This window comes from Danio aesculapii, chromosome 15 (genome assembly GCF_903798145.1).
Source record: "Danio aesculapii chromosome 15, fDanAes4.1, whole genome shotgun sequence".
NCBI lineage: Eukaryota > Metazoa > Chordata > Actinopteri > Cypriniformes > Danionidae > Danio > Danio aesculapii.
In genome coordinates, this window is record NC_079449.1 from 26,797,987 (window position 1) to 26,870,075 (window position 72,089).

The 72,089-nt window shown below is 36.4% G+C and overlaps 3 protein-coding genes across 3 annotated transcripts in view; 1 reads left to right on the forward strand and 2 right to left on the reverse strand.

The window, feature by feature from the left end:
• sik2b (salt-inducible kinase 2b) overlaps positions 1 to 8,334 on the forward strand; it is a 60,395-nt gene extending 52,061 nt beyond the window's left edge. Inside the window, exons 12-15 of the mRNA XM_056474369.1 lie at positions 1,675 to 1,835; positions 4,693 to 4,803; positions 5,593 to 5,684; positions 5,762 to 8,334. Of these exons, the coding sequence (XP_056330344.1) occupies positions 1,675 to 1,835; positions 4,693 to 4,803; positions 5,593 to 5,684; positions 5,762 to 6,293 (896 nt within the window). The 3' untranslated portion in view covers positions 6,294 to 8,334. The remainder of the gene's footprint in view (positions 1 to 1,674; positions 1,836 to 4,692; positions 4,804 to 5,592; positions 5,685 to 5,761) is intronic.
• Positions 8,335 to 16,436: 8,102 nt separating this feature from the next.
• Positions 16,437 to 43,877, reverse strand: ppp2r1bb (protein phosphatase 2, regulatory subunit A, beta b). Its single transcript, XM_056473061.1, has 15 exons — positions 43,740 to 43,877; positions 41,835 to 41,925; positions 40,211 to 40,311; positions 39,882 to 40,114; positions 39,628 to 39,775; positions 37,756 to 37,911; positions 37,553 to 37,667; positions 37,387 to 37,457; positions 31,585 to 31,719; positions 26,654 to 26,827; positions 26,334 to 26,394; positions 20,018 to 20,172; positions 19,761 to 19,903; positions 17,693 to 17,784; positions 16,437 to 17,584 (listed from the first exon to the last, which is right to left on the reverse strand). The coding sequence occupies exons 1-15, from the start codon at positions 43,815 to 43,817 to the stop codon at positions 17,568 to 17,570; spliced, it is 1,770 nt and encodes a 589-aa protein (XP_056329036.1). The 5' UTR covers positions 43,818 to 43,877; the 3' UTR covers positions 16,437 to 17,567.
• Positions 43,878 to 61,959: 18,082 nt separating this feature from the next.
• nkapd1 (NKAP domain containing 1) lies at positions 61,960 to 66,380 on the reverse strand. The gene is made up of 6 exons (XM_056473062.1): positions 66,288 to 66,380; positions 65,852 to 65,928; positions 65,701 to 65,777; positions 65,459 to 65,614; positions 65,310 to 65,363; positions 61,960 to 63,247 (listed from the first exon to the last, which is right to left on the reverse strand). The coding sequence occupies exons 2-6, from the start codon at positions 65,918 to 65,920 to the stop codon at positions 62,836 to 62,838; spliced, it is 768 nt and encodes a 255-aa protein (XP_056329037.1). The 5' UTR covers positions 65,921 to 65,928; positions 66,288 to 66,380; the 3' UTR covers positions 61,960 to 62,835.
• Between the last annotated feature and the right edge of the window lie 5,709 nt (positions 66,381 to 72,089).

Below are 72,089 nucleotides of genomic sequence, written 5' to 3' on the forward strand. Positions count from 1 at the left end.
CAATGGTCAACACAGGAGCAAACAGATGTATAAGGGCAATCCAGAGTCATAGTCAAAATAACAGGCAGATGGTCACAAGGCAGGAAGCAAACAGGGATAAACAGATAAACAAGGCAAAGCAAGACAAAGGAAAGCATGTTGTAATGTCACAAAACAGATAACAAGACTCAGCAATGAGTGTCTCAAAGTGAGCTAAATATATGTGTGTGTAGTCATCATTGAGCAGCATCAGCTGTGAGGGTGTAATCAGTCAGGACCTGGATCCGGTTGTGTGTGTGGTGCATGGCTGGATTTTGTAGTCCATTATAAGACAGGATTGATGTTCGTGTGAGTCTGAATATTTTCCAGCGATCTCTGGTGATCGTGACACTAGTCAAGCAAAATTAGTCTTTGGCTTGATTCGCTCACCAAAGTCTCTGCATTGTCCTATCTCCATCATGTGTACATTTTAAACAAAATCTCATTAATTTACACCATTTACATTAAAACATTTAATTTCAGATTGAAGCTTAACAATAAAACAAACAAGTATAAGGTTACATTAAATTTGAAATATCTTCTAAACCATTCTCAGATGGCATGGGGGGGGCTCAACTTTGACCCGCAGACCCTAGTTCGGGCATCTCTGCCCTACACTGAAAGTAAACAGTTTTTAATCAAAACCTAAGCATTTGCTTCTGCTCTGGAATGACATCAGTTTGATAGCCTGGGGCGAGATATGCTTGGCATATGCACCCTCAAACCGTTACTTTGCTGCAAGTGAAAGATGAGAGGAGGATTGCAAAAGTAAAACCCATACTGAAATAAAAGTCTAAAATATTAATAAAATATTTAGCAGCTAACAGAATCACAAGAAACATTTCTTCAGCATCTTAGAATGATTATAATTCCTGAAGAATCATGTGACATTTGTCAGCTGGAAATATTATTTCTATTTTAAAAATGGTTCAAAATTAGAAATAAAAAACATTACAAAATGTTCAATAATTTTCTTAACAAGTGTAAAATTTTACACGCTCACTAGTAATCACAGTCATTTTAACATTTGTACTGTTGTATGTGCATTAGATATAAAAAAATATTAAAAAGTAATACATTTCTCTACTCTTCCTTCTCATTTTCTCACACTTATTATTATTATTTTCACACCCTTTCCCTCCCTCCCTGTTTCTCTCTTGTTTTCCTCCTCTAAATGCGCCACCCCCTGTCAGATGATTCATTGAGTGAATCAGAGAACGCTTTGAAGATTAGGCCAAGTCGGTCCTATTGAGTTCTCTCATCCTGTGGCCTGAATAATTACCCTTAATCACTTGAAGCCCTAAAATAACCCGAGAATCAACCCATCTACCCTCTTTCGTTAGACAGCAGAGGAGTCAAGAGCCACCAAACGGCATTTTAATGTGCAAGATATGTCCCTGCCTGGACATATCTTGTCCTGAAATAGACTGATTAGCCATGTTAAGTGAGGTCACGTGGTAGTAGTGCACCGGAGCAGTCAGAGGTGGTGTGGGCTTCAGGGAACGAGAGTCACTTCCTCAGTTCTGACACTCCCATCTGAAAATACATGACCACACATGGATGTAGACACTGAGGGCAGAACATCATCTGATGATCTGTAAATCATTCGGAAATAACACTGCTATTATTCATAATCTTAATCCTCTCTCTGTGTAGGCTTTGTGGCCTTTAGACAGCACCTACAGAATCTGGCACGTACCAAAGGCATCCTGGAGCTAAATAAGGTGTACGAGCAGATGGGCTCTGGAGAAACCCCATCCCTGGGGATGCTGAGCCCTCAGGCCCATCCACATGGCTTACTGGACCCTGCACTACAGGTTAGTCCACCAGGAGACATTCTAGAAAACACAGATTTGAGTTAAGCTGTCATTTGTTTTGTAGTATCCCTTACAATCAGGCAGCAGAACAGGTGTATTTAAAACATCTATCTTCTTTTTTTTGTTCTTTATAAACTCAAAAGACAATGAAGCAAATGACATGCAGGCAAATTAGTTTGTTTACCCAAAAATAAAAAGGCACTGGTAATTTCCTGTTCATTTTAATAATCATTCATTTATTTTGATACGATGGCCATCATCAACATGCTGGAGTTTTGCTCAGTGCTGACTTCTGCACATGTGCAAATCCTCTTATGTAAATAGGAGATTAACTGTTTTTACAGAACATTATATAAAACCCTTCAATAACAGAATTCTGTGACGTTGGGATGTACTTTTTTTCTTGGCTACAGTCCTTTCAGAATTTCAATACATTCACTCATTCTCAGAAATCACTAACAGCAATAATCAATATAAGAATATTATAATACTTGATTTTAAAAGAATTAAAGGAAACACACACTATCTACTATCTATGATTATTTGTTGAGCATCAGTGTTGAACAACTGAAATTAAAGCACATATTGCCTAAATAACTTGCACTTTTGCAAACAAAATTAATTATTTTCAGTGTTTTTCATATTAAAAGTAGAAAATAAGCCATATCTCTTTTACTTGCATATCCTGTAAATAATATTTTAAGCAGTGCATTTCTTGCATCTTCTGTAATTAATATTTTAATGTAAATAATAAATTTAATGTAAAGAAAAATATGCCGTCTTAAGGCATCTTTGGCGCAGCTTACAATCTTCGTCAGAGCAATGCAAAGTAAGGCTCAAGAATGGGTCCATTGTCCTACATGACCAGAGATCAGATGTGTTGCAAAGTGGTCACGGAAGTATAAACCAGCCTCAGCCTTCATAGAGTGGGGTCACGTGACTTAAACACTAAAACTGTTTAATTACATACTTCCTTCAAAAACGATTAATGCTTTTATCAACAATCCATGTTTTTGGAAAAACAATCTTGCAATTGATAGTGTGCTTCACGCATATGAGCAAGCTTGACAAACTACCTGTAGAACACAATTTCTCTCTACCATATGTGCCGAGGGAAGAGGAAATAAAATGTCTGTTAATTGCGTAAATGTAATCATTTGCCAATATTGTTTTATTATATTAATAGTGATAGTTTTTAAAAACACACAATTATATTTGTGTAGTAGTGTTTAAAAGTGTGCTTGTGTGAAAATATGGTCACAGTTGAAATAGTTGAACTATGGGTGTTGAGTTAATGCTTGACCTGTGCACAATAATGGAGCTGGATGCTTTGCTCCATACAATTCGGTGCATTCATGAACACCGAGTCATGGATGAGCGCCTTAATGCTGGGATACTGATGTAATGGTTGCATCATCATCAGGTTTAGGTGAACCAGTTTTCCAAGAACTTCTCGACCTCCACTTTTTCCCTTGTGAAATACCTGAAGCTTGGTAAGTTAGGGACCTAAAGATAAAACCTCGATTAACTGAATACTTTACCTTGATCACGATTATTGAACTAAGGTTTTATCATCAATTTACATTTTATTTATTTATTTATTTTTTGTTAATTAAAGGTTTAGCGCTGTAAATTTCACTCTATTTAAGGAGGTATTTCATTCCAATTAAAGATCTAGTGATATTAATAGAATTGAGGATAACATTATAACATTGGATATAGATATTTGAAATTAATGCTAAATAAATTAAAGGAATTACTGCTACTATCTTACTGATAGTCTGTTGGGATTAACTATCATGTTGACTGCATTCTGATTTGCTGAGGAATGTAATGGATAAGACCTTTGAATTATATAGCAGTTCTTTGATTTGGTGTTATTCCTGCCAAACGGAGGATCAATTACATGCAGTGTTTCAATTATCTGAGGTATGAGAGACTAACGTTCTCTCATTTTACATGTGGGAAACACAGAGCGTGAGTTTATTTGAGATCGGAAGAACAAAAACAAGGGACAAGAATACTGTTCCGATTACAAATTTAACACACCACTCTCAGCATGAGATGATGCAAAAGATGCAAGCACAGTGGCTATATGTGTCCATACAGCTCAAAATTAACAAACAGTTGTATGTTAAGGGGAAAGTATGAACAGGAATTTAAAAAAACTAAATAACCAACATAAGGAATTCAGTTTGTTGGATGTTCTGAATTTTACTTTTCACTTGTTTTCCATTAATCATCAAGCCATACTGCAAGTTTCTTTGGTTAAAGAGTGCCTGAATGCCCTTTCCTGAACTCGATTACCCTTCTAACCTCCCTACTGACACACAGACAGCCCCACTTATGTAATGGCTGGAGAAGAAGCAGCCAATTGTCAGTTGTTTACTGTCCATCCGGTAAGCCCCCTGAATGTGGCCATTGTTGAGTAACAGGCCGGTGACTGCTGCCCATTGCTCCAGCGCAAGCTCTCCATGGGCAGAGATTTAGTATGATTCAATGAGTAAATGTAGATGGGAATAACTGGTAGGCAAACAGCACAAGCAGGCGCCAGTGTGCAGATGAAGTCCAAGAAAAGAAAAGCACTCTAAATGATGTTCATTTTTCTATGCTAATATTGTGAAAATGATCTTCCATTAGAAGCATTTCTCATTGTGAGGATTAGCTACTGGAGCAGACTGGCATGTTTTTTTTCCCAGAATCCCCTCTGGGTCAACGAACAGCTATTCAGTCTTTTCATAACCGAGTAATGAATTCATGCATCTGAGTGCCCAGACACTGATGTGGCCGCCTAGTGAGGCGCTGACATGACTTCTCTCTCTCTCTCTCTCTCTCTGTGTGTGTGTGGTTTGTACAGGAGGAAAGAGGTCACCAGCTTGACATTGCTCTATGCTCAGGTGGAACACACCCCACTCTAATATCAAGGAGACAGAGTCTGGAGCCGCAGTACCTCCCCCACATAATACAGGTGACGCACATCATGCAGCTAACACTCACTTTAGCTCAGATACGTGTGCTCTTTAAAGAAAATACTTGATGGTGAATGGTCTATATTAGTTACTTTTGTAACAACAAAATAAGACAAGTATCTCTATTACTACTGCCCAGAATTATAATCTTTCTATCTAGAAACCATATAGCATTGTGATACCAACCACCCAGAGGACCCTAGCAATCACATAGCCGCCACATGTTGGCAGCCACACAACAGAGTTCATAGGTGTTGTTCTATTCATGGCTACAGAGGTATTTTTCCCATTCATTTCTGGCAATGGAAGATTAAAGCATTGTAAGCCATGAACCGAACCAACCAGCTACTGTGTGAATCAAAACATTACAAACTTCATTTGAAGTATAGAAGTATATGAACGTCAGACAACAAAAACAAAACTTTAACTAAAAATGACTTTTGGTTGTATCTTGAGAACTTTTGCATACATAATTACAGTGTGTAGCATAGGCATAGCATTATTAGCAAAGACAGATTTGAAGATCTGTGGTGGGAGTCAAACACATCAATTTGTTTTTCAATACTTCTCTTCTGTTGGAGCTTTGTTAGTAGCTGATTTTCTGATCATATTCTCTTTTTTTTTTTTTTTGCTCGCTTCATTGAATGTCGTCTTTCTGCTGTCTCTATCAATGAAATAAACAAACAGCCAAAAGTTCACTGTGTATTTCTCAAGAAATTCATGGCAGTGCTGGATAATTGCTACAGCTCTGTATTTCACAACCCCTGACGCTCTCCATCTCTGTGCAGAACGCCACACTGATGGCCAACAGCCCCAGCAGTTGTCAGATGTTCTGCAAAGAAACTCCTCGCAGTCTGGAGCAGCAGCTGCAGGAACACAGGTGCTACACCTTACTTTGGTCTCTCTTGATGTGAAACCAGCGATCCATCTATTAAACCCCTTCTGTTTGATTCGCAGGCTGCAACAGAAACGTCTGTATCTGCAGAAACAATCCCAAATGCAGGCCTACTTCAACCAGATGCACATTGTGGAGGACCCTTTTGGTCCCTGTGCAACCATGGGCCACCAGGACTCCGGAGCCCCACCTCAGCCGCAGGGTTCACTAGCACCAGCACATCAGCAGCCGCAGAGCTCACCTACGTTTGCACACGCACAGCCACTTGGCTCCCTAATGGAGCCCAACCCAGAAGCCCTAGCGTATGAAACCTATTACCCTCAGCTGCAGCCTCTACCACAAAGCTACTCCGCTCAACTGCAACAGCCTGAACCCCTCAACTACACCTATCCACCCTGTGACCCAAGCCACACGCCATCAGGAGAAGCACTGTACCCGGAGCAATACGACTACCCTCTTGATCCAGGGCAGCTGCCTCCACCAGCAGAGGTTGGCACAGCTGGCTATGAAGGCCTGGCATTGGGCGACCCATTTCTGGACAGCGAAATGATGGAGACGGTGGATTCTCAGCACGGTTTTGTGCTGGTGAACTAAGCTGAGACTCGAATAACCAGTATTACCTTGATATCTGACTCACTACGGGATGAATTGACGCATGAGATGACGTCACAGGGATGGATCGAGTTTTGTAAGTTGGACGTTTAGGTTAGGGCGAACGTGAGCTTGTAATCTTTATACTTCTACGAAACTCCTTCCTACCTCCCTCCTCGTTCTCCAGTGGTCCCACCTGCTGCTCTTTCACAATAGAGTGCCGGATGGTGTGGCGATTGGGCCAGCCACGTTGGCGGCTCACCTCCTCTCGCCTCGGAGCCGACCGCAGGATAGGAGCTGCTCGCTACGCGCCATATGTAGCACAAAGACAGCCTAGATCTGCAATACAGAGCCTGCTCGACAGCACAATTAAACATTGACATGTTTTGTACTGAACAAATCACTCGAAAGCATCTGACTTTGTGAAAGACTAGTCGTGTGCACTCTGTACGTGCAATGTTAGTTTAAAACACATGGCAATAGAGAAGCAATATACTGATTCATCTGGAACTAAAAAAAAAAACAAGCCATAAGTAGGAACTACACCACGCGAAATCAACCTGCTTTCAACTGATGTTTCTTCTGCACGGCTCAAGTCCAAATCCACAGATACTTGCGGATGAAGCTGTGATTTAGATAGATTTTTTGTTATTTCCCACTGGATTTCCTTCTCACACTCATCCTAAAAGCCCTAAGAATAACAATTAGTTCTCCTCGAACCACAGCAGTGTTATTTTGCTTGCTAATATCACAGTTCCTGTGAATCGGCACACAAATTGGCACACCTTGAAGGAATGACAGATCTGACTCTCTTTACATGGTGATGATTAATGAGAAGCATTCATGGGTGACGTAGGCATGTGTTTAATTGATTTAGGGAATTCAATCCTAATTATTTTTGCTGGGATTTTTCCCCTTTGCATTAAAGAAAACATCAGCATTCACGTTTAGTCACAAGACACTGGATTGTTCGGCCAATTCATTGAATTAAAGACAGAAAACAAAAGGCTGTTTTTGTCAGAAGCACTTAGTAAATCTGTTCTACTTGAAATGACAAGTCTGTGACTAAACTCAGATTTCAGAAACATTACAGAGAACGATCGGAACCACAAATTGATGGTAAAATTTGGGGGCTTTGTAACAGAACACATATTAATGCAGATAAGATACTGGAGCACTTTGACAAGAAAGCTAAAGGAAATGTAGCCGAGGAGACGGCAGATGGGTGAGGTGAACCTGCTCTGCTAGTTTCCTTAAGTAAGTGACACAAAATTCATCTCTTTCCAGGCTCTAGCCAGCGCTCTCTCACAGAAGGATAAAGAGAGAGCGCGAGGTAGTGATTGTTTTGTGTAACGTAGGGGTTAGAACATTTAAGTGCTTTCAAAATGCAACCAATTTTGTATTTAATGTGATACTAGTGTTCCGTGTGCCTTTTTCTTCGTTCTTTTAAGTTAAGATCTTAAAGAAATAGTCCACCTAAATATGAACATTCTGTCTTCGTTTACTCTCCCTCATCATGTTGACCCAAATCTGTATGCTTTCTTCTATGAAACACTTTATGGCATCAAAACAGATGCAAAAGTACCATAAAGGTATTATTGAAATGACACGAGGGTGAGTAGATGATGGCAGAATGTTCATTTTTGGGTGGATTATTCTGTAATGAGTTTGTTTATCGGTTTGATTCTGTTGGTATTGTTACAGGATGTAGACCCAGGTTTTACAAAGGTACAAAACCAAAGTCCCCTCAGAAGTGTTCCTGTATAACCCCACCGTGTGGAGTTCGGAGCTTCTTTGTCAGCTTTGTAACAGTGCTTTTCTTTTTGGTCAGTCAGATCAGTATATGCCGTTGAAAAGTATTAATAGCAATATTTCTTATGAATAGTTCAGAAAGAACAGATTAGTGAATGTGTTGCCATATCATAATCACACCTCCTTGTTGGCGAGCACCATTCCTTAGGCATCCTACAATCTACATTTACCTTCATGGTTGTTGACCACACATAAGCTAATGTGCTGTTAAAATAAAAAAATATTGAAAAAAGAGTTTTGTGTGTATTTATTGACACTAAAGCACAATATGGTTTTTAGACCTGTGGGCCCATTAAGTCTATAATAATGTGTACACACACTTATTTACGGGAGTGATAACCCAGCAAACAATTTTATGTTTATTAGACGTCTAATAGACTTTTAAACGTAGACAGCTCGGCTAAAACAAGGCTAAACTTGGACTGTCAGTGAAAATGTAAGACATCTAAGAAAAGCCCAAAACTAGACCAGTCGTTATATACGTGTAGTCATTCATTTCTGTTTATTTGACGACTAGTTTTGGCCTATTCTTAGACGTCTATTAGGTTTTCACTGACAGCCCAAATTTAGCCATAGCCAAGACGACTGTTTAGACGTCTTTTAGACATCTATTAGACGTCTTTTAAAACAAAAATTGCTTGCTGGGAAACAACTCATCGACATATCTGTCTGTATACCTATAAATATTAAGGCTCGCGTTTATCTTCAGGGTGTTTTTTCTCTGCATTCTTGCCAACGCGGTTGTAACAGGTGAGTGAATGCGTGAGCTTATAACGGACTTGCGATAAAGAAAATTAAGAAATTAAACTCACCAATGAATCCCATTTCAACTGCAGTTCCTCTCCACAATTTCTTTGAACCACATTTTCGTTGTAGCTGTAGCGTTCATCATACAGCTTTTTGGTTCAGACAGAATAACGAACAGTTCACATTCTCGCCTCAGTGCATCTTTGTCGTCGTCAGGAGTGTGTGTTCGCTTTGTGCTTGCATGGGCGACACCACGTTTACTGTAACTCCTGCAGCTCCAGACACGTGAATAAATGTGCTTTTTTCATTGTTAGTATGGCCCAGGTTAAGCAGTGCGTCAAACTCAAAAAAAATGAACACGAGAGCCGAGGCGTTTTTGTTTGTTTGGATGGATGGATGGATGACGCGTTCTTTCCTGCTGTTTTGCTAGTTGGTGTGCACCTGTGCGCGTGCACAGGCCTAAAGAAGTTGTAGAAGATTCCAGTCCTGATCGGAGACTCGGGCAGTTTTGTTGTCAAATAATCCGCTTCAACTGAGATATGTAAAATGGATGAACCCGTGCCTCTATCAGACGGGCTTGATGACCTCTCAAGTCTCAGCCTCAAAACTGACGGTTGAACAAAACGGCATCTTGCACTTGACGGTTTACTAATATTGTCTTTTTTTATTTCAATTGAAATTGTGCAGGCTGTGTTTACTTTTAAAATCAAAGTATTTAAGATAAATATGTTTTTGCTTCTGAGGCAGGTTGTGGTTTTAATGGGCTGTGTTTTAATATGCACAGCTAGTGTTTTTCCAGCCAATGATGAACTTCCGGTGAAAGATTTATGTGATTGTTTTAATTTAATAAGGTTCCTTTACAGCATCAGTGTTGTACTGTCATTAAAATATAATCAGTTAAATAGACGTAAGCATCCATTTGGTTGTTAAAGCGTAAAAGGAAATGAAAGACTGTTTAAACGCAGACACCATCATTAGCAGCAGGCTAGCGCAAAAATTCGATTGAAAATACTGGTGTAAAGTTAATTTCCATTTTTAAAAGACATGGCATGGAAAATGATCATTTAATCCAGTGCTTGGTCTGATACTCACTTTATATTGCATCTCAGCCAGGCGGTAAAGATCGCAGTAGGCCATTTTGTATGGGATGACAATTACCGGAAGCCCTGGGGCTGGCTGACTGAAATTAAAAGTTTGTGTGCAAAAACCCCATTGTTCATCTCTGCTCACCAATCTTCTGATGCCCATTACAACTTCTCAATTATTGTGTCGAGATGAGCAGTTAGAGTTAGTTCTCAAAAGGAGGTTCCTTCCTCTTCTGCTGGGACTTTCACATGACCCCAAGCTCGCTCGTTCTCATTCACAATTTTCACGTAAGCTTTCTCTTTCTCTCTCAGTCAGTCAGCCGTTCAGATGAGGCAAGAACAAATTTCCAGACAGCTCACCACACAAGAATGCTCACAAATTACACAAGCAGAGAAAATGTTGTTTTTTTCACTGTTCCCGAAATCAACAACCACTAAATATTTCTCTTAGCCATTTTAAATCAGATTGTTTTGTGGACGAAAGAGGCTTCCAGCGGCTGTAGAGTTTTTCTTGTTACCTGGATTGGAACATCTTTTACAACAGTAATCCTTCTGCTAAATATTCCTCATTGAAACCTCAATGTAACAAATATCTCCCCACATATTGCAAAAAGTATTTTTATGCTTGTGAGGTGTCAGATATATTAATAATAAATATGATCTATTTAGCATTTTTATATTACTTAAATATTATTATTATTATTATTATTATTAGGACTATATATTATATAAGTCACAACCCCTGCAATTAAAACCTTTCTTTCCATTGGGGTACAGTGGGATATGATCATGCAAAATCCATAACTGGTGTGGTACGTTTTCAGAAGGTAGACTTTTGTACCATACTGCTAAACATTCGTACCTTTAGGGCCGTGTTTCTCAACCACGTTCCTGGAGAACCTCCAGCTCTTTACATTTTCCATTGCTGCCTCTTAATTTGCGTACTATCCATCCTAAATAGTATTTGAAAATAGAATTAGTATGTCCCAAATTGTAGTATGTTGAAAAGAGTATGCCAAAGGTTACCGGATGGTTTCGATTAGAACTACAAACGCAGGTGAAAAGTATAAATAAACTACAAATATGGCGGATGCGTGAGACCAACCGTCGAGTAGAGAGGCTTAACATTTAGCCCACTGGAAAATATTTCATCTGCAACAACAATACTGAACTTAAAGACATGTTTGGACATTATCGTCTGAATGCAGAATTATCCAAACCCCTGAGGAGATTTCTCTGCACGAAAGACTTGTGGATGGCAGATTAACCTGTTGCTTAATCTTCAATAAGGTAGGAAAATTAAATATGAAAGAAATGTGGATGACGAGATGGCTGACAGGACTCATAACTAAGCAACATAACAATCCGTTAACGAGTACATAGTATGTCCCAAAGCTTGCATACTCTTCTGTTACACACTCAAAAGTATATATTGTTCCTTCACAAAAAAAGTACATACTTTTATGACGCAGCACACGTCTCAGAGACTGAAAGGCCTGCGATTGGAGTAACAGACAAAGGAGACAACCAAAACATGCAGTGTTGGTGGTCCTCCAGGAACATGGTTGAGAAACACTGCTTTAGGGTACACTTTTGTGCATTTGTAGATATTAGATGTACCTTTAAGGCCCTGTTAGGAACAAAAATGTTAGGCGTTCAGACGGTAATGTCCAAATACATCTGAATACAAGTTCAGTATTGTTGTTGCAGATGAAATATAACACGGAAAACCCTATTTAAATATTTTATAGTGGGCTAGATATTAATTTACAGTCATACAAACATGTTTACTAAAGCCTCTCTAATTGATGGTATGTCTCGTGTGTCCATCACGTTTGTAGTTTATTTACACTTTTCACCCGCGTTTGTAGTTCTAATCAAATTTACATCCAACACACAATGTATTGTGGGAAATATCAGTGATTAGAATATGGATGGTTCTACGCTTAAAAATGTTACCGGAAATAGTAAACCATCCGGGAACCTTTGGCATAATCTTTTCAACATACCACGATTTGGCATACTACGACAATACAGAATTGGGGTGTCCAAACCGGTTCCTGTAGGGAGTTTATTTTTAACTTGCTGTAATTAAACGCACTTAAACCAGCTAATTAAGGTCTTCTCTTCTTGCAGAAAGCCTAAACCTGGCTCACAGCTGTCTTACAACAGCAGCAAGGTTAGTAGAGGAATGGTGTTACTCTTGATAATCTTGAGGAAATGCAATTGAGACAAATGTGCTTAATGCAATTAACAGTCCCATTGCTGGAAAATCCTATTATTACAGCATAATTAGGTGGTTATCAGACATCTTACCCTCAGAGGAACAGGAATGATTGGCACAGATTAATTCAATCTGCTAAACTGGAGGAAAACATCTGATCAAATTAAGTCAGCGATGCCTGACCTGTATATAAACCTCAGGCACACATGATGTAGTGTGCTAACGTGTAATAGACGTCTAATGAGATTGTAAAACTATATATATATACACACACACACACACACACACACACACACACACACACACACACACACGCACACAAGGATGATTTGATTGCAGTGAATGATGTAATGTGAAACAACCAAGATTAGTTTCTGACTGTAACCATGTTGTTGAGTTTCTAATCCACTCACACGATCAATGACACGTCAGATCTGTGGTTTTCAACTCGAGCTTCTCTTATTAAGGTTGAAACACTAGAGCACATCATCTGCTTGCAACAGTTGTTTTCAACACATTTGGATAAAGATGAGTAATCATTTTATTATTTTAGTTGGTTATTTTACACAACACATTAGAAATATTAAAGAAATAACTGGAATTCACCAATATAAAAGCATTTCTCTCTGTCTACATAACAGAACAGGTCTCCCAGAGAGTTGCTCTTGTCAAGGAAGATTAACAACAGGTGCCACAGTAAACCTTAAATTGCAGCTGTAGCTTTCATTCTGTTGGCAACTCTAGGCAACTGAACAACATTCAGAGGTTAGTTTATTGGCCCCATGGCACTAAATGTTGGTTCTTTGTGAATTGATTGTATTCTTATAAAAGTCTAGTTTAACATTAAAGGGTTGGTTCACTTAAAAACGATTTTATTAATTACTCGCCCTCATGTCAATCCAACCCTCTAAATGCATTCACACTGCACTTCTCCTCATAGACTTCCATTCATACGCACGCGAATGCATCAAACCCGAAACGCAAGCTTGCGCGACAAGTTTTTGCAGTTCGCTGAATTGCAAAGTTCAAGCTTGGTGAACTCTGGCCTGCGAAATCGCATCACATGATTGCGTGAGACCAATCGAAGATCAAAGCATGACCTCTCTGGACAGATATTTAAAACATGGACCCATCGCTCGCTCCTTAAAATGTCTAATTATCTTGTTTTATCCCACCCCTTTCGCAGCGCCGTACTACAGAATTTCGCAAGCTTAAACTCTAGTGTGATCGCAGCTATAGACATAGCTCTCAAACTGGATTCCTGGAGATCCACAGCTCTGCACAGTTTTGCTCCAACCCTAATTAAACACAGCTGATCCAACTAATCAAGGTGTTAAAGATTACTCGAGACTAATAAGCAGGTGTGAGTTGGAGGTGGTTAGAGCTAAACTATGCAGAGCTGCGACACTCCAGGAATTAAGTTTGAGACCATTGCCCTAAGTCCTTTGTTTATTTTCGGAATGCAAATTAAGATATTTTAGATCTAGATATTTTAAATTCTAGACTCACATAGGCGTCAAATTCAGTTTCTGAAGGGCCATAGCTCTGCACCTGCCTAATTGAGTCCTTTGGGCATGTTTGAAACCTACAGGTAAGGTGTGTTGAAGTAGGGTTGGAACTAAACTGTGCAGAGCTGCAGCCCTCCAGGAACTGAATTTGACACCTAGAGCTTCCTCGTCTGACTTGTTCAAAGTCTAGTAAGGTACCAAAAACATCCGAAAAACAGTCCATGTGTTTTCATTAGTTCAATCTGAATATTATGGAGGTACAAGAATACTTTTGTGTGCACATAAAACAAAACTAATGACTTTACCCAACGTTTCTTCTCTTAAGTACTCCTAAGTATAGGACAGGGATGTCCAAACTCATGTAGGGCCGGTGTTCTGCATAGTTTAGCTCCAACTTCCTTCCAACACATCTCCCTGGAAGTTTCTGGTATACCTAAGAGCTTGAATAGCTGGTTCAGGTGTGTTTAATTGGGGTCAGAACTAAAATATGCAGGACACCAGCCCTCCAAAACTGAGTTTGGACCGGTATAAGGCATGCGAACATTGATGTATAACTGGGGTGTCCAAACTGAAGCTGCGGTCACACTGGGCTTTGTGTGTGCGAAATTATGTCGTACGGCGCTGCAAAAAGGGGCGGGATTAAACAAGATGATTAATTAATAAATTAATTAATTAATAAAGCGAGCGATTGCTGCATGTTTTAAATTTCTGTCCAGAGAGGTCCTGTTTAGATCCTGGATTGGTCTCACGCGGTCAAGTAATGCGAGTTCGCAGGTCAGAGTTCACCAAGCTTGAACTTTGCACCGCAGCAACATGCGAAACTTGACGCATGACCTTGCGTTTCCGGTCTGACGCATTCACGTGCGTATGAATGGAAGTCTATGGGAGGAAAAGCCCAGTGTGACCGCAGCTTCAGTCCTGGGCCGGTCTCTTGCATATTTTAGTTCCGCCCCAATTAAACACACCTGAACCAACCAATCAAGCACTTTTGAAGCTGCAGTCACACTATAAATAAGCCGGGACCATAGCGGTCTATAAAGGATCAGGGAGCTCAAAGGATTTCATCCTCAATACCCTAATTTGTGGTCTAGTGTTTGGAATGACATGGTAGGGGAGTAATTATTGACAGTATTTTTATTTTTGGGTGAACTATTCTTTTAAATTTAGTCCTGGCTACATTTTACTATCTTTAAATTAGTAAACATTTACCCAAATGTTCACAATCACCTGCTACCACTGCTCATGTTCTGGTTTTGTCCCAAGCTAGAAGAGATTTGGAAGGGGATTTTTGAAACAAACAAATGGATATATACTGTAGCATTCCAATTTACCCAGATCCATTGATGGACATTTTTGGTGTCATGCTTGAAAATATAGATCTTAGTAAAGATATACATACAGTTATTGCTTTCACTACACTACTAGTAAGACATTTAATATTTTTCAAGTGGAAAAGAGTAGTGCTTTAAATTGAAAATGCAAAAACTCAATTAAAAAAAACTAAACTATAATAAGAGATACATTCTGGACCAGTAAGGATGCTTGTCATTTTTAGTTATTCAGGCATATTTGATCAGTTTTGGTGAGCTAAACTCCATAGTACAGCAGACAATTTAAATGTTGATCAAATCCAGTTGAATTTCCGGAAGCAGGAGCTCACCATGAATTCCGCTGATAAGCAATAATGAAGTAGGTAGTTTTAGAGTGGTAGTTTTGGAAATAGCATTTTAAATCTAGCGATGAGATCCGAATGTCATCAGTATATAGTAGTGAAAGCTGAGACCATGGTGATAGATTATATGACTAAAAGAGAAGAAAAGAAATGTGGGCTAAGTACTGAACACTGGGGAACACATTATGTAATGGTGACATTCAAATACAGTTGAATGATGTTATAATTGTTGATGTTATAAACATATAGACGACTCCATCCGTGTCGTCAGTCTTTGAATTTCAGCTTGATGCATCCAAACAAATTAATTATTAGCCATCTCTAGCACAGCTGCCGTTGCATAATCCTGCTCAAACACAAGTAGGAACATCTGAAAGTAATTAGCCACAATGACCCATCCAGGCTGCACAGGAAGTACAGGGACTTATAGCTGTTGAGAGCGCAGCGTTAAGAGTTTGACTCACTTTTTCACTGTATGGACATCAGTCCATATTCATTTTAAGACCTTATATGTGGCCATTTATACATGTAATTGCTTAAGACATTAGTTTGCCGTTCGGACAGCTCACTAATGGACCACTGTCTCCACATTTAGGTTCAGGTAATGAGACTATATTAGCCATGCAAATTATCAAGATAAAGTCAGCCTGATCTATGACTATACGCCTCTAAATTGGAATGAAACGAGATAGTTAGCTACCCTCTTTAATAACTTCACTCTAAGCGAGCCGCTCAAATGAGTTGCAAATAGATCTAGCCACAAATCCAGCCCGCAAGTTTTTACTGCCTTCAGAATTGATGCTGGTTAAACAAGACACCTGATGCTCCAGGAAAAGTGCCAGAGCTAAACAGTTCCAGCCAAATTCAGTGACGAAAACACGCAATCCAATGCTCCTGATAAGATCATTAGCCAGGTAACTGTAGAAAAAGGTTCATCGGGAGACCAAACACCTGATTCCACATTAATCTTTAAAATTCATATAGGATGACAAACGGTTCGAGGTGAAATCTAACAGGTGTGACGCACACGCTGTTCTCGTTAGAATTATGCAACGATTAGTCTGAGAAAGTGCGTCAAAGGAGGACAGCAGCAGGATACATAGTTCAAATGACTTTATTCAGTCCCTAAAGTACACCAATTTCCCATAAGAGTCGAAAAAGAAAAATGCAAGTCCTCACGACATTGAGCATGAACAAAGGCTTTACTCAGAATGGAGTAGGTGCAAGTCGTTTGTAACAATGAATTCTGTTTATTAAGTCTATTACCTCCCACAAAACACATTCCTCTATGCCAACCTAGTCATTTGGTGACACATTAAAAGGGATGGTTCACCTAAAAATGTTTACTCACCTTTAAGTGGCTCTATGGAAGTCAATGACTGCTGCTTCCATACATTCTTCAAAATATCTTCTCAAGAGAAGGAACTCAAACAGGTTTGGATCAAGTAAATGATGACATTTTTGTGTGAACCATCCCTTTAACATGCCTTTGATTTAAAAAAAGAAGCTAAAAACTTTCAAAATTATACATTTTATTAGAACTAAACATTTTATTGGCACGAAAGTCTATAAATTGGGTTATTTGGAACCAAAAACGCAGACAAAGCTGCATGGATTAAGTAATGTTGATGTGTTAGAGCACAACTGATTTAATTATACGGTCACGGATGGCAAAAGCTTATGATAAAAGGGGTGATTTCACCGCATAAAGCACATTTCAAGAGACCTCAATCTAACCATGTGCTCAGAACACTATCTGCCCTGTGCACACGCCGTATTCTGCAGTTTAACCGTGTGAGCACATGAGTTTTTTTTTCCCCCTCTCTGGAGAGGGAACACATGTAAACAATGTGCTGTGTGCTAGCAAATCTACTAAAGCAAATAAACAGGCATTTCGCACCATCTGCTACTGGCAGGATGAGCTCTGGTCTAAGAAAAGCAAATGGCATGCTGAAGCAGGCATGTACCGATTATGATACGATCGCACTGGAATGGCTCATGGGGTAATGTTTAAGAAGCGCTATACTGTACAAGCATGCAGAGCTGAGCTGTGCTAACAGTGTTTTGAGAGGCAAAACTTGACCCAAAGTTCAACCTTTGATCATTCAATATCTTGGAGAGTAAACAAGAACACACAGACGATATTTAATCATTCAAAATGAACAATAAATAGAAATGCAACAGGTTTTGTGTTGTCAGTTTTTCACTGGATGTTGAGTGGAAGGTCAGTCAAGCCAAGGCGAGAACTATTGAGAAATTAAGAGGGGGGAGGGGGGGAGACAGCATAGAAGAGAGTCAAGCAACGTTCTGAGAAGATTCATGTTTGAGATTTGAAGTAATAAAAGAAAACGAACCACTTATGGCCTCCAGAGCGAAGTACTTCACATCCATATCTTGATCTGTGGAAAGTTTCTCCAGGACTGGTTTGACCTCTGCTTGCAAAGCACTGTGGGATAGATTATTATTATAATAGTGGATTTCATACCAGGTGCAACTAAAACAGAAATTTAGTTATAGGAGCTAACCACCAGGACCATCCCATGAAAAAAAAATTCCCCTAGTTACATTCACATCTTCACTAGTGGTCAACAGCTGGAGGATTGGTCATTAAACGTACAATTACAGTGCCGGGTAGTTCCCATTGTTATAGGATTGACCCTATTCTGAAATAAGAGCTCATTTAGATCCTCCAAAATATACTCCTAAAATTTTAAGTGCTTCTTAATGTGCTATAACTTGGCTAATAATGAGTGAGATTAAGATATATTTGTTCACAGATGGCAAAAAGTCCCCCAAAAAATAGCGTAATTTAAAGTTCTGCATTGAGTGCACGTGGTAGCCTCGTTTGCCTTAATGCCGCGGTCACACTGGAGTTTGAGCTTGCAAAATTCTGTCTTACAGCAAGATTAAACAAGCTGATTGGGCAATTGGTTCATATTTTACATTTCTGTACAGAGAGGTCATGTTTTGATCTTCGATTGGTCTCATGCAATCACATCAATTAACCAAACTTGAACTTTGCAATGCAGTGAACTGTGAAACTTGTCGCACGAGACTACGTTTCCGGGCTGGCGCATTTGCTTGTGTATGGATGGAAGTCTATGGGGTGAAAAAGTGCATTCTGATGTGCACATTGTCCACCTGGTCAGTGGACATCTTTAAAACTACTGGCAACATGTGCTTGGTGGTGATTCCCTGTCCATTCATTCATTTTGTTTTCGGCTTAGTCCCTTTATTAATCTGGGGTCGCCACAGCGGAATGAACCGCCAACTTATCCAGCACATGTTTTAAGCAGCGGATGCACTACCAGCTGCAACCCATCACTGGGAAATATTTCCTGTCCACATGCTCTAAAAAAAAAATAACTACACATTGTGGCAATACAGAGTGCAAAGTATGTGATTGGTCGACTTGGTATTGAGTGTGGGTGGGGCCAAGAACTGTGGGAGCTGAGCGATGCTGGCTGCGTGAGTGTTTAACAATTGTAGAATCTCATGAAGGAGTTCCAGATGAATACTTTTGTTTTGCATTTACTTTATGATTAAAGTTGTTGAAGGTTTGCCAGTTCTCACATCTTTCTTCCTTGAGTGAGTGCAAGTTTGAACTACTTCAACAGTAGCATTGCATAGACTTCCGGCGTAAGCTCACGTAAACACCAGAACAGAAAGTCTAAACAGTAGATCTCAAAAACCTCATTTCCTACTAGCGTATCAAACATTTTATAACCAGAGCAACAAATCGACCGATTTATATTTCTGCATCAAGCGCACACATATGTTCCGGCGCAGCCTTCGCACGGTCACAGATCCCTTGCTGTGGCTGACGCCAACACTGAGGTGCACCTCTCAAAAAATGCAACTACACATTGCAACAATGTATAGTGCAAGCTCTGTGATTGGTCAGCTTGGTAGAGTGTGGGCGGTGCTGAGAGCCGTGAACCCGTTGGAGGGAGTGTTTACAAGTATCAAGTCCCGTGAAGGTGCTCCAGATGGAAACTTTATTTTTGCGTTTACCTTTTGATTAAAAAGTTTTTACATGTCCACAGGCTCCCGCCTCTGAGTGAGCGAGATTTAACTTCTTGTACATTAAGGTGGCGTTCAGGAAAAATCAACACAAACAGCGCACAGAAGTATAAATGCACGGCTACGCGCAAGGTATGCACCGTGGGGAACTGCGATCCCTCAACAATTAAATAAAAGTTAGGCTTTACATAAACTATGAATAAGTTCCTTTGATGCAAAAAGAATTACCAGAAGGTTTGCTTATAATGATGTTTAGACACTTCTGAGATTCTCAAAGCAGATACAATTTCGAAATTAGAAAACGTGCCATTATTCTATGAAAAGATATCATTCAGTATATGCAGCTATAATGATTTTTAATTATTGATTTTTTTAATTATTATAGTTTTCTACATGTACCTGCTCTCCAGAACTGGTCCGATCTTCTGTAAGCTTTTGGCCACATTGAAGCGAACGTTGGCCACCTGGTCAGTGGACATCTTGAGGACTACAGGCAACATGTGCTTGGTGGTGATTTCCTGTCCACATGCTTCAGACAGAGCCTGATCCAAATAAAACACAACTTTCAGTGATTCACATCTTGCTACACCAGGTAATGCAAAATGACGTTTAACTGGAAAAGCAGTTGATTTAAAGTAAAAGGCACCCAGACTTACATTGATGCAGAAAAGAGTGGTCATCCTGTGCAGATAGTTGGAATCATTGGCCATGCCAAGGACTTTGGGCACAATGGTATTCTGGGCCCATTCAGCTCCAAACTTCTCTACCAGCTTCATGAGGTTGCAGGTGGCAGCCTCACGGATGGCATACACTGCAAACAGAGAGAAGATACTTTTGTTCATTCACATGCTAGCATGAACAATATGGGCATCTGATATTTACATACTTTTAACAACAAATAAATGTTCATAGCAACTGATGTAAGTGCATCACCGTAGACTTTTTCAAAGTTCCTCAGTAAAAGCACACACTATTTACATCAATTTTTTCCATGTAACTTTCTACTATACAGAATACTGGTACTGTTAGCAATTGATTTAATGTATAATGTGTTTAAAAACATTGACAGAGTTTAGTATAATATTAATATTTTCTCCATTCGTCTTGATGCAGTTGTACAAGTAATAACAAGAATGTTGTGACAATCGACCAGAGCACCATTTGCTCCACTCCTCCACCGCGATTGGACGACTCACTAAAAATAGTGAGTGACACTTTACTCATTTAATTTAACCATCAAAGTAAGAGCAACATTACAAAGCGAATAGATCCAAACCTAATATTTGCAGTTTGATTGTTGTTTATTTGTTTCTCACAGGCTGTGGTGTTGGCACGATGCTCAATTGGTACTAAAGGGCCCAAAGTGTGCCAAGAAAATATCCCCCACACCATTACACCACCACCACCACCAGCCTGAACCATTGATATAAGACAGGATGGATCCATGCTTTCATGTTGCGGACGCCAAATTCTGACCCTACCATCCAATGTGGCAGCAGAAATCGAGACTCATCAGACCAGGCAACATTTTTCCAATCGTCTAATGTCAAATTTTGGTGAGCCCGTGTGAATTGTAGCCTCATTTTCCTATTCTCAGCTGACCGGAGTGGCACCCAGTGTGGTCTTCTGCTGCTGTAGGCCATCCACGTCAAGGTTCAACGTGTTGTGCGTTCAGAGATGCTCTTTTGCATACCTCGGTTGCAGGGGCAGACTGGCCATCTGACAGACCGGGCAGTTTCCCGCTGGGCCGACGTACTTTTTGGGCCGGGATGATCATCTTCTTATGATCTGATCGGCCCATAAAACACTTGGCAGACCATGTTTTTCTGCAGAATTAATATTATTTAACTTTACTTTGGTAATCAACATTAACTGTGTGCATCAGCAGGCACTTTTTGTTATGTTCATTATTTAATATAGGCTCCTTCACACAAAATGGATTCCAGTGTGGATTATAATTTTATTATAATAATAAATAATTTTTTTAAAGTTTTTAATTTGTCAATTCTCATTATTTTCTACATATGGCTTTTGTGCTTTTATAGAATGAGAGTTGGTAAACATATTCAAGGCCATGCACAGATGGAGAGCATTTTGATTGAATGTAGTGGGTGGCTCGGTCCCAAAATGTCAGGGCTGATTTTTTTGTCCCAATCAAATTAGTTGTAACGAGTGGTTATTTGAGTTACTGTTGCCTTTCTATCAGCTCAAACCAGTCTGGCCATTCTCCTCTGACCTATGGCATAATCAAAGCATTTGTGCCAACAGAACTGCTGCTCACTGGATCTTTTCTCTTTTTCAGATCATTCTCTGTAAACCCTAGAGATAGCTGTGCGTGAAAATCCAAGTAGATTAGCAGTTACTGAAATACCCAGACCGGCCCATCTGGCACAAACAACCATGCCATGTTCAAAGTCACTAAAACTACCTTTCTTCCCCATTCTGATGCTCTGTTGAGAGCTCTGTTGTAAGAACTGCAGCAGATCATCTTGACCATGTCTACATGCCTAAATTTGCGCTAACGAATTGGACAGGTGTACCTAATAAAGTGGCCGGTGAGTGTATGTGTGTACATACAATAGATGAGAACTTTTATCTACTTATATTTTCTCATATATCATGATATGACTAAAATGTGCATAATATATTGTATAGAAATGTTGCAATGGGGGTGGGGGGCTCTGTTGGAGCAAAGATAACTTGTGTTTTTCAGACCTTTTCGAAATTGTGGCTGTTTTATGGAGTAAAATGTCAACATAAAGATTTGAACAAAAAAAGTAAAACACAAAGTGATACTATAAAGAGGACAACAGTAAATTTGGTTTAGGCAAATTACAAATTAGCCTGGAATATGGGTTTTATTTTATGTAATGTTATGAAAGAACATAAACTAAAATTCTCCATTCTCCTGTGATAGCAAATAAAAAAATATATAAAAGATATTCCAAATTAGAAAGTAAATGGTGTTTAAATGTAATCTTATGTCAAACTGAAATCCCATTTAAAGACAACAAAATGTCATGGTTTGTCCCTTTAGGGGTTTGAGATGACAGCCATGCATTTACAAATCCAGATTTGTATCCACTACTCTACAACGCCCTCAGTAACCAATCGAGCTCCACCGTTTCACTTGTTTTCCTTCTAAATGTGAATTATGGACTCATTTTGTAATATTTACGGTGCTATTTTAATCGTTCCCCACTTGTTTGATCAGATTGCTTCCATGAGATTTGGACCCAAGTGAGGTTAATCAACATTGTTTTGGTGCTCAGCATTACCTCCGCAGATTACATTCCACCTGACTTCACAATAACTCGAATAACAGATCACAATCTAAGCCATTTAACCTTCATTCTGGGAAAAGCGAATATCTACAAACATCCTGTGAAATTGTGCATCGCAAATCTGCTAAACATCAGACGGGCGGCTCTTTTCAGATCAAGTCTGACGATGACATAACCCCCTTTATCAAAAAGGCAGGGAATTTTCCTGAGACAATCCTATTTAGAGTTTAAAATTCAGTACAAATCCCCACCCATAGTCCTCACAGAGCTTTTGAAAAAAAAAATTAAATACTGCACATCAGCCAAAAAAGTGATGAGCACTTGCCTGAAGTAGGTCAAGCTTTAAATGGGGATTATAAAACACACACCAAATGAGCCTTTTGCAGATGTGCCTATGTGTGTGTGTCAGAAAGAGGAGTTGAGATTTACACATGACAGAGCCGAGAGCAGCGCCGCTCCGGCTCTGAGCTCTTATGTAAGAGGACAGCACTGGCCCAGCAGCACAGGATATACAAGAACATTCCAGTGATGTAACCCATCTGGCCCTTTGTCTACAACTGTGTCAGAGTGTAATTGTGCATTTGTGTGTGTGTGTGTGTGTGTGTGTGTGTGTGTGTGTGTGTTGTCGAGTCTTTGCTGAAATTCACCATGTAAAACACCAACAGCTGGATCTACTCAGCGCATGGTTGAGAGTGAGATCATAACTGTTCTGACAAGCGTTAAATTGAACTTTTACTAAGAGGCTCATCAATCTCAAACACTCATTACCACTGACACGCCAATCAAAAATCATTCTACAAAAGCAGCACCTGTGTGAAACTGAATATTAGACACGTTGGTGCCAAAAGCAGCCATTATTCCAGTTTGAGTGTCATATGATACTTTATAAATGCATTTTAATATGCTAATTTGCTGCTTAAGTAACATTTAGGCTGTTATTAATAGCTATACTGAACAGTTGCCCTGCTCAAAATGTTTGCATGCCTTTAAAACAGACAATCTTTACTAAGGTATTTGATTACTATTGAGTTATTATTAAATGTATGGTAATTTTGGTCAGTTTATCACCCGTTACACAACAGCAGCATTATTTGCCTGACATGGTAAAACTATTTCTCATGCTGTAAGCCAATTATATCCCATCAATAAAAGAAGATAAAATGCATGGACCATGTTCTGTGTGTAAAAACTGGTTACACTAGTCATGTTTCCATCCACCTATTTTTATGCTAAATTTAGGACATGGTTGAAAAAGATGGAAAGAATTGCTACATGGTTACCATTAGAAAAACTTACCTTTGACAAACATTCAAAATCTGACAGATTTTGGTCAATTTGGTCTCCCCTTTGGGAATACATAAAATAGCTCTCTTAAATTAACACAGGATCCCTATCATTCATATACAATTTTTGTTATAACCTACACTTAAAGACTGCTCTAAAATGGTTTGATTGTACCTTATTTTTTTACCCATTTATGTTTTTATATATTAATTCCTTTGTTACTTTCCATTTTCAAGACTGTACACTCTCTGTAACACATTTATACGTTTTGATGTTAATATTTTGTGAATGTGGGCATACAATAAAAAAAAAAAGATGGATAGAATGATTTATAACAGACAATGCATAATTTATATATATAAAAAAAAATAATAAATAAAAAAATAGAGCATATTTCGCAAGCTCCTGTGTGTATATTCAGTAAAAAATAGGTTCTTTGCATTGCCTTTAAAGTGAAATAACTCCACAGAAATTGAGGCTGAGAAAAATGCTCATTGTAGAAGAGAATTTCAGATGGCACTTAGAGGTTTTTGCATCTCTTCATTTTTGCAACTCCATTATATATATATATATATATATATATATATATATATATATATATATATATATATATATATATATATATATATATATATATATATATATATATATATATATATATATATATATATATATATATATATATATATATATATACATACATATACATACATACATATATACACATACATTTTTAAAAATGTGTATAAATTATTAGATTCACTAATCTCCTAAAAGGATTTGTGCATAAACTCTGATGGAAAGCACATGTTCCTAAATGCATATACAGTCTGCATACACACAAGACTTATATACACTTACATGAGTAATATATGCACATACATTTATTGCACTTAATGGATTTATTTAGATCTTTGGTTATGTCACTTTACGACCCTAAGCACTGATGTCTACAAATAGTTTAATTTTTTTTTTTTTTTTAAATAACCAATATGGGGTGGTTTATTCCGCTGTGGCAACCCCTGATAAATAAGGGACTAAGCTGAAGGAAAATTAATAAATGATTGAATAACCAATATGGAATGTCTACGCACACGCATGTATTTGACCATTTAAGCCACAATAAACCATAAAATGATTTTAAAAAATCAGCATTCAAACACTGTCTGATGTGTTACTGTGTGGATGCTTCAGGTGTGTGCCACAGAAAAGTTCCTGTCAGCCACTTTTACACTTATTTTAAATTACCCTGTTTTCTATTTCACGTGCATTTATGGTTTTTTGCTGCACTAATGTATACAAGCAGTATAGCACAGCACGAATATGTTTGCAGATATACTATAAACAAAAGTTCCATATGGAGTGGCAACATATAGTGATCAGTCCTACCACAGCTCTTACCATGCAAAATCTAATCAAAGTCTGTTAACATCAGTTTGATGGCTTCAGTGAAAATATTTTTAAAGAGCCAAAAAGAAAGCCCCGTCCCTACTCTGCATTCCGTTTCATTTGGAAGTACAACAACATACTGAAAAAAGCAACTTCCAACTCACACAGACTTTATATCAAGCAGTGTCACTTTTCATATGAAGATGTTTGCTTGAAAACATTTTACATTGATAATGGTGGGCTGCAATGTCAAGCAATCATAAATGATGCACAATGATAATATGCTCAGGTTACGGCCCGGCGCAATCTCACATTTGACCTTAGAATGTGAAAAAAGATTCAAATACTCCATGTCAGTCATACAAATAAGACTCAGCAGAAGCTCGAGGCTTGGTTGAACGCTGTGTGTGTGCTGTACTAGTTTAGTTGCTAAAGAATCAATACCACAGCCATTGCTGATGCAGCCTAAGAGAGGAGTGGGGTGCTCTGCAGCTCATGTAAAATATATGAAGCAAAATTGCTGGCTGTGGACTGACGTACATTTGACATATTAAAAAGTGTGTTGATTTACAGTACCATTGAGATTTTTAACCAAGGTTATAGAAATTTCATCAAGACCCTGAAGAATTGAATCAAAATGTCTAAAAACAGCTTCTGATGTCACCCTAAAAAGCTACTACTACAGTCTGATATGTAACAGTATGCTTATTAGGCCTAAAGGTGGATCCACACTTGTGGATTTCTAGCATTTTATCAGACTCTTGTAAATGGTTTATAGTTGAGGTGCATGTGTTTCTCTTCTCCTTTTGGGGAAGAGTCAGGACAGCAGAAAGGCCTGGGCAACTGCTGCATGCCTTGGCCGCGTTATCTTCAAATGTAAGCAAATCCATCTGCTTGAACTTATACAGTTTATAGGTTTTGGTTCATAGTTGTCAATAACTCAATACATCTTTCTTTCCTCCGGTTGTCAAGTGAATTGCGATGCACTTAAAACTAGAGGCCTCAGAAGTCCTACCGTGATCAATGAGCCATGCCATGCACAGGGAATTCAGCTTCTCATCGAAAAACTCCACCCCCTGACAACAGAGATAATTATGGTTACATTCCATATAGCTTAACAGAGGAGTTCATCAGAAAATGTCTACAAGTTAAAATATTTCCAAATCAGCAAGTCTGTAAAAGTTAATTTGCATTGTATGGCAAAAAACAGCATAAACATTCTTTGAAATCGCTACTTTTGTGTTTCACGGAATAAAAAATGGCATGCAGATTTGGAACAACTTGAAGGAAAGTTTATGATCTATACATCAATGAAAGAGTGGCCCGCAGACTCACCAGTTGGCCAGCTAGCAGAGGCATGTACTCGATGATGGCCAGCCGAACCCTCCACTTGGCGTCCTCAGCCAGCTCCACTATAGCTGGCAGCAGAGATTGAGAGAGCTGTCGGATCCCGATCACCTCGTTCACACAGTCCAGGTTAGAGATGATGTTCAGACGCACCTCAGGACACTACATACCAAGTAAACAACATGTTACATTGATTTTTTTTTAGATACAATTAGAAAATTAAATGAATCTTAACATTTTATTTAATTATCAGAAGAGAAGAATTTACTTCCAATTTTCTAGTTATTTCAATTAAAAAACAAAACAAAAAAAGGAATAAATAAAAATCAATACTAATCTTCAGACACAGATAAAAATGAATCTTCAGATAATAGGACAAAATAATATATAGTTGGCAGATAAGACAATGCAAACATCAGATAGATATTACAGAAAAGTAATTATTCATCTTCAGACAACTTCATACATCTTGAAATAATCTTTAGTTAAAGTAAAATCACACCATACCTTTCAGCCAGATACATATTTTCCTAATTATTGGAAGATTAATATTAAAATTATAAATATTTTTAATAAGATCATGAAGCCATTGAATTTAAAGATATAAATACTGAGAAACATCTTCAAATTACTCGATAAACATTCAACTTCAGACAATTTGATAAATCAATTATTGAGAAATCACTACAGAAATACTTCTTATAAATAATTATCTAAATATATTTAATGATAATCCAAAGCAATAATTGATCTTCAAACAGATCCATTATATCCAGATAGATAAATATGAATCAATAGATGGATGAATGTTAAAATTCAAATATTTAGATAATTATTCATCTTGAGATCATTTGAAAAGTGAAAAATACCCATTTAAGTTTTAATATAAATATTAAAATAAATATTAATCCTCCAATAGATAGATTTATTTTCATATATTTAGATAAACATTCAATCTTCAATTAGATATCAATCTTGATAGACAGACAGACAGACAGACAGACAGACAGACAGACAGATAGATAGATAGATAAAAATTCCTAGAGCAAGTAAAAATATTGTTTTGTTTTCACCATCACAAGAAATAAGGCAAAATTAGAAGATTTTCCTTAAAGCAAGCTAAATTATCTGCCACTGGGGTAAGTGAAATAATCTGGTTTTCACTTTGAAATGTTGAGTTTGGACTAGAAACAAGACAAAAATTATAAGTAAGAATTTCTTTTGCATAAATTATAAATTCTGAAAACTGTAATTCAGACTTGCATATCTTTGCTATGTGACTATTGCGGATGCGCACATTGTGATATCCAGGCTAAAATGATATATTGTGCAGGTCTAATTAATAGTAATCTTAAAATATAATTAGTTTTCTAATTATAAAATAAACATTATCCGAAGGAAAAAAAACTAGATAAACTGACTGACAGAGAAAAAAGATATACGTTTAATTTCTTAAGTTGATAACTTTATTGCGGATAAAAAAAAAATTGTTTTTAATTGAAAAACAGTTACACAAGGACAGCCTGGTAAACAGCACATCAACTAAAAAGTTCCTTTACAAAACGCAGATATGAATCAGGCACAATGAGAGCAGTGTAATAAACATGTCTCAAAAAAGTAAACAGAGTCTCCTTGATTTTATGTCTTAAAAGGCCTAATAAATTATTCTAATTAAGTGAATAAACTTAAGTGTGAACTTCACAGAGAAGACAAATGTCCTCATGTTTTAGATTTCCCTTAAAAGGCTCCAGGAGGCCGCGGTGCTCATGTGATACTGTTACAGCACATGCTGCCAAATATTTGATGACTTGCTTGAGCAAGTGCACTTTGCTGATGACTGACTCAAATCCAAACAACAAAGTTTGTTAGTCAAACAGAGTCAGACGCATAAGCGGCCAATGGAAATACACTCCAGGACAGAATTTACAGAATCCAGCTCTTAACATTTTCAGATGGTGTGTTTGACAATCTAGACGATTCCAATAAAACAGAAGGAAACACAAACAGAGGAGAAGAGCGTTTGGATGAGTTTCGCTTTTGGCTTGATTGAGATGAAAGATGAGGCCAAAGTTCAACTACATTTAAAAAAACAACTAAGAGTTTATGACTACAATATAGGACTATGTTTACGCTAGTGCAGTTACCTTTTAAAACACACAACCTTTGCTACGGTCGCATGAACCTGGAATTTTTGACCCTCAAAAGGAGGAAACACATAATTTTAGTTTGTCTAAACTGGATTGCAAACAGACTAAATCACAAACTATTGAAAAATGTCTCTCATATGACCATTATGCTGAGACAAAAAGAGCATCCTGTATGTGTTCCTCACTTTTAAGTCCATTTGAAATCAAAATCAATTTACAATGTTTATTTTGCTAGTGCACATTGGTATTCTTTAGCCAAAAAATAATCTGTGAAAGTCAAACCACTGAAAAAAAACTAAGTTTGTTTTGGTACTTTTTAGTCAAGACTAATAGCCTCACCGGTTGAATGATATCCTATGTGGACTTGGTTTGATACAAGGTAATTATGCACAAAATAGAAAGCCCCGCCCACTACTAAATATTCAGTTTCAGCAGGAAGTACATCAACATACTGAAATAAAAGGCTCAGCAACTTCCAATTCACACTAGGTGTGTGAACCAACTCTGGTCTCACGGTTCGGTTCAGTTATGATTATCATGTCATAGCCCCTTTCACACATACAGACCTTTCTGGAAAATTACCGGCAATTTTCCGGAAAGGTCTGCTGGTCAGTGTTCACACCCTCATCAGAAAGGGCTGCGATTGGCTCTAAAACTGTCAGCGCTGTTCACCAATGAGTGACGCAGGCTGGACACTGAAAAATGCACGGTAACAGTATGCATGCGTGTAATAAAGTGCACATTGTGCAGCTATAACAGCTTATCCATAATAGACGCCAAAGTGAGAGAGAGACTGAGAGGCAGACAAAGAGAGAGAGCCTTCATTTTCTTCCTTGCAGTGTAATAGTGTCTACTGGTTCTGCTGTACTTCAGTGTCAGTGAAAGACTGTCCAGCAAACACATGCAGTGAACTGTGCACAGTTGTCTGCTTTTTAAGTAGAGCATTTTAATTACTCACCCTTGCCTCATTCAAATAGTATACTACCACGATTTAGCGCGTATGAGATAAATGACGTCAGTATGTAATAACCAGTGAGGATCTATTAAAGAACCAAAACTGAATTGTCCACGTCTGCATCACGGTGAATCAAAAAACAATTAATTTTGACACCCCTAGTTTACACAGACTTTAAAACCACTTAAGTACAAATGTAATTATCTTTCGGAGTAAATAATCTCGTATCATGTATTACACTTGTGTTTTGGATGTCCCGAGTTGAAATCTCCAACACTCTGACCTTTCCCAATCCCACCCCCCCTCTTTCTGATTTTTATTCCTACCTAATTACCATCTTGTTACAATAAAAATGACTCTTATCTGTAATCCTCTCTCAAAAAATTAAGTATTTTAAAGTTGTTACCACATTATAACAAACATACACAGTAAAACTGACACTGCACAACTTAATCGGTCAGTTGTTCAGTTGCTAAATGGTCAGTTGCCTACTGGTGGTTGCTTAAATGATCAGTTTGCATAAAAATATATCAATATTTCAATAGCTAAACAAGGGGCGTTGCTAGACATAAAGCTTTACTGGGGCACGCACCCTCTTCCCCCATCTCCCCCACACACACACTATATATATATATATATATATATATATATATATATATATATATATATATATATATATATATATATATATATATATATATATATATATATATATATATATATATATATATATATATATATATATATATAGTGTGTGTGTGTGTGTGCATGTGTGTATATATTTATAGTACACTATATTTATTATTATTTTTTTTTATTTATTATGAATAAAAGTATTCTTATTATTATACAATTATTATTCTAAATCATCTTAAATATAACTGAAAAATAATGTTAAGACAACTAGAGTGATATGCTAAGATCATTTAAGTAATCTTTTGCATAAATATTAATTTCATTTGAATGATATTCTATAGAATAAAATACAAAATAAGATGTGTTATAGAATTATCTGTCGTCTTAGGCTTGACACATGGCAGATAATTAGGTTTATCAAGTCTTACCTCCCTGACTCATCATCCCTCCTTTTTTGCTTCATACAAAAAAATCTATTAGGAGGAATGCTTAGTAAGATCACCATCAAATTTGTATAAGCTTTAGTTTTGTCGACTTTCAAAACAAAAAAGGCTGTTACGCCGGTTTTGCAACGCATGAGCAGCGCATAACAAGCAAGTAGCCTGCTTTTTTGGCGCACATGTTAACTACCGGGACTCAGCACGTGCGAGAGGCGCGCGGGTTCTCTGCGTCAGTTTGCTTTTTGATTACACTGATTTCACCAGCGTTGGTTCGGTTGCACATAGAGAATAACGTCTTTATTTCCCTGGAGATTTATACTGGGGCACGTGCCCCAGTAAATTGGGTCTAGCGACGCCCCTGAGCTAAACCATTATGAAAGTGATTGTATTCATTTTAAATGCTTTGTATTAGCTTCTGTTATGCTTTTTGGTCATGCAGCATGGATAGAGACCTTTTCTAAAACATTTTCTAAAAGTATTTTTTCAAAAACTCCTGTATGGATGAGGGCTTTTGCTTTAAAATTTTGTGTAAATGTAGTTTAAGAAACTATACGTCTCGGAGAGTGACCATGGACAAAAGCCCAATCCAAGAACCATCAAACAAGACTTTTAGCAACCCTAAATGCAAACTTTCAGACATGCAAACGGCACATCTGTGTGTCTGCTTTAGTCCAATCAGAGAGATTGACCGCTGGAGAAATAAAAAGGAGAAGAGACTGGGCCGAGCTCCAGGCGGGTTACCTCGTCCTTCAGCTGGGCCAGGAAAAGAGGCAGCAGATGTTCGACGGTGTTGTCCTTGCCGAGGATGGTGGAGAGACCCATGATGACAGAAGCCAGGGCAGATTTCACATGCTGGTTTGTGTCAGACACCAGCTCCTGTTAAAGAAAGCAGAGGAGGGTGACGATTGAGGCCTTTGAAGTCAAGCTATTCACATTCAAGTGGCTCTAATCAGAGAAATTGTGATGGCAGGACAGGAGGGGGAAATGAATTAATAATCTATTACAACAACCAGTGCTGTTCCTTTATTAGTAACCATTATATTGACATAACAGGAACAGCAATAGCACCACTTCTACATTATAATTAGGGCTGCACAATATATCATTTCAGCATCAATATCACAAAGTTTGCATTTGCAATAGTCACACTCCAGGATCTTAAATGTAGGATCATGATTATAGTTGATCAGAAGCCACAGTTGAAAACACTCATGATTTGTGAAGTATTGCAAAGTTAAACTGTAAAGTTACTGAAATGTTTGTCATTTGCAAGTGTTTTTAAGAGCTTATGACTGTGTGAATATTAAGGCCATGTAAATCCTTCAGGCACAATAAATTATATTAGTTGTAACTATAAAACATATTAATTGTAATTGTGTTATAGTTGACATTTGATTATTCAGTTTGTGTACCTGAATATTGCTAGACTCCCAGTTTATTTCACTTGCATTTATGCTTTACTGTATTTATCAACACTTGTGATTGATTTATTCTATTTTATGCAGATATGCACTCCTTTACAAAATCACAGTCAATCTATCTTTCCAAATAGAGCTGTTTCAGTCATTTGGTAAATATCAATATTATAACCTAATTATAATAGTAAATATTATTTTCAATCATTATCAGAAACAGTATCTTAGTGCACATGAATATATAATAATAATAATAATAATAATAATAATAGTAGTAGTAGTAGTAGTAGAATCAAAATAAGATTATTATTATTATTATTATTATTACGGTTCATGTGTTCAATTTATTAAAAGCAACAATACAATAATGGTACTTTCATATGTTTTATTACTAGAACAGAATACATTTATTACTAATACAGAATTTATTATTACAATTATTATTGTTATGTTAACAACTGTTATATAAACATCAACAGCAGTAATTACTATCACTACTACTACAACAACAACAACAACAACAACATTTAAACATGTTGATTTTATATTATTTTTATTATTATAGTTAAATATTGATTATTATTATAAATATTTTTATTTAAAATTTTTTATTACAAAACTGATCAGTATTAAAACATTTAACAAACATATTGGCAATAATACTATAATTACATTAATAAATTACTGTAGTAATACAATACTATAAAAGAAAAATAATGTTTTATTACTTATGCTTTAAATGCATTCATGTTTTTTGGATTTTTATAATAATAATAATAATAATAATAATAATAATAATAATAATAATAAAAACTAAATGCATTCATGTTTTTTGGATTTAAACAATTCATAAATAAATAACAACAACAACAACAACAAGCATTCATGTTTTTGTATTTGTATAATAATAAACAATGGATTCATGTTTTTGAATTTTTACTACTGTGTACAAGTAAAAAATATATTTCTTGGTACATATCTTATAGTTCATTTATTACTGTAAATGTAACTAATGATATAAATACAATTCTTTATTAATGTAATTGTTATTATTAAAACATTATTAATACCAATATGTTTGTTAAATGTTTTAATACTGATCAATGTTGTATTCTTTTAATTAATAACAATAGTAATAACAACAACAAAAACAACTTATTCAATATACATCTCAAATCTTTAATTGATCATCTTAAAATGATGTCAGTCAGCATTAATAAATATCATATTCATACACATTGCAGCAGTGAGCCACCCAACCTGGCCTCATATGAGAATCGTCTAGAATTGTTCTGTAATCTGCTCGTGACTCACTGAACAGACTGATTCATTCCCACTCATTTAACTGGAGTCTTTAAAAGAACAACGGCTCCCAGAGCAGGAGGAGAGATTCATTTGAGTCTGAAAACCTGGACATTTATTTGCTTGTAAAACACTGCAGAGGGTCTGAAATCCTGTTATATTTAGTCTGATGTTTCATTGAACAGCTTTGTACGTATAGGCTAATTGTCATTCACATCTGCTGGCAAACCAAGCAAAGCTGTTTGTGTCTGTGAGGAATAATCCACTTACACAAACATATTAAAGAAATCAAGCATCAGGTCATAAGACTACCAAGCCACTCATGACCAAAAAAATGCCCCGAGATATTCAAGCAGACTCACCGAAGGCTGTTTCGATGCTCTTTGTAGTCCAAAATTGCTTTTTTTTTTTTTTTTTTTTGACTGACTGCTGGTTTTAAATTTAGCCCGTTTATATAGAAATAAACATGTTATACATGTATATACACTTCTATATGTGGATGTGTAGATGTATATTATGCGAATACGATCAAAAATATTGGTGCTATTCGGGAGTCAGATCTGAGTTTCATCTGACTTTGATCTTAACTAAATCAGCATACTATTAGGACTGTGCAATTAGTCGAAAATCCGGTTTCGATTTCGATTGTGGCTTCTAACGATTATGAAAAACCACTAATCGAGATAAACGATTATTGCATCATATACCGCCTCCTTTCCAGTTGTACACTTTTGTCGCTCTGCAAAGCTCAGTTCCACGTGAAAATGACTAAAAGCATGTGCTGTAATGTAGCGTCTGCAGCACGAGATGCGGATCATTCATTGATGTACGTTCGAAAGGGCACATGCTGTTGTGTATGTGCGCGCCGCGCTAAGCCTCTGACAGGCTCGGAGACGAGCAGAGCACACACATCTAACGCCATCTTAATGAGAGCGCTTTAATGGTCGAATACATGCACATTTGTGTCAGAGCGCGGTGTTTAGCGATTATTTATATTAACCCTCATTTGTGTAATTAACAAACAAGTTGAGAATCAAAAGACATGTGAAGAGAAACCATATCAGAGCCACACTATTCTTAAAGTGACAGTGCGCAATATTCCTGCTGCTGCTTGTTTTAATCATTAATCAAACAACAAAGGGAGAAAATCCCTCACTGCTCTTGACTAAAGAACTTTTGTAGCTAAAGTTTTAAACATAACAGATTTAATAACTCATTTCTAATAAATGATTTCTTTTATGTTTGCTATGATGACAGTACATTATATTTTACTAGATAGCCTATTTTTCAAGATATTAGTATTCAGCTTAAAGTGACATTCAAAGGCTTAATTAGTGTAATTAGGCAAGTCATTGTATAACAGTAGTTTCTTCTGCAGACAATCATAAATATATATATATATATATATATATATATATATATATATATTGCTTAAGGGGCTAATAATATTAAGCTCTTAAATTAGGTTTCAAAATATTTCAATATTATAGGAAATACTGTGAAAAATTCCTCCGTTAAACTTCATTTGGGAAATATTTCTATATAAAAAAATTCACAGAAGGAATAATTTTGACTTCAACTGTATATCGTTTTAAATAATCGTGATCACAATTATGACCAAAATAATTGTGATTATGATTTTTCCCATAATCGAGCAGCCCTACATACTATCATCTCAAAAACATTGCAAGAATTAGATGCTTTGTTTCCAGCGAGAAACTTGTTCATGCTTTTATCAGCAGCAGGGTGGATTACTGTAATGGACTCCTCACTGGCCTTCCAAAAAAGACATTTAGACAGTTGCAGCTCAACCAGAATGCTGCAGCCAGGGTTTTGACCAGAACCAGAAAATCTGAGTACATCACACCTGTCCTCAGATCTGTACACTGCCTCTCAATTACATTCCGAATAGATTTTAAACTATTATTACTTGTGTATAAATCACTTAATGGAATGGACCTCAATACATTACAGATGTGGATGTCTGTCCACGTCTGTTTAGCTGTGCCTTTACTAAATGAACACTGTGCTACGTCCGATAGCTATTATGGCTCCCTTTTCTTTTTCATTCTTTTAAAACCCATTTTAACACATTTTAATCTGTTTTAACTTGTCTCTTTTATTACTGTAAAGCACTTTGAATTACCAATGTGTATGAAATGTGCTATATAAATAAACTTGCCTTGCATGCAGAACAGTTTCCATGTTTAATTATAAAACTTATGTTTTCTATTTTGACCATTTTCAGCATACCAACTAGTATTAAACTACCAGTGATTCACAGTATTTTTACAGAAAACAGCTACTTTCAAAATGATCCTAAACATTTTTAAGAACACACACACACATACACAAAAACACTTAATGAGATGTATATGAAACACAGATAAATCATTCTTAACCAATTTACTGCTCCTCACTATTTGCAAAATTTTGAGTGTCATTTTTTGTGTTTAATTTTTACTTTCTTCTATTAATTACCAATTACCTATTAAAACTGTTCAGTGATTTTTATTCAGGAAAAAAGGGAGAAATAAATAAATAAATGTTCTTTCGATTATGTTCTCAGACTATACCATACAAAATTTTACACATTCCATTTAGCAGTAAATTCCATTTTAGTTAAATCCATAATTAGTCAAATTAGAGTTATCATGACTAATATCAATTTAAACATCCAGTACTAAAGGACTGAAATTTCATTGATAAAATGCTCTCTCACTCTCTGTTGTATCATAATTTGTATCAGACATAAACAAGGAAATAGAAATAATAAAAACCTAATTATAGCTTAATGCTAAACTTAGAGATGGGGCACGACATTGACGTCTCTTGCTCTTTCTGTGAGATTTCTGTGTGTTGCTCGCTTATTTTGAGATTATCCCTTTGTTAATACTTTCTGGTCTAATTGTCCAAAAGACTTGTGGTGATTTTCTTTAAGCTATAGACATGTTGTTTTGGGGTTTTACATTAATGAAATACTATTCCTAAATTCAAGTCTTTGCATAAACCTTATATTATTTATTGGAAAGTTTTTTATACACAAGCGTAAATACACTAAATGCAAACCAAATTTAGCATATTTTTTTTTTCAAACGAGAATTGGATCTGTACTTAAATACCATTTCAGAATCTCACTACAAGTAATTAAAACTTCTAAAACGTGCTTTATTAAATATTCTGCATTAATTTGTATTATTTTTCATGTGCCTTCTCTCCCTTTGTCTTTTTTCTTTCTCACTATCATTCTCTTTACCACACCATTGTAATACTTTAAAACGGTCACTCTCTTTTACTGCAAAAAGTAATATTTGCATTGTTTGTATAATACTTATTCTACTGTATTTCCATTGTAATTGGTTGTTATTGCAATAAAATAAAATTAATTAATTAATTAAATAAATACGAAGCACTAACCATAACAAATAACAACAGTGACCCCTGCTGCTCATGACCTCTGCATGGATGGACAGTCCAATTTTATCTGCTCATGATGTCCTAATTAAAAGAGCAAACTATACAAAAGATATAAATCCATGAGCTATATTCCTGCGTGTAGATAAAAAAAAAATCCATTATTTAAAAGCTCAAACTTGTTTATAGTGAAGATGTAAACACCCCTAAAATAACACAAAAACAAGCAGACCTCTTGCAGATCCCTTGCAGAGACAACCTGGACACCTTCCCAGATATGATATCACATTATCAAGAAAACAAGCTTGAGTTTTCTAAGTACCCCCTCCTGAAAACTTGGCCGGCACCTTGCAGCATAACTGTTCAGCCGCACGCAATTTCAGAAACAAGTGGGCGAGATTAAAATGAGTACCTTGACGCATGGCAGTATGTGAGTCATGATGATGGTCTCCCTGCTGTCTTCAGGCAAATTTTCACAGAATACTGCAGAGATAAACAGGCCATGAGATATTGTTGTTGTTTTCAGACAGAGGGGGAAAAAATTAGGGCATTGGGAAGCTGGCAGAGGGACGCCTCACCTTTCACCTTGTTGGCAGCAGCAGCTCGGACCTCTGCCTCGCAGTCTTTCAACAAGTTCTGGAATGCAGGGACCAGATCGTTCTTGGTGATCTCTGGGCCAACTGCTTTTTGCAACTTTTTAGCAAACAGAAAAACAACCAGTGAGTTGCAGTCTCCGAGGCAATGTGGATAACAGCCAATTATGCATTTCATAAGTACCCACTTCTGAGAATTTGTCTGCCACCATGTAGCGCACCCTCCAGGACTTGTCCTCGGCGGCCTGACGTAAGGTGGGCATGACCAGAGCCTCCAAGTCTTCCTGTGGCAAAAGAGTGGCAATGCTGACGCCAGCCTCTACCGCCAACAGACGCACAGAGTCCTGCACACAAAAAAATGTAATGTCTGGATCAAAGGCAAATAAGAATGGGGAAAATCTATTTTAAAACACACCAGATTAAAAAAAAAGAAATAATATCATGGATCTGAAAAATGTTTATGCAATTAGACTTAATTATAAAGGTCATGTGGTGACATTTATATCAAGCAACAAAAAAAAAGACTGAAATGTAAAGAGATAAATGCAAGAGCTCATTTATTAGTTATCACTGGTTTGCTAGATAATGCCTTTATTAGTAAATATAAAATTAATATCAACATAAAATGTTTAAACTTTTTCAGTATTTATGTGTATTTTACATACTATATACACATACATACTGAAAAAGTGGAATATTTTATACTAATATTAATTTTATATTGACTTATAAAGGCATATCTAGATTTTTATTAATATAAAGTATTCCACTTTTTCAGTATGTATGTATATCTTTACAAACTATTTATACACATACACAAATACATACACACACTCATTTGTATATGCACACACATTTCTAATTCTACATAAAATTTTACATAGGTCTAAAATAATTGAATATTTCATATTGACCTATTTTCATGCACATTGATTTTAATGTTTATATTTCAAATAATTATTGTATTCATTTATGAATCATTTTTAGTGGTTTAAAATATAAAACTTTGTATGATCATTCCATTTACATGTTTTAAAGGTTCAAGAAGCCCTCAAATACTTTTTTTGAGATTAACAGATTTGTGTCTGTTGAGCATCAGTTAAGACAGCATTGTGGAAAAAAACTGGATAATTTAGAGCTTTTGTCAGCTAATTTCATCTTCTGGGTTGAAAATCATTTTTGGGGCTGGATCAAAATCTGTGACATATCGCCGATCTGCCTGCCAAGTGATGACGTGTCGGTTTCTCATTATTATTCATAGCTGAGTTATGAGAAGATCCGGTTTCTTAATTATTCATGAGAGACCATGCGTCCGTGCACAGCAAGCAGCATTTTGCCATTCATGAAGGGTCGTAATTGTTTGCTTCCATGATCCTTGGGGTTTGTTGCATGGTTTTCCTGCAATGCTGTCAGGGCCGATACAGCAAAGCCGTTTGTGTGTAGCAAGCATTTTTTTCAAGAGAGCTGTATGAGAATTGGAGAATGGTGGACTTTGTCTTTTATCAGTTGGTTTCGTTACTATTCAGACACATCGCCTATATCCATGCTACTGTGGGTTTTTTTTTTTATTTAATCTTAACTGAAACATGGAGAGGGTGGGACATGTGTAGCTCCTCCCCTTTTTAGAAAACAGCTAATAGAGTTTTTGTTTTACCACAGCTCTGCCAGTGAGAGTGAAAGTTTCATTAAATGAAAAGCATTTTTAAGAGGGGGGGACATATCAGATACCAGAGAGCATTTGATTGGTTATTATTTGATAAGAAACTAAAGTATGAGGTGGCGTGGATAAGCGTTGATCCATTTAGGCGAAAGTGACAAACTACGAGTTTTTCATGTTTATATCAGTTATATATCTTCTAACTGCGAATTTTGTCACCGTTTTGGAGCAAACAAGCCTATAGACATCCTAAAAACCAACAATACTAACATCTAAAACAACTTTATTTGAATTTCATGGGACATTTAAATGCTTTTAAAAAAAACTGAATATTAAATTACATCCGGGCCCAAGAACCAATAACTCCAATAATCCTACGATACGTAAATGTGCACCAGCATACCTGCTCATCAGAGGCCAGCGCTGTAAAGAGAGGAATGATGTCACTCTTAACATAATCCAGCTCCAGAACCTTGGCAAACTCGCCGAGCTTAGAGGCAGCAGCACGACGCACCATAGGAGTGTCATCAGAGCAAAGAGTGCGGAAGTGCCTGTGAACAACACCACCACAACATTAAATGCTGAACACGGCCTCACTGATCAAGGTGATTCTGAAACATATGTCATTAACATAAGCAATGAATCATTTAAACTTACTGACGAATTTCTGCTTTAACAGTACTGGACACTCGTGGGTAACAGACACTAAACAGCCCACATGCAGATGTTCGGGAGGTAAACCAGTCACCGCTGGCCAAACGCTTTACTAGGGGTACAAAATGCACCTCTAGGTCTACAGGGGAATGTTCCTGAGAGATCTTACGCAGAGAATCAACGGCCTTGTCCCGCACGACCGTTTCCTCCACTGTGGCCAAACTCTCCAGGGGAGGCTGAGGGGGCCCAAACAGAAAGGTGTATTTAAAAAAAGCTATATTTGATTTGGTCATTTTTAAGTATTTAATTGATTTCCTCGCCACATCACTTACCAAGAGACAGTGCACAAACTCTGGGCCTCCAACCAGCACAGTAAAGCTCCCGAGCTGCTCAGCCAAGGCAAGAAGAACTTCATCCTCGTCATATATGGTGTCTGCAGATCAAGAGATGTCAGTCAGCTAAACAACATTTAGGCTAGCCATATTTATCTTTATTTTGACGAATAGACCCTTTTCACCAGACGTTTAGTAGTCATCATCATCTTAAATCTTTGAAAGTTTTTAATATATAGATGATTTTTTGTTTTTAAACATGTACATTTATAAAGCAATTCAACATCTACTGGCAGGACAGTTAACATTGCTCTCTCTTCTGGGTGCCGTTATCAGTCTCAGACTTTTTTTCATTTTTTTGAAGGTCATACCATTATAGTGGACTTTTGTTATTTTAGCAAATTTGAATGCAATAAATATATTTGTTGTAATCTCTAATTCACTGCCCTCTAAGACAGTGCAGATTTACAGAGAGGAAAGTGTGGGTAGCAGAGATAGAGGAAGGATCGGCAAACGACATCGAGCTAAGAATCGAACTCGGGTAATCACGAGCACAATGGTGCTATGTGTCGTCGCTCTAACCACTAGGCCAGTGATAGGGAACCTATGGCTCGCGAGCCACATGTGGCTCTTTGACCAAAAATACGTGGCTCTCCAGCTGTCTCCCTTCAATAATATTTTACACATAATATTTACAGTTTAAAAATTATAACCATCACTAGAAATCAGTTTCCTATTGAAAATGTAAATAAAATTTTTACATTTTTACCAATGCATGAGTGCGCTGCTGTGGATAAAATTAAATAGCGACACCAATGAAGAGCAAATGCATGTGCGTGTATAAAATAAAAGTTGTTTTGCCCTTTATTACTCAGTAACAGTAAAATATTATTTTTTTTTTGTGCTTCAAAACTAGCAAAAATTAATATAATAGCAATAATATATGTTCTTTAAAACTAGCCAAAATGACAAATGTTACAATGTTATGTAAAAATGTAATCTTTGGCTACTTTATGTTCCTAAAGTAACTTAGCAAACCTGAATAAAATAATGAGAAACAACATAATAGACTTTTATTTTAATTTTAAATATAAACATTAAATAGTGCCATAAGTTAAATAGTGCCAAAATAGTATTATAAAAGGTGAAACATCTCCCTTTTTGGACGATATAGCAACTATTGAACAACAGTAAAACTGGAGGGGTTCTTGGACTGTTACACATGCTAATCCTGCAATAACAGTTAATTAAACACTTAAATTGCCTTCTTTTAAATGACAAAATGTGACAAACTAAAAATGCAAATTCAAGATCGTTATCTCAAGTAATTTAAAAGACTGAAATTTAGTCCAGGTGGAGTACACTAAAAAAAAGTTTTTTCTTTGTTTATCTTTAATTATGGTAGCTAGATCAAACAATTCTTGAACTTTACAAACAATTGAAAAGGTCTAAAAATAGCACTAAATCAATATTCTAATATGTTAAAATTATAAACCCATGTAAAAATAAAATAATTACACCTTTTGCAGAAAAATAAATTATTAAAATAAGCTAAGATCTACAAGCAATTGTAACAGAAAGAATTGTTTTAATGAATAAAAAAGGCATATTGTTGAATGCTTACCAGTGAGGAAAGGCAGGAGCTCAGTGCGTGTTCTCTCCACACCCAGTGCCAGGGCAATAGTGGACAACTTCTTAATACTGTTCAACCGCAGCTGAGGATGTGAACATGATTAGATCTTTATTCACAAAAAAAATATGCAAACTAGGTCTGCACAATATATTGTTTCAGCATCAATATCGTAATGTGATCATTCACAATGGTCACATTGCTGGATCTGCAATGTTGAGATTTTAAAAGCATTCAGGCATTAGAAATTGTGCCAATTTTACTTTAATAACCATACATTTTATTGACTTGTTTATACAACGAAGACTATGCAGTATTATTTTACAATAGATTATTCAGTTACTGTACAGCTGATGAATAGAGTCAGGCTCCTCGAAAAACAATAAAACGCTGACTATTAAATTTGTATATTTTTCTTCATTTAATTTTTCTCTACTTGTAGATTTATTATATTTTATGCAGATGCACTGCCCAACAGAATCACCCCAATCACTCTAAAATGATCAATTCTCTCCAAATAGATATTCAAGGTGAAATTGTATTCATATCACAGGATAAAAAGAAAAATATATCACAATGTTAGATGTTTCCAATATCGTACAGCTCTAATGCAAACTTTTGTCATGTTTTAGTCATAAATAAATAAAGGGATAAAGACTAATGAATTTTTTTAAATAGCCCATATGGAAAGGACTTATTTTTTAAAAAAGCATTATAATTTAATACATTTAATAATACAATAATACTTTAATAATAAACTATTTAAATATTTTAGATTTTATTTCTTAGCTAAATATTTTAAATATTGTGTTAAAAAAGCAAGCTCTACTTGTATCCATACACTTTTTTTCCCAACATAAACTTTCTTTAAATCAAAAAATGAACTAATAAACTAAATCTATGCACAACAATCTGTCCAGGTCGGTGTCCTCAGCCGTAAATACATGGAGAACTTTTAAACAAATGTTATTGTAAGGAAAAATGACCATTTTAAATAAAAAGTTTAAAGTTTTATTGAGATGGATTGCTGGTGATTGTATGGGTTTTAGCGAGATTGGGTAGCAATGTACGAACAAAGGAAAATTAAGACCTGTTTAAAAAAGATTTAAGACCTACAACACAATATTTCAGTACATTTAAGACTTTTTAAGGGCTAAAATTTGGATTTTAAGATTTAAGACATTTAAAGACCCCGCAGAAGCTCTGGTCAAGGAGCTGGCTAGTGTGTGTCCATAGTATTGACATTTGTGTTGTCCTACTATCGATGTCAGTGGTGACCGGTCTCAACACTCTTCAGCATGCCTGTCTTTAGTTCAACCAATGATAGATACTCATACAAGGGTTTGGAACCACTTGAGGGTGAGTAAAATGTACATATTTGTAAAAAAAAACTATGCCTTTAAAGAGATGGCTTGGGTGTGTCAGGGCAGAAGACACAAAAATGTTCAGCGCGGGCCGGAGGTCTGCAGGAGCACCACCGAAAAACACTTTCCGGTATAACGACAAAACAAGTCGCGTCGCAAATTTGCACAGTTTCAATATCAAATATGCCGTCAGTGGAAACAGGCTATTTCTACAGCCGGTCTATTTCAGGATTGATATGCCTTCTACCCACAGCCTTCGCTCTATGGATCGAGTAACGTTAGCTAAACAACTCTGCAGTTTGAACATATTCTGGAAACAAGCATAATAATAATAATAATAATAATAATAATAATAATAATAATAATAATAATAATAATAATAATAGACGAAGGGTTATTTCTTTTGTAGCGTTAACGTTAAATGAATCGCCCTGCAAGCGAAATTCGGTTACCGGTGATGGTGGAACAAGCAAATAAAACGTTAATTTCTTTTAACATGTGAATCAAAGACGGCCTATTTTAGACTTGAATGTACCTGAACATCCTCGTTCCTCAGTTCATCGATTAGAACCGCGATGGGATAGAGAGAATCGTCTCCTTCTGCTCCTGCCATTTTAGACCTGGATGATGTTGTTCGCCGAAGAGAAGCTTCGCTGCCCTATTTCCGCTCAACTCACGGGCTGATGGGAAAACACCCGACAAATTAAAAGTCCTGTTTCAGTGAACATAAGTAAGATTAAACTGTATGTTAAAGTCTCTCGACAGACAGACAGACAGACAGACAGACAGACAGACAGACAGACAGACAGACAGACAGATAGACAGATAGACAGATAGATAGATAGATAGATAGATAGATAGATAGATAGATAGATAGATAGATAGATAGATAGATAGATAGATTGATTCAAGCGTCGGTGGATACAATAATGTAATAAAAAATAAAACTTTTGCACTTTATTTTACAACCGGGATTTACATACAATTCATACCTCAAACATGAATTTTAAAATGGTTGTATACCTTAAACTGTATAAATTACAACTTATAAACTACAACATTCTGATTTAGAATCTGATTCAGTCACAATCGTAAATTTATGTGGTAGTCGTAGTTTTATGTAGAACAACTATGCTATATTAACAATTAAATAAATGCACAGTTACTTTGAGTTTTTAATGAGGAAAAAAGGTCACTTAAGTGACACTGAAAGTGACATGGATTTGGTATTATTAGAAACAGCTGACCTGCTTGGATTTAACACTGGTCATCTCTAGAACTCAACAGAGAATTGTCAGAGTAAATGTCTTGTTGATGTCAGGGGTCAGAGGTGAATGAGCACATGGCTGCATAAGAACTTCTCTGAAGGGACAACACATCAAACCTTGAGGCAGATGAGCAACAGCAGCAGAAGAAGAGCACAGTAGTGACACTGTAAGATGACAACAGCAAACTGAGGCTACAATTCATGTGGGTTCAACAAAACTAGACAATAGATAATTTGAAAAAAGTTTGCCTGATCTGATGTCTTGATTTCAACATTCGGATGGCATTACCTTTTAAAATAATATTTTTACAGAACTTAAGAGACACTTATGGCCCTATTTAATGTTTATATTTAAAAGAAAAATAAATGTTATTTCTCACTATTTTATTCAGGTTTGCTAAGTTTAAGCTAAAGGAAAATAAAGAAGCCCAACATTGAGGTTTTGCTACATTCAGAATTTGGCATAAATCATTTGAATGCACAGATCCATTCAGTCTTGTGTCAACAGTTCAGGTATTATGTGTAAGGATATTTGCTTGGCACACTTTGTACCAGTTGAGCATTGTTTAAACACTATAGTTAACCTGAGTATTCTTGCTGATCATGTCTGTCCTTTTGGAATACATACTGTATACACAAATCACATTCAAAACCTAAACATGACAGTGAGTTCACTTTACTTATATGGCCTTCACAGTCACAAGATCTCAATCAAATAGAGCACCTCTGGATGGAATGCAAGATTTTCATCATGTGAACTATGTGATGTTATCATTTTAATATAGATAGAAATTTCTGAGGGATGTTTCCAGCACCTTGCTAAATCAATTCATGATGAATTAAGGGAGTAGAGGTAGAAGGATGTCCAGCCTGGTAGAAGTTGTACTTAAAAGTGGTCAGTGTGTGTAAATATTAAGATTTCAAAGACAGATAACTGTGGTAAAATTTGAAAACGTGGTAAAAATTAGGCGAGGGCTTTTCTTTTTCTGAATTGCTTTTTAAAACACTGCAGCTGGGTTTAGGAAAGGGGGTGGCTGGGTGGTATTTAGGGTAGGGGAGGGAAAAGGGTTTCATTCCGTTGGGCAGTCAATAAGTCAGTCTGTCGACAGCGGCCTCTGGTGGATTTACATGAGAACAGCAGCTGCGAATGGCACTCGTGAGAAAGATTTGAGATCTAAATAAGATACACAGCGGCCTCTGGTGGATACAAGAATACAAAAACTGCACAAAAACGTAGCTTCTGGGATGTATTTTGCTCTCTCCAGAAATGCGTATAGGGGTACATAATCAGAATGAGCCTGGGTCCATTGATGAGCATACAAAGGCATCCCCTACGTTTTGAGAAATTTGATATTAACTGTATTTTTTTTTAACTATTGACAATAATTGCTAAGTAGACAATTGCCAAGCAGACAATTCTATAGCACTATGGGAAGCTTGGTGGTATTTGATATGAATTTAGCCTAAAAAAAAACTTCTAAACATAATTTTACATGTAGATTGCTGTAGCAAAGTAATGTGTTACGACCTTAGGATTAGACCATTAGCATCTCACTATAAATCTCAGGATAAATTTTCTATCTAAAGCTTGACTCTGCGGGCAGCATGGCGGTGCAGTGGGTCACGCTGTCGCCTCACAGCAATAATGTCATTGGTTCGAGCCTCAGCTGGGTCAGTTGGCATTTCTGTGTGGAGTTTGCATGTTCTCCCCGTGTTCGTGGGGGTTTCCTCCTGGTGCTCCGTTTTCCCCCACAAGTCCAAAGACATGCGCTATAGATGAATTGAGTATGCTAAATCGTTTGTGGTGTATGTGTGTGAATGAGTGTGTGTGGGTGTTTCCCAGTGATGGGTTGCAACTGGAAGGACATCCGCTGTGTAAAACATATGCTGGATAAGTTGGCGATTCATTACACTGTGGACCCCAGATTAATAAAGGAACTAAGCCGAAAAGAAAATGAATGAATGAAAGCTTGACTCTTCTGTAGTTACATTGAGTAATACGACTGACAGAAAATGAAAGGTTGATATTTTCTAAGTTGCAATATCTCTCATTCCAGCATAATAATCAAGGGACTCTGCTGCCATACCATGACTGCAGCAGGTGCAATGATATTACACAGTGCTGTTTAATTATCTAATTGGGGACTATTTTCATAAATTTAATGATTAATGTATGCTAAGCTAAGCTAAATGTGTTTCCGCCTGACCCAGAGATCAGCTGAATGGATACAAAAATAGTACAACTCAAAAGTTTATCTCTAGTGGAGTGTTCTTTTAAAATCACAGTACAATTATCAAACTGGTATAAACCTAATAACTGCAGGCAGATGAACCAGTCCTAGAGGTTATGCATAATATCAATTTATTTAATTGAATGAACGTTCATTTGGTATTAATTTATGTAGAAACCTCAATAAATAAGTGTCTGTCTGCTTTTAGTGTTTGAGGCAATGATTCATAATGGAAGATTCAGAACATTTGTAATGTAACACATGACTCAGATGTACTATTCTAGTATTTTTAGAATACTTTTATGATTTGAGGTTTGAAAGCTCCATTTTCACTTCCCATTTACTGAAGAGAACAGTGCATTATTACAAAAAAAAAACGTTTTGGTGTTGCACGAAGAAAAGAAAACCATGACTTCATGAGTAAAACATGAGAGTGAGCAAACTATGACAGAACATTCAGTTTTGTGTGAACTATGACTGATCATCTCAAAATATTCGGTGTTATTAATAAATGGTACCAGGGAAAACAGTACTGTTGATTTAACATTTATGAAAACACAATTTATTACATAAATATAAAAAAACAATATCTATCACTTATTATTTTGCCTTCATTATTTACATCCAGCCCAGTGAATCTAAAACAATATTAAACGTCCAATCTACAGGGACTTTAGTTCAGTAACTGACCCTAAAAAGCATGCAGACGGGGGCTGTCAGCTGTTAATAATCAAGTAGCTGGAGGCCGCTCCGAATGACGTCAAGCATTCCTCCCTCACATCAGGCTCTCTCTGATCAGCCCTGCTTCAGTCTCTTCTCAAATGCCTCCTTCAAATTTTCCACCCTGAGCTTATTAATGTTAGAACATGATTCCCGTGCTCTCTCCTCAAAGGTCCAGGCCCCTCCAGGTGTGTGCAGACCACCCTTGGCCCTTGTTGTTTATATAACATCAGGCGCGGCTCTTTCATGTCCTCCCCGCTTTTTATGAACCGCCGGGAAGGAAAGGATTCAGCCTGCACCCCCTTCTCATCTCAAGGACAAACATGCTCCTACGGTACATGCGTGCTTAAGCCTGTGTGAATATCGGGTTGGTGTCTGTTTCACATATGGGGAAATCATATTACTTTATACTACAGGAGAGCAGGGATATTTGTGATGTTTGGATAAATAACATTTTGAGTTGTCTCAAATGGACTGGAAACAAATGCTTGGTTCCACACAATCGATTTGATTGTATCGACTTCTTAATGTTTACAAATTTAAGTGGATTGAACACAACGCAATTAAGTTGTTGCAAAAAAAACCTCGGTAATTGTGTTGTTTCAGCTCATTTTAAATACAGTTGAAGTCAGAATTTTTAGCCCCCCTGAATTATTACCTTGCCTGTTAATTTTTTCCCCAATTTCTGTTTATCTGAGAGATTTATTCAACACATTTCTAAACGTAATAGTTTTAATAACTCATCTCTAATAACTAATTTTTTTTATCTTTGCCATGATGACAGTAAATAATATTTGACTAGATATTTTTCAAGACATTTCTATACAACTTAAAGTGACATTTAAATGCTTAACTAGGTTAATTAGGTTAAGGTAATTAGGCAAGTTATTGTATAATGATGGTTTGTTCTGTAGACTATCGAAAAAATATATAGCTTAAAGGGGCTAATAAATTTGACCTTAAAATGGTTTTAAAAAAATTTAAAACTGCTTTTATTCTAGCCGAAATAAAACAAAGAAGAAAAAATATTATCAGACATACTGTGAAAATTTCCTTGCTCTGTTAAACATCATTTGGGAAATATTTAAAAAAGAAAAAAATTCAAAGGGGGGCTAATAATTCTGACTACAACTGTAAGTAGCTTGAACAAACAGCAAACGTCATTTTTTTGAGTGTGTGTTGGTTCAATTTAAAGGGCTAGTTCACCCAAAAATGAAAATGTCCTCATTTACTCACACTCAAGAAATTACTTCTTCTGTTGCCTACAAAACAAGATATTCTGAAGAATGTTGTTAAGGGGCACCTATTTAATCCCTTTTCAAGATTTAAGATGAGTCTTTTGTGTCTCCAGAATGTGTCTGTAAATTTTCAGCTCAAAACACCCATCAGATTATTTATTATGACTTTCAGAACTTTGTAATTTTCTGCCCTGAGCATCTTGTGGCTGTTTTTGTTGCCTGTGCCTTTAATGCTAGTTCTCCCCTCCCACCATTCCCATGTGCCTGTCAGAGTGTGTCTCAGTCTCCGCCTCGGCTGAGTCAGATAAACAGCACAGTGACAGACATTAAGGAAGCAGATCTCACATAACTTTTGTGAGAAATACTACAGGAAGAATTTTCCCAATTATTATTTGATGTATGTGTTTTGGAGTAAATTCAAACCTTTCAGCAACGATGAGTCAAACGCAATGTCGTTACAAAGTTCATGCACGCACACACACAGTGGACAAACACACACAGTGCGCGTTTAACTTTGCACTGTTTTTGCACAAATGTGACAGGATGCACGTTAATCCACTGCTATATGGATATCTGTTATGTTAATGTACAAAATAAACCTAATCTAAACGCCCACCAACCACGATTGAATCATCTTCTTTTATAATTGTACTGACATGTTGCTGTGGTGATAAAGACGGTAAAATCGCTGTCATTCATTACAAGCATGCACTGTTTTAAAAACTTTTAACTTTTAAACTTGCAAAACTCATTCTTGATCACATTTAATGATGACTGATGATCACAGAGAGCTGAACAGATCTTTTAATCCCAGTTGCTTTGCGCACGTCCTGTCTCGTTGATTTGATTATACACGTTACTACGGAGACATGTTAATAAGCGACTGTCAATCAATTTGGTGGGTGGGGAAATCGCATTACGTCACTTTGTGGTGGACCTGAAAATGGGAGGGATTAAAATCCTAACGTCAGGAAGTTTAAAAAAGAAGACTTAATGTCTTTATATCACCTCATGTATGACTGCATAGGCATACTATACTATACCTACACACAGTTCTGTCCAAACAGCTTTCAAAAGATGATTTTCATCAAAGGTGCCCTTTAAAAAGCAACCATTGACAATAATAGTACAGGAACACATAATACTATGGACATTACTGGCTGTTTTTTCCAACATTCTTCAGTGAATCTTCCTTTGTGTTTAAGAAAAGACAAAAACTCAAGCAGACAAGAAGCAAGTGAAGAATGAGTAAATTATGACAGAATTTACATGTTTTTGAGTGAACTACCCCTTTAAGGCTTAGTTGAAAATTAGCTTAAGATTTAATCTCCCTCATATTGTTCCAAACCTCTTAGACTTTTATCTTCTGATCATTTTAAATAAAATCTGAGAGATTTCTGTAATTTGTAGACGGTCACACAAAACTGTTTGTTAAAAAATTAATCAATATCAAATGAGAGGGTCAATCAAAGTCTCCCAGAAATAGTCAGTTTATATGATGAGCAGATTTAATTTAGCTTTTTATTCCAATATAAAACTAAAGAGAGAGAGAGAGAGAGAGAGAGAGAGAGAGAGAGCTGTTAAATGCTTTGACACAAAAATATAGTATAATAAAGTAATCTACAACTAGTTGTATCTTGTATGTATATATTCATAGTGTATTTCTTTTTAAATAAAAGACACACAGTTCCCCATTAACATCAGCCGAATCAATGCTTACCTCTCCAGTTTTAGTTACCAGAACATCCTGATAAGGTCTCCAGTTATTTTAAGGTTCTTTTCTGTTCATAAGAAAGTGTGGAAAATTAAGAGACTGCGTGAAATATCTCTATTTCTCTAGATTTACGATAACATTTGCTTTAATTCTAATAAAGTTAAATTAAATGACAATTGGTCAAAATAACAATAAAAAATATTATACATTTTGTTTATGTTTTCCAAAATTATTGTTTTGGGTTCTGTACATTTAATAAATTAAATGAATAATTAAATGTTAAATAAACACCTACATGAACCGTATCATATTGCTATATTTATTTATTTCTGTCTTTGAGGACATACTGTATCAGCCTCCAGCCTAAGCAGCATTTGCATAAATTACTTCATCATGTCTGATTATATGTTGTACTTTTACGGCTGCTTCAAAAATATAGTCATTACCTTGAAGAGAACATTTGTCCTTTGAGTGCAACCCATTTTGCTCCTTCGTTACCTGAGGTATTGCAAATGGGAGAATCCTCACATTCAATTTTCTGCAATTTTACAGCTCAATCAAGATTTCATTTATACATAAAACAACCGCATATATACTGATGAGCGTGGAAATAAGATTTTAAAAGCAGAGTACATCCGCCAAAACGGACATAAACATTAATTGCAGGCAAAGGAACCTGTCCTGGTGGGTAAGATGTCAGCAGGTAATTAGATGGATGTTCATTCGGTGGAAATACATTTAGCCTCACAGCTCAAGCACAGACTTCACTGATCGCTCAACTTCCAGACCACCAACCCTGAATGACTCATGCCTGAAGATGTGGGCTGGTGACAGGTTACAATTAACAGTGAACAGTGCTGGAGATCAGCATTCAGCTGACGACAGGGTTAGCGCTGCACATGAGTGTTGGACATATTGGTGCACAATGAGCATGATGTCGGTGAGTCATTTCTCAAAAATAGCTTGCGTACTAATAAGCAAGTAAGCACTGAGAGGGAAAATAAAGCAAAAGATGGCTCATGCTCACAGGAAAAGGAGGTCATGTAGGTAAAGAGTGGCTTGGTTTATGAGAAAACAAATCATTTAAAAAGTTTTACGAGATGCTTTACATGTTATTATTATTTTGCATTAAGACAAAATGTAAAAAAGGAGTGATTGATAAATAAATCAATTATTCATTCATTCATTTTCTTTTTGGCTAAGTCCCTTTGTCAATCAGGGGTCACCACAGCGGAATGAACTGCCAACTTATCCAGCATATGTTTTACAAAGCGAATGCCACTCTTGCATTCAAACACACTGTTGCATTCACTACGGCCAATTTAGCTTATTCAGTTCACCTGTACCACATGTCTTTGGACTGTGGCGGAAACAGGAGCACCCGGAGGAAACCCACGCCAACACAGGGAGAACATATAAACTCCACAAAGAAATGCCAACTGATGCAGCTGGGGCTCGAACCTGCAACCTTCTTGCTGTGAGGTGATCGTGCTATCCACTGCGCCACCATGAAGCCCATAAATCATTCATTTTATTTTATTTTCGGCTTAGTCCCTTTATAAACCTGAGGTCGCCACAGCGGAATGAATCGCCAACTTATCCAACATATGTTTTGCGCAGCGGATGCCCTTTCAGCTTCAACCAGTCACTGGGAAACATCCATACACACTCATTCACACACATACACTACGGACAATTAAGCCTACCCAATTCACCTATAGTGCATGTCTTTGGACTTGCGGAAACCCACGCGAACACGAGGAGAACATGCAAACTCCACACCGAAATGCCAACCGACCCAGACGTGGCTCGAACCAGCGACCTTCTTGCTGTGAGACGATCGTGCTACCCACTGCGCCACCATGACGCCCACCCATAAATCAATTAAAAATAAAGTGCAAAAGGAGCATTTTAGAAATTTTGGGCCCCAGGAATTGCTCAAGCCCTCCAAATCATAAAATACGCCCCTGACATTGAGCATATTTTGCAGTATTAAACACACTTTCATCAGGCTATGAAAATTCTTCAAAAATTACACAGAGAATGTCCTTCTCAGCTGCCATAGTCCAATCCTCCAGTTACAGTTTAAAAAGATTGCAATGTTTTGCAATTGCAGCCCTGGTTCAAAATAATGTCTGCATGGTGCCTCCAATCTCAGTTTATTCACGACAGCAGTGGCTACAGGCATGTGCGTCAAATCTGACTGAATGGCCCATTTCATTATGGAAAAAACACAGTGGTCAACCTAATCAATAACTAGTCCCGGCTTGTTGATATTTCTAAATAAATCAACTAAATCATCACCTCTCAACATCACTGAAGTTCATGCCCTTTCCACAATATGGAATGCTGATAACCTTCAACAATCAGACCCCTTCAAAGCTGCGCACTTTTCAATCAACCGTCAGATGATGCATGACCAACCTCCCCCTCATATTTGCACAGCTTCTGAAAGCACACCGCTCTGTTTGTTTGACGTGAACTGGGAGAAGATGTGAGGAGAGACCTGAAACAGAGCAGCTGCTGCCACACACCAATTAGCTGGAGGCTCGTTCTGCTCTTCCGAATCAATTACTGCAGCCGTTTAGCAGCAGAGGCAGACTATGGGCCGGGCTGACACTTGCTGACGTCAAACCTGCGTCCCATAAGACTGTGCAGGCGGAGGTGTGATAGCAGGGATGAGAAAGTGAGGGAGAGCAGGGGTTTGACTGCTCAAATCAAAGCTGTTTCCCAACCCCCTCTGGATCATGCATCCATTTCCTATTCATTTTTCTGAGTTTGCCAAAGACATGCATTGACGTCATAGCCTATGAGTTGTTTAACAGAGGTGATGGAGCCGCTGATGGGTGTTTTTTGAGGCAGAATGTGTCCTGGATTACTTTGAACTTAACACAAGGGACTGTTGCTCAAACACCTTTTGTGTTATGAAACAACAGAGCAGAGTGTGATCATTGAGGCAAAGGTCAGGCAAGTGCAGTTATGAAACCCAGGGTGTTATGAGGTCTGTCTGACTTTTGCAGAAAACCTTCATTTCACAATGTAAAACGTTTAGTCATAGCCTAAATAAGTTTGTAATGAACTTCCTATGGGTTGTCAACGAAAGCCTGTAGACTAAATTCTATGCAAATGAGTCAAGATGTGTGTGTTTTTTGTCTGTAAATGAGATAGATGTGACACTCTGAGCCTCTCTTCTGTTTTTAGACAAGAAAAGACTGCTTACAATGTTCAATATCATTCTGAAGGAGTTGTTCTATAATGTAATGTCCATGTGTCATGCAAGAAAGTCAAACTCTTACATAGCCAATATGAGCCAGATATATAGTCATTCATTCATTCATTCATTCATTCGTTTTCCTTCGGCTTAGTCCTATTATTCATCAGGGGTCTCCACAGTGGAATGAACCGCTAGCCTATCTAGCATATGTTTTACACAGCAGATGTTTTTCCAGCTGCAACCCAGTAGAGGGAAACACCCATACCCTCTTGCATTACACACATGCACAACGGCCAAATTAGTTTATTCAATTTGCATACACTACCTGCCAAAGGTCTTGTCGCCTATCCAAGTTTTAGGAACAACAAATAAAAACGTGACTTCTAGTATCAGAAGTGGCTTTTATGAAAGGCAAAGGCCTCTAGATTACGCTTATTTTACCAAAATAAAATGATCATGCCTTGATTTTTAATTATTTAATTAGGACAGTAAAGTCTGACTTTGCTTAGACAAGTCTTGTCACTCAACAGAAATAATGTACAGTATAGAATATAAAGTCATGATGCAGTGGAAAATAATTAATATTGTGTATGACTCCCATAAGCTTGGACAATCCTGGAGCACCTTGACCTTCTTTGCTTTCAGGAACTTTGATGTGGAGGCTGAAGTATGAGGAGTGCTATCCTGCTGAAGAATTTGCCCTCTCCTGTGGTTTGTAATGTAATGGGCAGCACAAATGTCTTTGATACCTCAGGCTGTTGATGTTGCTATCCACTCTGCAGATCTCTTGCACACTCCCAAACTGAAAGTAACCCTAAACCATGATTTTTCCTTCAGCAAACTTGACTGATGAGAATAGGTCTTCTGCAGTATTTGTGATGTTTGGGATGCAGTTCAACAGATGATTTATCTGAAAAAAACCTACCTTCTGCCACTTTTCCAAATGATCAACTAGAAGTCATTGATCATACAACTGGGATCAATGACAAGACTTTTGTCAGGTAATGTCTTTGTACTGTGGGGGGAACCCACATGAACACAGGGAGAACATGCAAACTCCACACAGAAATGCCAACTAACCCAGCCAAGACTCGAACCAGTGACCTTCTTGCTGTGAAGTGACAGTGCTAACCATTGTGCCGCCCTATATATAGTCTATGAATTTAAATATAACTAGCAAAAATAAAATTAAATATAAACCGTCAAAACAGTTTAATTTGACTTGCCTTCTCTTTTGGCATGATGCTGGTGAATTGCAGAACATGTGCAAATCCATATCTCTATTATGCTTTCATAAAGGCAGTTTCTTACAGCTGACATATTTGTTGTGCTTTTATATGATTATTCAGTAAAAATAAAAGCTGCATATTGAGATTCGTTTGAACATCACTATAAGCCCAGTTGAGGGATATTTGTTGTCAGTATATTGCTACAAATGCATTCCAACTAATTTTGACTTCTAATCAATAGAACTTTGCTATGTAAAAGGATCAATAGCAAACTATGACCACAATATTAGTTGGTTCGAGCCCTGGCTCGGTCAGTTGGCATTTCTGCGTGAAGTTTCCATGTTCTACTAGTGTTCACATGGGTTTCCTCTGGGTGCTCTGGTTTGACATCCACTATAGGTGAATTGGGTAAGCTAATTGTCGTAGTGTATGTGTGTATGTCCTGGTCCTCCAGGTTGGCGGTTTAGCATTAGGCAACCACCTCATAAAAACTAGATGTTATGAAATATCATGGTGTGGCTAAATATCAACTTCGATATTAATGGCCCTGGAAGTAAGTAAGTAAATTTAGGCCAGTGTAAGCCAGGGCCTTCATCAGACTGGTTGTGGCTAACAGTGAAGCTGAAATGATGCTGCGTTTCCACCATAGGGCCACACAACCTTCCAAATTCAACTGGGAGGAAGAGATTCAATTAAGAATCACACAGTTTAAGCACACTATCGCCTTATCATTTACAAGATTACAATGGAGACATTAAATTATAAATTATATATATATATATATATATATATATATATATATATATATATATATATATATATATATGTGTGTGTGTGTGTGTGTATTAACATTCATTAATTTCATTTACAATCTTTCTTTTTGTGCATGCTTGTACTCTATGGGTAAAAATAACGAAATGGACATCTTGCCTCGGATCTGACTCTTTACTCAACTACGCCTTTGCCTTTGATCCTGTCCCAAAGCACTAGCTAGCCCGCTTTGGCTCAAGGTATTCAACAAGCCAAATAAAGCCCAGTCGTTTGCCCAGAGGAAGCCCCGACAAGGCCCTGGAAGTTACTGTGGAAACACGAATGGTGCGACAGTGGAAACACACCCATTGACACTAACACCCGAAAAAACTTTCTGTAACAAAGGTAAAATTCAAAGGCTTAAAGGGGGTGGGATGTGAACGTTTTGAACCCTTTATGTATAAGTAAAATAAACACAAAACAAAAGTGCGGCACGGAAGGCTGCCACCAAAACACAGGCAAAACTGCAATATAAGTGTCCCACGTCTTCTTCAACTGTTGTTGCTCTGTATCAAGTTTTTCTAGTTTCCCAAAATACCTTTTCTAGATCAATTCCTGACATACTGAGAAAGCTTCATTTGAACAGACCCCTATGCATAATGCAAATCCTGTGAGCAGCGATTTTGGTGCAACCTCCAGTAATGTAGGAGTATCCACATTCTTTACGTCAGGTTGCCATGCAGCACTAGGCTGACCTATGATTCACTCAGTAGCTAATTGAAGTGAAATGTGCAAGAGGGTCAGCCTGGATGCTCAGCTGATTTGGAAAGCAGTCCGGGAAATAGTGTGTGTTCGAGAGGATCTGTAGATTAACCTTCAAGGATTCCCAGCAGAGTGCAAGTTAATGACCAACGCAGCGCCCACCATGATGAAACCACATGACATTTGACTTTTTAATCTTGATTGTTTTTAGATAGTATCATAAGAATCTGACTGGGTTTTCTATGCTAAGAATTCTAAGCAGTCCATCTCATGTACCCTCTTCCCATATTGTGATCTCCTACCCTCTGGCGGAAGATACAGAATCTCTCGATGCAAGCAGAATAGGCTTAAAAACTCTTTTATTCCAGTGTCAATCAGACTGTTGAACACTAATAGGTAATGCGTATGTCTATGTATGTGTTTTATGTGTATGTTTTTAATTTTTTACTATATCAGGTCATGCTGAAATACGAGTAAACAAAAAAATAAAATAAAAATCACCCTTAGGGAACAATAAAATATACAAAACTATACAAAACAAAAGTATAGCTATGATCCTACAATTACTGATGAACTTTAGAAACCCTCTTTATATTTTTGGATATATGAGCAATATCACATGAGTAGCAGTGCAATATGGCTGTATATCAGCACTGATGGGAGGCGTGCATTGTCCTTAGTGTCCCGCCACCAGTGATGATAAACAGCCATATCGCACTGCTATGAGTGTGATATTGCATTTATACAATAGTTCGACGGCATATTCGTGTATATAAAAAAAAATCAAACACGGAGAGTCTCAAATCCTTTTGTCTGAGGAACTACTTTTTTCCGCCATTCATTCACATCCGCAGCTGACGCCAGAACAGCAAAAACCGTTGCTACTTCACAAACGTCACTTTAGAGCAAGTATTTGAATTCTGTAATGTCTAAAGTGATGACAAAACAGGTGATTTTGCTCACATTTTAAGATTATAAGGCTGAACGGCATGAAATGCCATCAGTCTACCACAGAGATTTCCCAGTATTTCTCTGTTGCGATTGGGAGATCATAACAATTAACCCAAAAAAAGCCAAAGCAACGCAAACACTACAAGATTAATGTTGTGTTTGCAATAAGGAAAAACGCTAATGTCTTCATTTTTCTTTTTACTGAACTAGTCTGCAGTAACGAAAACAGGACGACTCATTAGAAACAAACGGCCAACCAAAAAAGCAACTCAGGGTTATACTAATAATGGCTATTGCGAAATACATGTATGCATACATTCCTAATATGCGAGTCCCATATCACACTCAATACACTACAATTACTATGGTATAAATACAGCACTACAACATATAAAAAAGAGAGATCGACTTAGAAAGCCACTTACCAGTTTAATAATGATTTGATCAGCTGTAGTTAGAAATTCCAATATTTTTCTCCTCTAAGGGCTTATGTCGCCATCTTGTAGATGGACAACGTCAACTGTCTTTGCTCAGCTCAATGTCAGGCTAATAGCCGCCGACATGCTGTCACTCTGAAATTATAAATATTTAAAATAGGCACTATCCTTATAAATAAACTCCATAGAAGCATTCTAAACAACTATATTCTCGACTAAAAAATCCTCAAAAGTACATTATGTTGTCCAAAAGCTGCAATATTTGTCAAACTGTAGTGAGTTTATTGATCTGCTGTCACTCTATGTGGGCGGAGTAATACACAGGAGTGAAGAGGCTAAACAAGTTCTGATATTGCATAATATTGCACAGCTATCAGCCAATTAGATTTGAGAACCAGAAAGAACTGTTGTATAAATAAATCCATAAAATTTCTGTCTTCTTTGTGCAAGAAACTTTAAGAAAATGAAGCGAAACGACTGAAGAAATAACCTGCAAAGTAAGCTGCTGATAGTGAAACTTACTGGTGGTTATAACCACACTTTAGTAGCAACTCTGAGGATGCATCATACTTCCTCTGTTTGTCTTTTCAGGATATGATCTTTTTTCTGGGTCTGATAAATGACTTATCTGCCGCCTCCAAGAATGAACCTGCATGATTTTATCAAACATAGGCCTGGTGACTCACAGGCATAATGCCAAGAGCTAAAAGCACATGCACACTTCATGTAGTCTCTACCTACATGCAATTTCCACGGTGATGCGCACATTAGATCCTCTGTAAACCATGCTAACGTCATATAGATAATCCTTGCCGGACAAGTAAATCACATTTAACTTAGAACTGTACATCTAATCCAGTTTACTACACTGCAAGGAAATAATAAAGCCTGAAATGATACAACTGAATTTCTTTTAATGCTTTCTTTATCCTATGACAGAGACAAGCATCTCTTCACCATCAGAGAATGACGTAAATATGAAGTACTCTGCCAGAAGAACTCAATAAAGCAGGATTATTGGATTGACCTTCATGACTGGGGTAGTTCTGACATTGTTAACTTGAAGGAGGAACACATACACAAGTGTGTAACTGCAGTGCAATGTGGACTTATTAAAGATCAAATGAAGACATATGAGATCTGCTTTCTTCCTTCTAGGCAAAATCACGGAGGTTCTTTCTCAACCGTGTCTAGATTCCTGATGAACAAACAGAAAGTAGATAAAGTATGCAATTCCCTTGGTTAAAGTCATTCCACAGGGAAGGAACGTGATTATTTTTTTTACTTAGAAATTATTGCTTTAATATAATAAATATAGAGTTGTCATTGTCAATGGATAGTTCATGTTATTTATCAGGACGGCATTAAGTTGATTAAGGCCAGGGGTGCCCAAAGTTTTTCTTATGAAATGCCAAACACCAATCATAATTGAGGGCTGTGGGCCGAAGGTAAATATAGCAAACTATTACAAAGTTGGCATGGGTAGTTTCCTAATTTTTTAAATATTATTTGAATATTTATTTAAATAAATAGAAAGCAGTACTTTAATCATATTAGTTTTCACATTTTATAATTAACATATTACAATAAAAAACAATGTTCAATGCACGTTTAAATTAATTGGATCCATTCGCAACATTTCAATGGCAGATTTAATTAAAGCTTGCTTTTTTGTAGCTCAATAATAAAACAAACAAGAAAAAGGTTGCATTAAATTAGATAAGGCAATCTCTATTTAAGGCAATTACCCTAGCCCCGACCCTCCCCTTCCCTTCATTTTTACTTTCTTGTCAAATGGGATGGTGGGCCAAATCAAAAGCTAATCATGGGCCAACTTTGGCCCGCGGGCCCTACTTTGGGCATCTCAGATCTAGGCAATAGTTAAAAATACAACTATTGCACTTTAATTTATCTGTTTTCTTCATTAATTCATTTATTTTCCTTTGGCTTAGTCCCTTATTTATCAGGGGTCGCCACAGCGGAATGAACTATTCCGGCATATTTTTTACGCAGCAGATGCCCTTCCAGCTGCAACCAAGTACTGGGAAACACCCATAGACTCACATTCACACTCATATAGCGCATGTCTTTGTGCTGTGGGGGAAACATGGGAAAACCCACGCGAACACGGGGAGAACATGCAAACTCGCATCAGAAGGGTGGATTCAAAAAAAGGTTTTATTTTTTTAAGTGAATGATCACAAACAAAATGGCTACTGATGATATATAAATTCCTTCATATGTGATATGAAGCATGTCACATCTAATGAGATTTGGTAAACAACAACAACAAAACAATATCAAAGCTGTATTCTATTAGAACAAACTAAAAATGTAAAATATTTGTTGCTAGCAGTGTTTCTGTTTCTTACCATTAAAACAAACAACGGCTGTTTGTGGCCGCTGGTATTTTGCCTACCTGTTGTTCTTTGCCAGTAGGCTACACTGTTGGTTCCATTTAAGCGTCTGTTATACACAGGATTTGGTAATCTTGAAATTTGGTATTTGGATCACAGTGATCCAAGCCAATGTTCCTATAAAAACTGTAATAAAAATAAGATAGATCAGTTCATCCTGGATAACAAATCATAGGATTTCCAAATCTGGAGCAATTTGATCCAGATTTAAAAATTTTTTGGGAAAAACTGGGCCCAGAATAAAAATGTAAAAAAATTTTTAAATCACATGAGGGTGAGTTAATTTTATTTTTGGGATGAACCATCCCTTTAAGGACTTTACTGTCAGTCTTTGATCAATGGGGTATATGCACACACAGTGTTTTTTTCAGCCAATGATGAACTTCCGGTAAGAGGTTCATGTGACTATTTTCAACTTCATAAGGTTCCTTTTACAGCATCAATGTTGTAATGTAATTCAAATATAATCAGTCAAATAGACTAAAGCATTCATTTAGTTGTTAAAGCATAAAAAAAACTAAAGACCCTTTAAACGCAAGCGTCGTCATTCTTTGAGCAGCAGGCCAGCACAGAAATTCCATTCAAAATGCTGGGGTAAGATTAATTTCCATATTTTAAAGATATGACGGAGAAAATACTATTTAATCTTGTTTGGTCTGATACCCAACTTTATATCGTATCTCAGCCAGGCAGTGTAGATCGCTGTTTTTTTTTTTTTTTTAAGTCAGACGCTACGATTTTATATAGGATGACAATTAACCGGAAGCCCTGAGGCTGGCTGACTGAAATTAAAAGTCTGTGTAGAACCCCATTTATACACCTTAGCTAAATAAAATATTAATTTCTTATAGATGACAATCTTTTGCTTGGTAGGCCTACATTTAAAGAAAAAGGAAACTAAATAATAGGCCTATGTTTAGTTGTGAATGCGTTTCTTCATGCGCTCATCTGCTGTAAAACAACCTTGGGTCATCAAGAATTACAGAAATAAAACATATTAGCCTATTATTCATTTATATAGAATTTCAACTATATTTTCATCTTTTTTCCAGAACATTATGAAAATGATTCCTATTTTCAAAAGTCTTAACCAAACAAAATATAAAAATTTAGGGAAAACAGCAAAATGAATTTGTTGAACAGCTTCGGTTTGAAACTAATAATATTACTGAAAAAAGCATACAAAAACGAAAAGGTTTGGTGTCAGTGAAGGAGCACTATATTGGACTAAAAAAGAAACACATTGTAAAACATCACAATGTAACAAGGGAGCAAAAGGGCACAAGCTTTAACGGATAAGCCTGAATCTCGCCTCCAATGTCTGAACGCCGTGTTCCTCCGGGCTCCGTGTGTTAATGACCGTGTCGTTACCGAACACAGAACAACTCAATCTCGATCGGTCGCGTTTAATTTGATTTCATTACAAAACCCGGCAGCTTGAAAGTGTTTGATAATTATCGGAGTTGTTTTGGGTCGTCGTGCCAGGCTGTCAGAAAAGGGCAGTGATCATTACCTCAGAGACGCAATGTTCTTTACGCCGAGCGCCCAGTGTTTACAGCGGAAGATCAGAAGGATAATGAGCGGTCAAACCACTCACAAAACACAAACACACTGCTACCACAACTCACGTGAACACCGACAAACAAGTTAACTCTTCTGGCTACTAAGAAAACGTTACTTTTCGAAGTGAACTGCCTTAACGACATGATTGCATTTACGCGATGATGAGTGCTTCTCCTTTGGTAGTTTGGTGCAAATGAACGAGTGAAAGCGGGAACACATTAACAAGGGGCGGTAGCCATTATCAGTAAATGGAAGTAAACAGTAGAAATAATGCCATTTACTGTAGGTGTTTACAAGTGAATGAACAAAAACAGGTCGTTAAAATAAGAGCTAGCCGCTTTGAGATGATGGTCTGATGCAATGCAACAGCGCCACCTTACGGGAAACTGCAGTATGATAATCATTCAAGTGTACTGGTTCTGAAAGCAATAGTTCTGCCAAAACAAAAAGCAAATATGCTGTTAATTTACTTTAGTAGAACAATAAAATATGTTTAGCTGAACCCGTTGTCCTTGGTGATTCATGAAATTAATTTAATTTAATCATTTAAGTCTCTTGTGTACTGCTTCATAAGACCTCAATGTATCATCAGGAGCCACGAGTATTCATTTAGATTAGCTTGCATATGCGTTTATGACTCTCAAAGTGCTACTAGCTGCTGATTTGCATCTTTTGAATCTCCAAGAACCACAGGTTTAACTAAACCTCGTCCATAACGTTCTTTAATTAAGAGCTAATTTAAGTTTCTAGGTGAACTGTCCCTTTAAGAAACAATAATGCTGTTTGGAGAACAAAACTACACTGTATTATTGTGACTGGCAGGTTTGAGTATGAAAGTATGACATGAATACAAGAATATTTATAAAAATCTTTGACACGTTGCAGAAATTCCCTGAGTTTTTCCTATGATATTTAAAATGGTTCAGTCTGACAACAAGCATAATAAGAAATTGGTCAAAAAAGTTAGTAAATAACAACCTCATAAAATCATAAAAAGTACTCCTGGATGCCAACATGGTGGAAAAAGCCATCAATGAGGTATAAACACTGATATACTGACTCCAGATGCATAAGCAACAGTCTCTGCAAAAAGAACATGCACATTTTTTAAAAAACTGAGTGTAGTCGAGCTAAAAGGTCAAGCATCAGAGCTCTCCTCTGATCTCTCCTCGTTTGCTACTTTCCAGTTTTTCCTCTTTTTCCTTTGAGGCTCAGTCAGTGTGTCTGTTTCAGGACAGTCTCTCTTCCTGTGAGTTCTCGGCCTCGTGTCTGAACGGCTGTCGTCTGTGCTGCTGTCCTCTGTTCTGTCTTTGCGCTCTTTTTTCTTATGTTTGCTTTTACCTCCCTTCCTCCTCTGTTTCCTTCTCGCGGTCTCCTCAGCATCACTGCAGGTCTCTGAGCCTGGCACCGCTATCTTCCTCTTCTTCTTCTCTTTCTTCCTTTTCTTCTTCTTAGACGACTTCTTGGAAGATTTCAGTTTGTTCAAGTCAGCGTTCAGTTTGTTCTTGTGTTTTTTCTTTCTATGTTTACTGTCGCTGCAAACTTTGTCCCTGGAAAAAAAATGTAAAATGTAATGTTTAACAAACCAAATTATTCTGCTAGAATATTTAAAATAATTTTGTCCTATCTACCTATCTATGAGTACACCCCCACAAATCTGTAATTCAAATTAATATTTTCTATAGGATGCTTTACAATATTATATTTGTGCATACACATTAGTTTAGTCAGTACTGAAGGCAAATCTGGAGGTAATCTAAGAAATTAACTTACAATAATGGCCTAAAAATTAGTAGCCCAAATTTATATGTTAGGGAAAAATATTAAATAACAACATTCAAAAATAAATAGCAAAAATCAAGAGAAAAAAAATTGTGTTGAAATGTTGTAGGTTGTAATTTTTTTTGCAATATTTTGCATGAATTTAATTGTATTATCTTTCCATTTCTAAAGATGTTCTTTTTATAATAAAATATTATTTTAATAAATATATCTGTTTAATAAATTTGTTTTGTTGGGGTTTTGTTGGGGTTTTGTTGTCAAAATGGGGTGTACTCAATTATGCTGAGCACTTTGAATTATTTAATAAAAATGAAAACAGGGACCTTAACCCTTTGTATTTGTTTTGCTATTTTGGTAAATTTTTAGAGCTGTCACAAAAAAAATCATTATAGTTGTACTGCACATTATATATGTACAGAGTAATAATTAAAACATGACAATCCTTTTTAAAACGTTTAATATTTGTTTATATATATATATATATATATATATATATATATATATATATATATATATATATATATATATATATATATATATATATATATATATGCATATTTTGTAAACAATAAAAATTCTGTAACATCTTTACAGTAATGGTTTTATAATTTTTTTAAAGACATTTCTATATGATGGTGGCAATGTTTTTTTTTTTCTCTGGATAAAACCTTATAAATAAATGAATTAAAATTACACTATATAAATAAATATTATATTCTTTTTAATAGTTTATTTTAAGAATAAAATGTGACTATAACAGAGACCGGTCTATTAACAAGATTGGTAATGATGGTTACACTGCATAGCATTTAAAATATACATAGTCACATATTTGTAAAAGGAAACAATATATTCTAAAACGTATATAAATCTTTTTTTTGTAAAATTATCAACAATAAGGTCATTGTAATGAGATAAACTTCAAGTGAAGCTGAAAAATCATCTGATGGGGTGAAAGTTTGTTATAGTGAGGAATTGATAAGGCAAACATCCATAAATGATTGAGGTAAAGCTGGTTTAACATTCACACATTCTGAGTTTCTCCTTAATAATATTATTTCAGAAAAGTATTCTTTGCAAATTCTCAAATCAAGTCAAATTATATATACAGCCAAAGACTATCAAAGTAAAACATTGTTCACGGTCAAATAAATGGTGCTAATATTGTTTTGAAGTCACACTTGCATGTGGTTTCAAACAGAATATTCAAAGTATCATTGTAAACCATATAGAGAGCTTGTCACAAGCTATCACTAGGCATGAGCTGGTATAAGAATCTGATGGTATGATAACCTTGGACAAAAATATCACGTTTTCACAGTATTGTGATTACTGCTCTAAAATGTATTCTTTTTAAATGTCTGGTAAAAATTTTATATTTTATTTATTCATTATTTTAATTTAAAAAAAAAACTTTTACCGTAAACATGTCAGGTTAAATAATTCAAATAAATAAATGACTTCTGCTGCCTTCATTGGTTTCAAAAACACAGATTTCTTTACAACTTGAAAAGGGTTAGGAGATTTTGTTGATCTTTTCTGCTGGAGATACTGTTGTCCTTAAAAACTTACAACAAAAACAAACAATCTTTAAATTGTAGCAGAAAATTTTGGCAGTTTTAAAACCTTGACTTTTCCAAACCGCGGTATACCTTGAAAATAGTTATCATCCCATGTCTAGCTGTCACTGAACGGATGTGTGAATATAAAGCCAACTTTCCCTCAATCCATAAATTTTCAATTTCGCTGTTAAATACCACTAACTTTCCCCAACCTTGCTGAAAACCTACAACAATATGCTGAATATTCACCGGAAGAGCTTCTTCTTACCCGTCTGTATGAAATTCCTCTGGATAAAGCTCCTTAAAACCACTGTGGCCCCACCTGAGAGAACACAACACAGTTTATGCCTTTTGTTACAATGTTTAAAACATCCAAAACAGTTAAAACACGACAAGCACAACACCATCCAGCACTACCTGTCAGGATCATTGGCTTCAAACTCATACAGTTTGCGTGTCCAGTATCGTGCCTCCCTCTCATCTCTCTCAGATACATCATCTCTCCGCTCACCCAGCCGGTCTCTCGTTGACCCTTCCGAGTCTTCCAAATAGCGGTCACAGTGCATACTGCCCCTAAATGACCATTACACATTATAACTACTGAGGAAAAACACATTATGAGCACAAATAAATGAAATGTTGAGCTACATGTGATCTACCTGTGCTTTGGGAAATGAGTAGACGAGGCATGTCGTTCAAGATCCCTCAACTTCCACATCTCAGACTCCTCTTGAATCTGCAGTGTCAAGTTGAATCGGATGGCTTTCAGATTACATAACTATGAAATGTTGTATTGTAAGTTTCACATACCTTGTTATGTGCATCTGTGTGTCTGATGACATTTCGGAGTAGAATTTTACCTAAAGACACCTTCGACATGGTTAAACCTTGAAAAAATGTTTAAACACAGCATTAAACACAGAAGTATATATAAAATATTCTGTACAAGCATTAAAATAAGCAGTGCCTGTGACTCCAAGCACATGCTGATCTTATTGGTTAATTCAGTTCTGTCAAGAAAAAAAACTAAGATAGTGTAATAAAATTAACCTTAGTCTTGGCATGCTTTGTCCTATAAACATAACTGTTAGGAGATTTACTGACATTAGCATCACTCCCTCTAACGTTTTCCTGCTGAACAAGAACCATTTCGTTACGTCGAAAGGTTGATTTAGTTAAACGTTCAGCCATAAAACTGTCACGACCAAACAAAATAGTGTTTTTAAAAAGTAAGATGTGAACAGACCTTTCGCTTATCCAATATATTTTGAAATGTAGTGAGAGTCGTGAACGTGGCACCAAAACAACAAACAGAACGTATTAACTTCCTGCACTACATACGCAGGTTACTTTAAAATAAAAGTCGCGAAATGTATTTCACAATAAAAGCCTTATCAGGTTCTTCAAATAATCATTTCAAGGAAACTCGTCTGAAAATAAATATTTTGAATGAAGTTTAAGAATAGGCACATACACACCTATATATGTGTTCGTTTCTTCAACTAGGGCAACTTTTAGCCTTGTAAAGTTGATGAGAAAAAACTTGTTCAAAAGTCACCTAACACAGTCTCATAAGTTTAAATAATATGTCTAGGTTTAAGATCTGTAAGAGGACAAAATTAGATTACAAAAGAAATTGTTAAAATTTCACATTTATTCCAACCGTCTGAACATATATTATTTCCATCACATCTCAAAATACAGCTGTTATTTATCAATTAAATAACTCATGCCACTCAAGAATTGGCTCAGATCAAAGTAATTTTAGCAGTGTTTCCACAGTGTACAATATTTATACATTTGTTCATTCATTTATTTTCTTTTCAGCTTAGTCCTTTTATTAATCAGAGGTTACCACAGCGGAATGAACCGCTAAATTATCAAGCATATGTTTTACTCAGTGGATGTCCTTCCAGCTGCAACCCATCACTGGGAAACATCCAAACACACTTATTCACACACATATACTATGGACAATTTTGGTTTACCCGATTCACCTGTATCACATGTCTTTGGACTGTGGGGGAAACCGGAGCACCAGGAGGAAACCTACACGAACATGGGGAGAACATGCAACCTCCACACAGAAATGCCAGCTGACCCAGCCGAAGCTCGAACCAGAGACCTTCTTGCTGTGAGGCGACAGCAATACCCACTGCACCACCACGCTGCCGTCAATATACATTTGTCAATAAGTTAAATTAACTGCACCCTGTCACCCTGTACTCCTGTCACATTCTGAAATGTTCACATTCATTACAATAATCTTTTATTCTGCCCCTATATCCTATATTATACCAAATTAATATAACCCCTTGACCTTTCTTTTATTGTCTTAGGTGGCATCTTAAAATAGACTATCATTTATTATAAAAGTAATATTCAACCCCAATTTCAATATTACACATATCTACTTTTGTAATCCATATAATTTGTACTTTGTAACCGTAAATTGCATTTGTCAAAATGGTTGTCCAAAATGAAAGATAGCTGTACCAATAAGCTTTAAATTGATAATTAGCATTTATTGTATGAAAAATAGGCTCAGTGTTTAGCACCTTCGCCTCACAGCAAGCAGGTCGCTGGATCGAGTTCCGGCTGAGTCAATTGGCGGTAAAAAATCTGTTGCAGATAAGTTGGTGGTTCATTCCACTGTAGTGACCCCTGATGAATAAACGGACTAATAAAGGAAAATGAATGAATGAATGAATGAATGTATGAAAAATACGAATTATCTTAAAATTTGTAGCTTTTTAACGCCGTAGCATAAATATATGAACATGTCATAATTGTTCAGATAATCCAACATGTGTTCAGATGTCGCTGTATATTTCGATAGAAGCCACCTAAACAATCCTTCACACAAACTTAAAAGGACATTACTGTGTTGTAGTGGAAATGATACCAGCACAGCTCTATTTTAAATAAACAGTAATAGTGATAGTGGTCTCACATGAATTATTATAATGTGTTTTAAATTGTTTTACAATAGTTTAATTTATGTACATTGTCATTTACCAGATAAGGCAAGTTTTAAACTTAATTGTCACTGTTGAAGTTTAAAAGTCTGGGTGTGCGACTAGGAGAAAATAGTGATTTTAACACATATAAGGAGGTTGAAAAGTATGAAAAACTTATAATAGACAGGTATTAAAAATGTTTAAGGTGGTTTTATTGTCATTCATTCATTTTCTTTTCGGCTTAGTCCCTTTATTAATCTGGGGTTGCCACAGTGGAATGAACCGCCAACTTTTCCAGCATATGTTTTACGCAGCAGATGCGTAGAAGGGAGAAAGAAACTAAAGGGAAAGTTTACTCACTCAGGGTGACACGCTGGTTCAGTGGTTAGCACTGTCGCCTCACAGCAAGAAGGTCGCTGGTTCGAGTCTTAGCTGGGTCAGTTGGCATTTCTGTGTGGAGTTTGCATGTTCTCCCTGTGTTAGCGTGGGTTTCCTCTGTGTGCTCCGGTTTCCACCACAGTCCAAAGACAGGTGTTATAGGTGAATTGAATAAACTAAATTGGCCATAGTGTGTGTATGAATGAGTGTGTATGGGTGTTTCCCTGTACTGGGTAGCAGCTGGAAGGGCATCCGCTGTGTAAAACATATGCTGGATAAGTGGGTGGTTCATTCCGCTGTGGCGACGACTTATTAGTAAAGGGACTAAACCAAAGAAAAATGATTGAATGAATGAGTTTACTCACTCATTTACTCACTCTTCTCCACATGTCCCAAACCTGTTTGAGTTTTTTTCTTCTCTTGAACACAGAGGATATGCTAAAGAATGTTGGAAAACAGCAGTTATTGACATCCATAGTTCTGTTCCTGCATTAGATTTCAAAGGCTGTTGATTTCCAGCATTCATTAGAATTTCTTGTTTTACGTTCAACAGAAGAAAGAAAATCATAAAAGTTTAGAAACACTTAAGTGTGAGTAAATGATGAGTACAATTTAATTTCTGGGTGAAATGTCCCTTTGAAGTTTAAAGATTTCCATTGGTATTCCCCATGAAATCTACCTGCTAGAAAGCTGCATTTTTATTTGTAATGTTTCCTTAAGCTACTTCCTTGAAAACAAAGATGCGGATAAACAATACAGCTCCTCATTTTTAAAATATTTTGTATTACCAGAATGACATACAGTGCTCAGCGTAATTGAGTACACCACATTTTGAAAATGAATATTTTTAATCCATTTCTCAGTGAATATAGTCAATGTATTTTGGTGTATTTAAACAAAACATATTTATTAAACAGATATATTTATTAAAATAAAATTTTAGTCACCAAACATATTTAGAAATCTAAAGATAATACAATTAAATTCAAGCAAAATATATATATATATATATATATATATATATATATATATATATATATATATATATATATATATATATATATATATATATAAATTACAACCTACAAAATTTAAACTAAATTTGTCCTTTTTTTGCTTCAGTTATTTTGTTAGATAAGCTCCAGATTTGGCTTCAGTACTGACTAATCTAATGTACATGCACAAATATAAGATAGTTTAGCTTTAAAATATTCCTATTAAAAGATAGATTTGTGAGGGGTGCACTTATATATGCTGAGCACTGTATATTCACAAATTAAATTAATCTTAGCAAACAGATGAACTAAAGACAGCTAAATCAGCTTTTAATGAATTTGTATGGGCATAAGTGTCATATCATTAATATGAAGAACTGTATGTAATTTGTGTGTAAATCTATGTGTAATTTTAGAACCAAAATTCAATAAACCAAATTTGACAAAGTAGACTGCAAACATAGGGAAACATAAAACATAAACCAGGAAACAAAAATAATGAAACAACAGGTATTTTGACAGACACAACAAGGAAGTAAAACAGCTGATCAGCATATCTGCAAGACATGCAAACAGACTAACTTGCCATTAAATACAACAGGGGTTGTCATGTTTATGTTTTTGTTGGGTAAGGGATATCCTCTTAGATGGTGTAAGCTATTCAGGTGTCCAGGCACAGCATTTACAATAGTTTAAGTCATACCTAACTGACCGTTACCAGTTTGTAAATATAAACAAATAATTTCAAAAGGCCAGTTAAGAATGGAGTGCCTCAGGGATCAGTTTTAGGCCTCACCTGGGAGTCACTGACCAGCCATATACAGTTTAAACTTGCATATTAAACTTTTGTCAATAATATAAATGTCAGACTCGCTATAGAGTTTGTTAAAATATTATATTTGCAGGCGTACTAGCAGATCCTGGAACACAATGCAAAAATAATGACCAATTTCCCCCATTAAATCACTGGTGTTGAACTCAGTTCCTGGATGGCCACAGTTTTGCACAGTTTAGCTTTAACCCGAATTATACATATATTAAATATATATGTACACAATTATACATGAACATACTTCTGAAAAGTGCAGGTTTTTGAACACAAAAAACTGCATTATTTAAGTATATTGCAGTATTATTGCAATACAACTGAAGTACTACAATACAACCAACTACAGTACAACTACTGCAATAGTACTGAAGTGATACTACTACTACTATAATGCAGCACAACTACTGCAATACAACTAAAGTACTACTACAGTGCAATTGCCATACAGCTATTACAATACAACTGAAGTATTTCTACATTACAACTGCAGTACAACTACTACTTTTCCTGTTCGGTGGACAATAGTTTCCAAATGAGGTTTCAGCACTTAAGTTGTATTTCTGAAGTACTACCACGATATATTGTACAGCACTATTCAGAAGTATAAGTAACTACAGAAATACATCTACAATACTGCAATACATAACAAAACTAAAGTGCACTTTTAATATTTATGCCCCTAAGTGCAATAAATTGTTTAACATGTATTGCAGTAGCAGTACTGCATTATAGTAGTACTTCAGTACTATTGCAGTAGTTGTACTGCATTATAGAAGTAGTATCACTTCAGTACCTTTGCAGTAGTTGTACTGCAGTTGCACTGTTGTAGTACTTCAGTTGTATTGCAGAAGATGTACTGCAGTTAGTTGTATTGTAGTACTTCAGTTATATTGCTGTAGATGTGCTGCAATATACTTAAATAATGAAATTTACTTAAATAAATTAAAATTGTTTTATTTTAAGCAATTTTATTATTCTATGCAACAGCCTTACATTTAAAACGGAAACTTAACGGTGATTATAATCAAAAAGAACTCAGCCTATAAGGCTAGATGTTTTCTTTCCCTTATTTATTAATTTATTTGTTCATGTGTTTGGCGCATGTAACTCGTGTGCCATCGGAAAACTAGTGTAATGACGGCAAGCCATCTTTCCCAGACTCGGGGCAAAGTCCTGCCTCTCCTTTCACTCCGTCCCGAAGCCCCAGCTGGCCCTCCTGGCATCCTCTGCGTAAAACATATGCTGGATAAGTTGACGGTTCATTCCGCTGTGGCAATTACAGACTAATAAAGGGACTAAGCCAAAAAGAAAATGAATGACGAATGAATGAATGAATAAATAAATAATAATAATAAAATAAAAATAAGGTAATAATCTTTACACACAGATGCCGCGTAAGTGGCCTTTTTTAATTTAGAGATGGTACATTTGAATTGCCTCTGCCACTTCTTCCCCCACCTCAAACCTGAAAGTTGAAGAGAGAACTATATTCTTTGAATAAAACTATTGAGCTATAAAGGATAAAAAACCCAGAAGAAATTTGCCATTATATTCATTTTAGCACAGCTGCCAGTCATTTTCACATTACTTTTTCAGTTATGGATTAATATTAAAGTAGCCTAGTAAAAATGTCTATACTATAATATTATAATTTGTTATATCCATTATTATTATTATTATTATTATTATTATTATTATTATTATTATTATTATTATTATTATTAATATTATTAGTAAAGCTATACAATTGACAAAACGCAGAACCCTTAAAAAAATTGCTTTCATTTTGACATAGCTAAAGCACACGTTTAAACTTATGTAAAAAAAAAAACATCCCATTCTACAGCAGCAGTCAAGTTAGGACACTTAAAACTGCCTTTTGCGTT

Excerpts from the sequence above, each read along its gene's own strand:
- ppp2r1bb (XM_056473061.1), bottom strand. The coding sequence starts at position 43,817 with ATGGCAGGAGCAGAAGGAGACGATTCTCTCTATCCCATCGCGGTTCTA. Across the intron at positions 41,926-43,739 it reads TGAGGAACGAGGATGTTCAG|CTGCGGTTGAACAGTATTAA; the intron begins GTACATTCAAGT and ends TCACATCCTCAG. Across the intron at positions 40,115-40,210 it reads AGTTTGTGCACTGTCTCTTG|CCTCCCCTGGAGAGTTTGGC; the intron begins GTAAGTGATGTG and ends GGGCCCCCTCAG.
- nkapd1 (XM_056473062.1), bottom strand. The coding sequence starts at position 65,920 with ATGTCGAAGGTGTCTTTAGGTAAAATTCTACTCCGAAATGTCATCAGA. Across the intron at positions 65,615-65,700 it reads ACTCATTTCCCAAAGCACAG|GGGCAGTATGCACTGTGACC; the intron begins GTAGATCACATG and ends ATGGTCATTTAG. Across the intron at positions 63,248-65,309 it reads GAGGAATTTCATACAGACGG|GGACAAAGTTTGCAGCGACA; the intron begins GTAAGAAGAAGC and ends TTTTTTTTCCAG.